The following is a 72,089-nucleotide window of genomic DNA, read 5'->3' as shown; positions in this document are numbered from 1 at the left end:
GAGCACAGGCTCTGGATGCGCAGGCTCAGCAGCCATGGCTCACGGGCCCAGCCGTTCCACGACATGTGGGATCTTCCCGGACCGGGGCACGAACCCGTGTCCCCTGCATTGGCAGACGGACTCTCAACCACTGTGCCACCAGGGAAGCCCGATATGCATGTTTTTTGAAGGTACATGCTGAAGTAGAATATTTGAGAAAGACAAAGCAAATGTGATAAAATGTTATCCTTTGGTGAATGTACTATTCTTACAACTCTTAAGTAGATTTGAATTTTTTTAAATAAAAAAAATGGAAAAAAATTAATGCAGAAAACAAGTTAGCAATATAAATAGAATTATACTTTAAAGGTTTATGTTTTAAAGTTCCTTAAAAATTAGACAATTTCTAACATTTGAGTTTCTTTTTCTTTTGGTGTTTAAATTTTATTTCTATATTAACTAGCAAACTTAAATATATTTCTCATTTTTCAAAAGTGATTTTAAAACTCTGGCATCTCAACTCAAAAGTGATTTTTATGTAGTCTTGGGAAAAGTTTCATATCTATTTTTGAGTTCTTTAAAAACTCCATGAGACATTTTTGCTTCACTAACAATTGAACCAAAATACTTGCAGCTTAGCATATGTTAAAACATTCATGAAGACATATACACACTACTATATATAAAATAGATAACTATTAAGGACCTACTGTATAGCACAGGGAACTCTACGCAATGCTCTGTAATGACTTACATGGGAAAATAATCTAAAAAAGAGTGGATATATGTATATGTACAACTGATTCACTTTGCTGTATACCTGAAACTAACACAACAGTGTAAATCAACTATACTCCAATAATTTTTTTTTAAAGTTCATGAAGAATGGTATTTGACCAAAATGTAAAAATATCACTTTTAAGCATCAGCAAGTCTCTCTTTCTTTGGTTTACCTTATATGACTCACTTAATGGATAAATTGCTCATGCCCTCTGTTTCCTGCTGATTAGAAGTTTCCTCTAGCACAATGCACACGAGAAAAATCATAAATGTTTCTCAGAAACCCAGAGAGTGATGTTTTTCCAACTTTGCAGAACATTACTAAAAATATCTAACTGAACCACAGTCATCTGGAATGTATATCAGAACACATGGCGGAGTTTTAAACTAACATCATTTAATTTTTTACTTCATTATAGAAACTGCCCACTTGTGAGGTGATCAGTTGAGGAGCTCAGCTACCAAGATCATTTAAGCAAAAAGAAAATCCAGCTGGATTTGTGAATTTTTGTGCCAAGGAAGTTTATGTAAAAATATAGAGATTGGTTTGTGTTCTGCAGAGGCAATGATTGAGCCAGTGTGAAGTCAAAAATTTTGGAGCTTTCATTATGATCAGAGAAAGGATTCACAGTTATTGGTTGGTATACAAGAAACTTGACCGAGTGTACTGTATAGAGCCAGCTGAAAAGAGAAACAACCAATAGAAATATCTGAGACAATATTAAAAACTAAGAGGTATAAGAAGGACAAAGAATTAACAAACCAAATTAAGAAATGTGTCCATTTATTCTATTTCAAAATTAATACTTTATGAGTTTCATGACCTATTTAGAAAAACCCAAAGAAAAATTCAGCAGATGGTGGCATGGAGTTTGCAAAAATATTCTGCAAAATTTAGTTTTGTCTCAAGTTTAACATTCAGGTTATGACTATGAGATGAGAAATTTTCTCTAATAGTCTTGACTGCCCTTCCAAATAATCCTTTATTGCACAATGCATTTCCCTTTTACAACATCCTAGAAGGATTGACTACTTGTCTGTCTGGTCCAACACTTCCCTGAATAAAGGGGTCCATGTACTCAATTAACCCCTTAGCACATTGTCTAAGGCCCCAGTAAATTTTTGCTAAATGAGTGCATAAATGAATTGGTAGACAAATGCCTCTTTAGGATTGCCATACTCCTGCCTGATGCAACCAGTAAACACTCTAGAATCTAAGATGTATAAAAGGTGGCTTCACTGTGGTCAGAGTTCTCTGCAAAACTAAGAAATACCACTCTCTCTTTTTTCGCATTTCTCTTACATTGCTCCCGGAATACTGCTGACTTATGATACCGATGCTTAACACACATTTTTTTAAACATCTTTATTGGAATATAATTGCTCTATATTGTTGTGTTTGTTTCTGCTGTACAACAGAGTGAATCAATTGTACATATACTTATATCCCCATATCCACTCCATCTTGCATCTCCATCTCATACTCCCTCTCCAAGCCCTGTAGATGGTCACTAAGCACTGAGCTGATCTCTCTGTGCTATGCAGCTGCTTCCCACTAGCTATCTATTTTACATTTGGTAGTGTATACATATCCATGCCACTCTCTCACTTCGTCCCAGCTTACCCTTCCCTCTCTCCGTGTCCTAAAGTCCATATTCTATGTGTGTGTCTTTATTTCTGTCCTGCCCCTTGGTTCTTTAGAACCATTTTTTTTTTTAGATTCCATATATATGTGTTAGCATACAGTATTGGTTTTTCTCTTTCTGACTTACTTCACTCTGTATGACAGACTCTAGGTCCACCCACCTCATCACAAATAACTCAATTATTTTTCTTTTTATGGCTGAGTAATATTCCATTCTATATATGTGCCATATCTTCTTTATCCATTCCTCTGTTGATGGACACTTAGGTTGCTTCCATGTCTTGGCTATTGTAAATAGAGCTGTAATGAACGTTGGGGTATATGTAACTTTTTGGATTATGGTTTTCTCAGGGTGTGTGCCCAGTACTGGGGTTGCAGGGCCATATGGTAATTCTATTTTAAGTTATTTAGGGAGCCTCCATACTGTTCTCCATAGTGTCTGTATCAATTTACATTCCCACCAAGAGTGCAAGAGGGTTCCCTTTTCTCCACACCCTCTCCAGCATTTATTGTTTGTAGAATTTTTTGATTATGGCCATTCTGACTGGTATGAGGTGATACCTCATTGTAGTTTTGATTTGCATTTTTCTAAAGATTAAGGATATTGAGCATTCTTTCATGTGTTTTCGGCACTCTGTATATCTTCTTTGGAGAAATGTCTATTTAGGTCTTCTGCCCATTTTTGGATTGGGTTGTTTGTTTCTTTGATATTGAGCTACATGAGCTACTTGTAAATTTTGCAGATTAATCCTTTGTCAGTTGCTTCATTTGCAAATATTTTCTCCCATTCTGAGGGTTGTCTTTTCCTCTTGTTTATGGTTTCCTTTGTTGTGAAAAAGCTTTTAGGTTTCAACAGTTCCCATTTGTTTATTTTTGTTTTTACTTCCATTTCTCTAGGAGGTGGGTCAAAAAGGATCTTGCTATGATCTATCCTGGAGAATGTTCCCTGAGCACTTGAGAAGATAGTGTATTCTGTTATTTTTGGATGGAATTTCCAATAAATATCAATGAAGCCCATCTTGTGTAATGTGTCATTTAAAGCTTGTGTTTCCTTATTTATTTTCATTTTGGTTGATCTTTCCATTGGTGAAAATGGGGTGTTAAAGTCCCCTTCTCTTATTGTGTTACTGTTGATTTCCCCTTTTATGGCTTTTAGCAATTGCTTTATGTATTGAGGTGCTCCTAGGTTGGGTGCATAAATATTTACAATTGTTATATCTTTTTCTTGGATTGATCTCTTGATCATTATGTAATGTCCTTCTTTGTCTCTTGTAATAATTTGTATTTTAAAGTCTATTTTGTCTGATATGAGAATTTCTACTCCAGCTTTCTTTTGATTTCCATTTACATGGAATACCTTTTACCATCCCCTCACTTTCAGTCTGTAGGTGTCCCTAGGTCTGAAGTGGCTGTCTTGTAGACAACATATATATGGACCTTGTTTTTGTAACCATTCAGCAAGCCTGTGTCTTTTGGTTGGAGCATTTAATCCATTTCCATTTAAGGTAATTATCTATCTATCTATATATCTATATCTATATCTATATCTATATCTATATCTATATATATATTCCTATTACCATTTTCTTAATTGTTTTGGGTCTGTTAGTTTAGAACTTTGCTTCTCTTTTGTTTCCTGCATAGAGAAGTTCCTTTAGCATTTGTTGTAAAGCTGGTTTGGTGATGCTGAATTCCCTTAGTTTTTATTTTTTTGCTTGTCTGTAAAGGTTTTAATTTCTCCTTCAAATCTAAATGAGATCCTTGCTGAATAGAGTAATCTTAGTTTTAGGTTCTTCCCTTTCATCACTTTAAATATGTCCGCCACTCCCTTCTGGCTTGGAAAGTTTCTGCTGAAAGATCAGCTGTTAATCTTCTGGGGATTCCCTTGTATGTTATTTGTTCCATTTCCCTTGCAGCTTTCAGTATTTTTTCTTTGTATTTAATTTCTGATAGTTTGATTAATATGTGTCTTGGTGTGCTTCTCCTTGGATTTATCCTTATGGGATTCTCTATGCTTTCTGGACTTCATTGTCTATGTCTTTTCCCATATTAGGGAAATTTTCAGCTATAATCTCTTCAAATGTTTTCTCAGTCCCTTTCTTTGTCTCTTTTTCTTCTGAGACCCCTATAATTCAAATATTGGTGCATTTAATGTTTTCCCAGAGGCCTCTAGGACTGTTCTCAATTCTTTTCATTCTTTTTTCTTTATTCTTCTCTGTGGTAGTTATTTCCATTATTTTATCATCTAGGTCACTTATCCATTCTTCTTCCTCAGTTATTCTGCTATTGATTCCTTCTAGAGAATTTTTAATTTAACTTATTGTGTTGTTCATCATTGTTAGTTTTTTTTCTTTAGTTCTTCTAGGTCCTTGTTAAAGGTTTCTTGTGTTTTCTCCATTCTATTTCCAAGGTTTTGGATCTTTATTATCATTACTCTGAATTGTTTTTTGGGTAGACTGCCGATTTCCTCTTCATTTGTTTGCTCTGGTGGGTTTTTATCTTGATCCTTCATCTGCTGTGTATTTCTCTGTTCTCATTTTGCTTAACTTACTGTGTTTTGGGTCTCCTTTTTACAGGCTGCAGGTTTGTAGTTCCCTTGTTTTTGGCCTCTGCCCCTAGTGGCTAAGGTTAGTTCAGTGCATTGTGTAGGCTTCCAGGTGGAGGAGACTGGTGCCTGTGTTCTGGTGGATGAGTCTGGATCTTGTCTTTCTGGTGGGCAGGACCACGTTCTGTGGTGTGTTTTGGGGTGTCTGTGACCTTTTTATGATTTTAGACAGCCTCTCTGCTAATGGATGGGTTTGTGTTTCTGTCTTGTTAGTTGCTTGGCATGGGGTTTCCAGCACTGGATGTTGCTGGTCGTTAATTGGAGCTGGGTCTTAGCATTGAGATGGACATCTCTGGGAGAGCTCTCACTGATTGTTGTTACTTGGGGCTGGGAGGTCTCTGGTGGTCCAGTGTCCTGAACTCAGTTCTCCCACCTCAGAGGCTCAGGCATGACACCAGGCTGGAGCACCAAGACCTTGTCAGCCACACGGCTTAGAAGAAAAGGGAGAAAAAAAAGTAAGAAAAAACAAACAAAATAAAATAAAGTTATTAAAATAAATTTTTAAAATATTTTTAAAATAAAAAAATTTTAAAGTAATAGAAAAAAATGAGCAGAGTAACAAAACCAATAGCCAAATCCACCAATGATAACAAGTGCTAAAAACTAAACTAAGAAAAACTTAAAAATTATAAACTAGTAAGTCGCATACAGCAAACCCCAAGTCTTCAGTTGCTCCCAAAGTCCACCACCTCAATTTTGGGATGATTCATTGTCTATTCCACAGGTATTCCACAGATGCAGAGTATGTCAAGTTGATTGTAGAGATTTAATCCACTGCTCCTGGGGCTGCACAGAGAAATTTCCCTTTCTCTTTGTTCACACAGCTCCTGTGGTTCAGCTTTGGATTTGTCCCCCACCCCCACCCCTGCATGTAGGTCGCCCTCTGGCCTCTGTTCTTCGGCCAGACAGGAGAGAGTTAAAGGAGTAGCTGATTAGGGGGCTATGGCTCACTCAGGCTGGGGGCAGGGAGGGGTGCGGTTGCGGGTCAAACCTGCAACAGCAGAAGCCAATATGACTTTGCAACAGCCTGAAGTGTGCCGTGTGTTCTCTCAGGGAAGTTGTCCCTGGATCACAGGACCCTGGCAGTGGTGGGCTGCACTGTCTCCCAGGAGGGGTGGTGTGGATAGTGACCTGTGCTTGCACACAGGATTCTTGGTGGCTGCAGCAGCAGTGTTAGCTTTTCATACCCATCTCTGGTGTCTGCGCTGATAGCTGTGGCTCGTGTCTGTCTCTAGAGCTCGTTTAGGCAGTGTCTGAATCTCCTCTCCTCATGCACCCCACAAGAACAGTCTCGTGACCCATAGACAGTTCCAGACTTTTTCCTGGACTCCTTCCCGGTTAGCTGTGGCGCACTAGCCCCCTTCAGGCTGTGTTCACGCAGCCAACCCCAGTCCTCTCCCTGGGATCTGACCTCTGAAGCCCGAGCCTCAGCTCCCAGCCCCACCCACCCCAGCGGGTGAGCAGACAAGCCTCTCAGACTGGTGAGTGCCGGTCGGCCCTGATCCTCTGTGCTGGAATCTCTCCGCTTTGCCCTCTGCACCCCTGTTGCTGTGCTCTCTTCCTTGGCTCCGAAGCTCCCCGCCTCTGCCACCCACAGTCTCTGCCGCGAAGGGGCCTCCTAGTGTGTGGAAACCTTTCCTCCTTCACAGCTCCCTCCCACTGGTGCAGGTCCCATTCCTGTTCTTTGTCTCTGTTTATTCTTTTTTCTTTTGCCTTACCCAGGTACGTGGGGACTTTCTTGCCTTTTGGGAAGTCTGAGGTCTTCTGTCAGCATTCAGTAGGTGTTCTGTAGGAATTGTTCCACATGTAGATGTATTTTTGAAGTATTTGTGGGGAGGAAGGTGATCTCCATGTCTTACTCCTCTGCCATCTTGAAGTTCCTCCTTAACAGACATTTTAATGAAGTAGCTATTTCAAATATATTTTTTAATTCCCACTCCTCTGTACACTGGCTCAAATACCTGGAACAAATAGAAGGGGGAAAGGAAAGCATTAGGAAAGGGTAAAGGTTAATATCAACACAGGCCCAAAATCGCCAATCTTTTTAAATCTCTGCCTATTCTCAGGTTTATTTTTCTGATTCTTTCTCAGGATGAGTTTTTACTTAGAAGGCTCCTTATATGCCATGCAAATAGGATCCACAGGCCCTCTAATCATAACCACTATAAGTGACCTTATGTGACTATTATTTAGTTTCATAACCATATTCTACAACCACAAGTGGTGTTACTAGTGTTTTTACCTTCATAATTAACAAAGTGCTACCATTATAAAATTTACATTTATATTTCTCCTTTAGTGATGAAAGAATCTCTGAAAAATAGCTTAGAAAGATTTTAGCAATAGAGAATGTGATATTTGCAAAGCTTTAAATGGCATTCTTTTATTCATGCAACTATGCATTCAACAAATGAGTACTGACCATCAAGCCTTCACCCTACTAATTTTTTAGTAGAGACTCACACTTTGACCCATGAAGTGGCCTAGAACAGTGAAGCCCTCTGTTCAATAGCAAATAATGCGCACTTGGGAATACCACATATTATAGCAAAAGTTTGCTGATATGTGAAGTAGTTTAAAGGTTCTCTGCCAAGTGTCCTCCTTGGTCTTATTAGTTAGTTATTGGAAATCAACAATTCTTTTGTGACTATTATCTCCAATTCAGTAGTATCGATACTGCCTCCAATCCATCCAGAAAAGGGTGGGGTTAAATCAAAGTTTTGTAATTCTTGCAGTAAATTCAACTTCAATAAAAACTTTTGTGATATATGGAAATTGGTATATCTTCTTTCTGTGTCCAAAACAGGATGTAATTTTAAGAAACATTTACTATAAGAAAAGTTTTCCAACTAAGCACAAAATTCTTTCTCCAGATGAAAAATTATCCATGTAGCCCAGATGCCAGTTGGACACTCTAGATCTGTTGTTTCAACACTTCCAAGCCCTAAAATTCTACACCCCATGGAAGTCAGACTCTCCTCTTGGATTTATACAAATGTCTATGATAACATTTTTATGGAGTTCTCTACCTCAGTGCCCCTTTCCAAGAGAACTGTCTCTTAAGTACAGTGTCAAACATCTTTTCAGCCCTGTTAGCAATATAAATTATAAGGAACATCCATGATTTAATAAGTTCTACTCACTAAATGAGTAGAGCTAGATCTTTCTTGCATCACAGAAACACTATAATTTCCAATGGAAGAGTAGGTATCACCATTTGGTCCTTCCACCACATGGAACCTTTAATGACCCACCTTCACCCAATCTCAGCTTCTATTCTGCTTTTCTCTCTCCTTCCTTATCTTCTCACCCACCTTTTACAGGTTTCCCTACAGTAAAAAAGTATTTTTTTTCTTACACAAAACAGTTAAGTATGCCCTTCTCTTACTACTGAATTGCCTAAAAAAACTGTTAAAATGATCCTGTGAATATCCTCCCCACCTCCTATTATGTAAGGAAGCTCAGAATGTAAAGAGATAAATAAAAGAATCATTCTAGTTAAACTGGGTGTGAGACCTGAGATACCTGCCTTCTCTCCAACACCTCCACACCCAGTGTCAAAATGAATTTCACAGAACCTCTGAGAGCACCTACATAAAAATAACTTCCTAAGATGTTTTTCCACCAAGATATCACATTTGCAAATTTGAAAGCTGATGTTACATGACAGTGATGTCCTCTGGAGTAAAGAGTTTAAGCAGTAACATACTTGATTAAAAATTGGTTAAAGCTCACAATCTTTGATTCATGTAATCATGCCAACATAGCCAACACACACACACACACACACACACACACACAGAAAACAAACAAAAAACCCCATATAACTCTTTACTGAAATATCAGTGTGAATTAGATCAAATCTCTTTTAAGATCTGAGAAACAAACAAACAAAAAAAATAAGAATGTACCCAAGAAAATATATCTTTTCCTATACATATATTGAATGTTTATAAACTCTAATTAAATATATTTTAGAATTGAGTATATTATATTTTTTATGATTTCTAAGAATCCATTCTCAGTACAAGACATTTCTGGGTTTTGTTTGATTCTTTGCTTATTCACTGACTTTGACAGTTATTTTCTTGTTATAATGAACTTGGAAAGTTAAAAAATTTTATGATACTCATCTCTAACACTACTAAACAGTAAAAAGCGAATAGTTGTTGAATGTTTATAATGTGCTAGACATATTATCTCCGTTTTATAAAGGAGGAAAATAAACAGGGTCAGAGAGATTAAGTAATTGGACATAAATCATACTCCTAGTAAGTTACAAAGATGGAGTTTGAGATCCAGACACCTAAACATGATAATGGAAAGAGTAGTTCAGAGACTTGCACTGATGCTGACTTTTACTGTTTTTCACTGAAGCAAAACTTTGTCTCCTCCATGGTTTAATAAATGAAAAATATTTAAAAGAAAATATTTTCTTTTAAAAGAAAATATTTAATATTTTCTATAAATAGCTACAAAACATTTGATTCAATCAATTTTTAAGTACCCAGAGATTGCAAAATATTATAATTACACTGTGATGAATAGTACAGCAAACTAAAGTTTGTTACATTTTTTAAACATCACATTTTAATTTCAGACTTTCAATAGCCTTGTGAAATAGATATTATTATCTTCATTTTAGCAGTAAGTGAACTGACACTTATTCAAAATCACTGGGGCCTAAGGTGTACGTATACTAAACTTTATAGCTACAACCACACAATTTTCCAAAGTGGTTGTACTAATTTATTTTCCCATTAACACTATAAGAGTTCTGGTTGCTTCACATTATTTCCAACACTTGGTATATCTGTCTTTTTCATTTTAACCATTATAATATGGATATAGTGATAACTCACTGCCGTTTTAATTTTTCATGAACTCATAATTAGTGAAGATAAACACTTTTCTTATCCTTTTTTGATCATTTGGTCCTCTTTGGAAGGGCTCTATTGCCAATTTTCCTATTAGCTTTTCTGACTTTTTGTGACTGATTTATAGAAGTTATTTTTTTTATTCTGAATGTGTCATTTTCCACATGTAGGTATTACACATAACTTGCTCTACTGTGTAGCTTGTCTTTTTCTCTCTTAATGGTATCTTTTGTTGAACAACAATTTTAAATTTTAATAGAATCCAGTTTATCACTTATCTCTTTATGTTCTGTTTAATAAGACTTTGTCAACTCCAAGGTCATGGAGACATTCTGCTACATTTTCTTTCAGAAACTTTATTATTTTACTTTTTACATGTTGAATTAATCTGAACTTAAATTTTGTGTATGGAGTGAGGTAGATGTCGAGATATAAATTTTCCATATGGATATCCAACTGACTCATCACCTTCTCTATTGTTCTGCAATGTCACCTTTGTCATAAAGCATTAGACTATATAAGTGCAGTCTCTTTTTTATTAAAGTATTGTTGATTTACAATGTTGTGTAGCAATCTGTTTCTTGATTCTCTATTTTATTGGTTTCATTGATGTATTTTACGACAACACAACCATTTCATCTTCCATCTCACGTTTTCCTTCTGAGTTCATTTTACATCTTGGAGAATATCCCTTTGAAAATTTCTTTCAGCAAGGTTTTGTTGGTAGAAAACTCTGTTCTTGTCTAGAATTTTTTTTTTTATTTATCCTAAAAGATAGCTTAGCTGCCTATATTTAAAATGGTATTCTCCCAGAATTTTCAACATACTGTCATATTCTGGTTTCTTTTAATGCTGCCAATCTAATTGCTGTCCTTTTGTAAACAGTGTATTTTTCTTCTGGCCACTTTTTAGGTCTTCTTTCTTTATTTTATATTCTGCTGTTTAACTTCTACTTGAATTCATATTTGTAATTTTTTTTTTTTTTTACTTACCCTCTTTCCAATGTTTTATAAATCAGAGGATTCATGTCTTTCATCTACGCTGTAAAATTCTCAGACATATTTCGAGCAGCCACTTTTATTTTCTGTCTTCAGTGATGGAACTTCCATGAAATTAATTTTTAATTTCCCAGTTTATCTGGCTGATGTCTTAGATTTTCAATATATTTATCTCTGAATTTCTCTTTCTGAATAATATCTTCATTTATAATACCCATTAAATAATCATCTTATCAGCATGTGTAATTTTAAGGAAAATATTTTTTTAATTTCTCAATATGTTTGATTTTTTTTCAAGATGATCTCTCTGTTTGTCAGTGTCTTGCTCACTTCCTATTTTTTGTAAATTATTTTCTTATGATTTTTGTCATGTGAAAAATATTTACTTAATAGCTTCTCTCCAATATTTTTATTATGCAATAAGATCAGGACACTTGTGTACCTACTGAATATTGCTCATATTGAATTGTTTCTTTGTGTTGTTTCTTGTACTTTTGGACTGAACAAGTATCGTCAGTGGGGCTTTATCTTTTAAACTTATCAATAGCTTGGGTTGAAAGCAGATCTTTAGTAAAGTTTCTGTTTGTTTTAAAAGTCTCCCCAGGGATGTTATGGGACTTGGAACATTTTTAAGTTACTTCCTCATATATGAATATTTCCAGATTAAAGAAGTAATATAAATTTAAATCTCAACCCTATATTTATAAATTATCACATGAAAAAGAAATCCCACCTATAGAGCAGGTCAAAAAAAAATCAGTCTTTCAAGTCATCTCTCTTTCCAGAGGATGGATTTTTTCTAGTCTACCACTTCACTATAGTTAGATATTTTAGAGCTCTGGCATTACTAGGTAAACTAAACTGGGTCTCAATTACAACTCTCTTTTTTGTTCCTTTATGGGCTTTAAAACTCAATCCTTTAGTTACCCAGATTAGCAAGCACTTTCAGAATTGCAAGCAATGGCAACTCCCAGCATCATCTCACATTTTCCTGTCAAGTTGTTTTCTTTTTCCTTTTGATCCTTAGGGCCATCCTTTCAGTCCTACTAAATTCAGCTCAGCTCAGGGTTTTATTTATTTATTGAACCAAAATACTTTTTTTTTTTTTATTGGAGTATAGTTGCTTTACAATGTTGTGTTAGCTTCTACTGCACAATGAAATGCATCAGCCATACATATACATATATTCCCTCCCTTTTGGACTACCCTCCCATTTAGGACACCACACTGCATTAAGTAGAGTTCCCTGTGCTATACAGTATGTTCTCATCAGTTGTCTATTTTATACATAGTATTAACAGTGTATATGTGTCAATTCCAATCTCCCAATACCTCCCACTCCACTCCTTTCCCCCTTGTTATCCATACATTTCTTCTCTATGTGTGTGTCTCTATTTCTGCTTGACAAATAAGGTCATCTATACCATTTTTATAGGTTTCACATAAATGCAATAATAAATACTATTTGTTTTTCTCTTTCTGATGTACTTCAGTCTGTATGACACTCTCTATGCCCATCCACATCTCTACAAATGACCCAATTTCATTCTTTTTTATGGCTGAGTAATATTCCATTGTATATATGTGCCACATCTTCTTTATCCATTCCTCTTTTGATGGACATTTAGGTTGCTTCCATGTCCTGGCTATTGGAAATGGTGCTGCAGTGAATTTTGGGTTGCATGTATCTTTTTGACTTATGGTTTTCTCAGGGTATATGCCCAATAGTGGGATTGCCGGGTCATATGGTACTTTTATTTTTAGTTTTTTAAGGAACCTCCATACTGTTCTCCATAGTGGCTATGTCAATTTACATTCCCACCAACAGTGCAAGAGGGTTCCCTTTTCTCCAAACCCTCTCCAGCATTTACTGTTTGTAGATTTTTGATGATGGCCATTCTGACCACTGCGAGGTGGTACCTCATTGTAGTTTTAATTTGCATTTGTCTAATACCTATTGATGTTGAGCATCTTCTCATGTGTTTGCTGATCATCTGTATGTCCTCTTTGGAGAAATATCTATTTAAGTCTTCTGCCCATTTTTGGATTGGATTGTTTGTTTTTTTGATATTGAGCTGCATAAGCTATTTGTATATTTTGGAGACTAATCCTTTGTCAGTAGTTTTATTTTCAAATATTTTCTCCCATTCTGAGCATTGTCTTTTCATCTTGTTTATGGTTTGCTTTGCTGTGCAAAAGCTGTTAAGTTTCATTAGGTCCCATTTGATTATTTTTGTTCTTATTCTCATTACTCTAGGAAGTGGGTCAGAAAAGAGCTTGCTGTGATTAATGCCAGAGTGTTCTACCTATGTTTTCTTCTAAGATTTTTAAAGTGTATAGCCTTACTTTCAGGTCTTTAATCCATTTTGAATTATTTTTGTGTATGGCATTAGGGAATATTCTAATTTCATTATTTTACATAGAGTGGTCGTTTTCCTAGCACCACTTATTGAAGAGGCTTTCTTTTCTCCATTGTATATTCTTGCCTCCTTTGTCATAGATTAGGTGACCATAGGTGTGTGTTTATCTCTGTGCTTTCTATCCTGTTCCATTGGTCTATATTTCTGTTGTTGTGCCAGTACCACACTGTCTTGATTTCTCATTTTTGTTTCACTACCATATTCTGAAATCATGGAGCCTGATTCCTCCAACTCTGTTTTTCTTTCTCAAGATTGCTTTAGCTATTTGGGGTCTTTTGTGTTTCCATACATATTGTAAAATTTTCTGTTCTAGTTCTGTAAAGAACGTCATTGGTAATTTGATACGGATTGCATTGAATCTGTAGAATGTTTTGGGTGGTATAGACATTTTCACAGTATTAATTCTTCCAGTCCAAGAACATGGTATATCTATTTGTTTGGTCTTTGATTTCTTTCATCAGTATCTTATACTGTTCTGTGTACAGGTCTTTGCCTCCTTAGCTACTTTTATTCATAGGTATTTTATTCTTTTTGTTGCAGTGGTAAATGGAATTGTTTACTTAATTTCTCTTTCTGATCTTTTGTTGTTAGTGTATTGGAATGCAAAAGATCTGTGTGTATTAGTTTTGTATCCTGCAACTTTACTAAATTCATTAATTAGCTCTAGTAGTTTTCTGGTGGCATCTTTAAGGTTTCCTATGTATAGTATCATGTCATCTGCCAACAGTGACCGTTTTACTTCTTTTCCAATTTGAATTCCTTTTATTTCAGTTTCTTCTTGGATTGCTGTGGATAGGACTTCTAAGACTCTGTTGAATAATAGTTGTGGGAGTGCACACATTTTTCTTATTCTTGATCTTAGAGGAAATGCTTTCACTTTTTCACCATTGATGTTTCCTGTGGATTTGTCATATATCATCTTTACTATGTTGAGGTAGGTTCCCGTACTGAATTTTGTTGAAAGCTTTTTCTGCATCTATTGAGATGATCATGTGTTTTTATTCTTCAGTTTGTTAATATAGTGTATCACATTGATTGATTTGCATATATTGAAGAATCCTTGCATCCCTGGCATAAACCTCACTCGATCATAATGTATGATCCTTTTAATGTGCTGTTGGATTCTGCTTGCTAGTATTTTGTTGAGAATTTTTGCACTATGTTCATCAGTGATATTGGCGTGTAGTTTTCTTGTTTTATGACATCTTTCTCTGGTTTTGGTGTCAGGGTAATGTGATCTCATAGTATGAGTGTAGGAGTTTTCCTCCCTCTGGGATTTATGGAAGAGATTGAGAAGGATAGGTATTAGCTCTTCCCTAATTATTTGATAGAATTCACCTGTGAGGCCAACTGGTCTTGGACTTTTGTGTGTTTGAAGATTTTTAATCACAGTTTCAATTTCATTATTTGTGATTGGTCTGTTCATATTTTCTATTTCTTCCTGGCTCAGTCTCAGAAGGTTGTACTTTACTCAGAATTTGTCCATTCCTTCCAGGTTGTCTATTTTATTGGCATATATATGCTTGTAGTACTCCCCTATGATCCTTTGTATTTCTCTGGTGTAATTGTAACTTCTTCTTTTTCATTCCTTATTATATTGATTTGAGTCCTCTCTCTTTTTTCTTGATGAGTCTGGCTAAAGGTTTATCCATTTTGTGTATTCTCTCAAAGAACCAGCTTTTAGTTTTATTGATCTTTGCTATTGTTTTTTTCATTTCTATTTCATTTATCTCTGCTCCTGTACTTATGATTTCTTTCCTTCTACTAACTTTGGGTTTTGTTTGTTCTTCTTTCTCTAGTTGCTTTAGGTGGAAGGTTAGGTTGTTTATTTGAGATTTTTCTTGTTTCTTGAGGTAAGATTGTATTGCTATGAACTTCCCTCTAAGAACTGCTTTTGTTACATCCCATTGGTTTTGGGTCATCGTGTTTTCATTCTCATTTTTTTTTTCTAGGTACTTTTTGATTTCCTCTTTGGTTTCTTCAGTGATCTCTTGGTTCTTTAGTAGTGTGTTTTTTAGCCTCCATGCGTTTGTATTTTTTTATGTTTCTTTCCTGTAATTGATTTATAATCTCATAGCATTCTGGTCAGAAAGATGATTGACATGATTTCAGTTTTCTTAAATTTACCAAGGCTTGATTTGTGACCCAAGATGTGATCTATCTTGGAGAATGTTCTTGTGAGCACTTGAGAAGAAAGAGTATTCTGCCACTTTTTGGTGGAACATCCTATAAATTGCAGTTAAGTCTATTTGGTCTACTGTGTCACGTAAAGCTTCAGTTTCCTTATTTATTTTCTGTCTGGTTGATCGGTCCACTGGTGTAAATGAGGTGTTAAAATCCCCCACTATTGTTGTGTTACAGTCGATTTTCCCTTTTACAGCTGTTAGTATTTGGCTTATGTATTGAGTTGCCCCTATGTTGTGTGCATAGATATTTATGGTTGTTACAACTACTTCTTGGATTTATCCCTTGATCATTATGTAGTGTCCTTCTTTGTCTCTTGTAATAGTCTTTATTTTTAAAGTCTATTTTGTCTATGCATACTGCTACATCAGCTTTCTTTTGATTCCCATTTACATAGAATATCTTTCTCCATCCCCTCACTTTCAGTCTGCATGTGTCCCTAGTCTGAAGTGAGTCTCTTGTAGACAGTATATATACAGACCTTGTTTTTTTGATCCATTACGCTAGTCTTTGTCTTTTGGTTGGAGCATTTAATCCATTTACAATTAAGGTAGTTATAGATATGTATGTTCCTATTACTATTTTCTTATTTGTTTTGGGTTTATTCTTGTAGGTCTTTTTTCTTTTCTTGTGTTTCCTACTAGAGAAGATCCTTTAGCATTTGTTGTAAAGCTGGTTTGGTGGTGCTGAATTCTCTTAGTTTTTGCTTGTCTGTAAAGCTTTTGATTTCTCCATTGAAACTGAATGAGATCCTCACTGTGTAGAGTAGTCTTGGTTGTAGGTTTTTCTCTTTCATCACTTTTAATATATCCTGCCACACCCTTCTGGCCTGCAGTGTTTCTGCTGAAAAATCAGCTGATAATCTAATGGAGTTCTCTCCTAGATTATTTTTTTGCATTTCCCTTGTTGCTTTTAATATTTTTTCTTTGTATTTATTTTTTGTTAGTTTGATTAATATGTGTCTCAGTGTGTTCCTCCTTATGTTTATCCTGTATGAAACTCTCTGTGCTTCCTGGACTTGACTATTTCCTTTCCCATGTTAGGAAATTTTTCAACTCTAATGTCTTCAAATATTTTTTCAGGCCCTTTCCCTTTCTCCTCTTCTTCTGGGATGCCTATAATTTGAATGTTGATGTGTTTATTGTTGTCCCAGAGGTCTCTGGGACTCTCCTCAATTCTTTTCATTATTTTTTCTTTATTCTACTCTTCAGCAGTTATTTCCACCATTCTGTCTTTCAGTTCACTTATTCATTCTTCTGCCTTAGTTATTCTGCTGTTGATTCTTTCTAGTGTATTTTTCATTTCAGTTATTATGTTGTTCATCACTGATTGTTTGTTCTTTATTCCTTCTATGTCCTTGTTAATCTTCTCGGTCTGTACCTCCATTCTATTTCCAAGCTCTTGTATCATCTTTACCATCATTACTCTGATTTTTTTTCATGTAAATTGCCTATTTCCTCATTTATTTGGTCTTGTGGGATTTTACCTTGCTTCTTCATCTGCAGTGTATTTCTCTGTCATCTCATTTTATCTAAACCTACTATGTTTTTGGTCTTCTTTCCACAGACTGCTGGGTTGTAGTTCCTCTTGCTTCTGTTGTCTGCCTCCTGGTGAGTGAGGTTGGTCTAGGGGCTTGTGTAGGCTTTCTGGTGGGAGGTCCTTGTTCCTGCACTCTGGTGGGTGGAGTTAAGTATTTTCCCTCTGAAGGGCAGGGCCTTGTCAGGTGGTGTGTTTTGAGGTGTCTGTGAGCTTAGTATGGCTTTATGCAGCCTGTCTACTGATGGGTGGGGTCGTGCTCCTTTCTTGCTGGTTGTTTGGCATGAAGTGTCTAGCACTGGAGCCTTCAGGCAGTTGTGTGGGGCTTGGTCTTGGTGTTGATATGGATACCTCTGGAGCACGCATGCCTATTAATATTCCCTGGACCTGGGAATTCTCTGGTGGTCCAGGATCCTGGACTCTATGCTCCCACCTCAGAGGTCCAGGCTCTACCCCTGGCCCGGGAACCAAGAGCCCACAAGGTACACATTGCAGACCAAGAGAAAAGAGAGAAAAGAAAAGGAAAGAAAAAAATGGAAAGAAAATAAAACAGACTATTGAAACCCAAGTAGCAAAAACAACAGCAAACAAACAGCATCAACACACACACACACTCAGAAAAAAGAGACAGAAAAAAAGGGAACAGACCGAAAAAATAAAGAATTCTAATATGAGAACAGTCAATAAGGACTAAACTAACAAAAATAAAGAATGAAAAATAAAACAAAAACAGAAAGCAGACAACAAAAAAGCAAAACAAAAATATAAAATATACACATAAAAACAATGAAAAAAAGAAAAAGAATAAAAAACAGATAACAAAGAACAAAAATAAGGAGAAAACCACAAAGCAACAAAAAAGTAAAGTAAAAATAGAAAAATAAAAAATTATACATATTAAAAAATATTGTAAAAACATAAGATAAAAAAATTTAAAAACAGCAACATCAACAACTGAGCGAAATAAAACAAAGAAGAAACTAATATTAGTGCTAAGAATATTTTCCTCAGGCCTCCTCTCCCAGTTTCCTTGCTCCCACAGTGAGCCAGAGCCAATCTCCACCTCCTTAGGAGGCCTTCCAATACCTCTAGGTAGGTCTCTGGACCCGCTATGAGCACTGTTGAGCCAGCTCATATTCTGACCTGGTCCAATTCCTGACTGTACTTGTCCCTAGAGTCCAGTGCCATGAAGGTAAGAACAGTCTCAAATGTTGAAATACTAGCTGTCTCTTCAGGTATTCCACAGACACAGGATTTACCCAGCTGATCTCAGGGATTTACTCCACAGCTTGTGCAGCTGCACAGAAAGATTTCCATTCTTCTTCCTTATTCACACCACCCCTGAGTCTCAGCTTTGGTTTTGACCCCACCTCTGCAAGTGTGTCATCCTCTGGTGTCTGTTCCTTGTCCAGGAGGGAGGGAGCAAAAGCAGCAGCTGCTTGGGGCACACTTACTAATGCTGGGCCCTGGGAACTGAGGCCACAGTTGAAGTGCCTGCAAGTTCTCTGGGTTTTACTTAAATGTGTATGTGTTGTACATTATTTTATATGCATTACATATTATGTTTTATCTATCATTCTTTTCTCCTGCTAAGATTTTCAAGAAATCTAGTTTGCCATATTGGTGGAAATGGAAATCTCTTCTATACCCAAACTTTACATATTATCAATATTATTTAATGTTTACTTCTCATTTTAAAAAATTCTTTGTCATTTTAACCAAAACTAGGATATTGTAATTAACATTTATGTCTTATTCTTTGTTCTAAATATTAAAGAGTAAGTCTCATGCTAAAGTTGAGGATAAAATTTGAAGCCTCTATTTTTACTGTATGTTTACAAATCTATCTGCAAGTTTAAGGGTATTCCAAAGTGACCAGATAACATGTTTTAAATATCCACAGAGAACTGCATAGGTCTTGCCATTATCTCATCAAGAAAATGTCAACCAAGAGAAGGTAATCTAGTTATGAGCACTGTTTTTCCCACTGTTGATGTACTGCATTGTGCTTCCAAAAAAATTTACACAGCCAAGGGCCAGATATATATGAAATAACAAATGCAGCTGAGTATGTATAAATGTGAGTAAGGGAAGGAAATAAGCTAGAAATGTGAGGAAGCAGAATGTACAATAGATTTCCATTGTGAAGATTTCCTTTGACTACTGACTATAAACAAATCCCACATTATAAAAATAGCTTCATATGATCCCAATGATTTATTCAGTTTTTACTGAATGTATACTTTATTCTGGTCACTGGTGGTACAAAGATGAATAACCCCACAGTGGCTGGGCTTAACACTTATAGACTTGGAAGAAGAACAGACATGTAGCCGGAAAAATACATTATATTATAAAAACACATGCTATTGGGCAGTGAGTTTTGATAAGCATCTGGCATTGATCAAAAGTGGGATATGGAAGATGGGTTGGTTGTTGGGAAGGAGGTGAACAAGAGAAGTTTCATAAAGGAAATGGCATTGTACTGAGTTTTCAAGGACAATCTTACACTTGCATGGCTGGGAAGGGCAGTTCAGATAGAAGCAACAGCATGTAAAAAGCTCTTTGAAATTAGACACTATGAATCTAGAATGCTCTTTGTACCTTGTGTTTGTAATAGTGATGAATTTTAAACTCCTCAGAATGCGTACTTTGTTTACCATAATAAATAATCCTAAATATTCTGGAGAGAGATTAGAGAATTTCTGTTAATGTTTGTATGTGTATAAACTAAATAGATGATATTCATGTTCTGGGGAGGTTTCTATACAAATCAAACACAAAAACATACATCATAACTATGAAGAATTACAACTTGTACATCAACACCCTCAATGTCAAATAGAACCACATGATAAAAGTGTAGGGGAGTTAGAAATAAATCTGCATGAGACATAACAGACTAAATACTTAATAAAGTACAAAAACCTTAGGAAGGTTTATAAACAAAAAAAATTAATAAGGGACCAAATAACTCAAAAAGTGAAGAAAATGAGAAGCTGAATCATGGGATTTGGAACAATAGAGACAACAGAATGAGTATTATTGGGCAGAATCATAAAATAGACATTCAGATAGGAAACATTTATCTGTTTTATTAGAAAGTATTTTTATTATCACAAAAAGAAGTTTTTAAAATAAAAAGAAGTTTTTGAGAACAAATGAGATGGAGTGAATGAAGGTGAAAGACATTGTGCAAAGGTCAAACCAGAGCAAGTCATATCAGGATTTTTTTTTTAATAGGAATGAATTTTACAGAAATTCACCTGATATGCAAAAACTATCTCTCTGTGTAAACTGTGAAAATAAGTTTTAATGAGACTGATTAAAAAATCTTTCATCAAATTATTAAAATTGAATCTTATCTTCCATAATAAATAATGAAGCAAACAGATAGGTGTTAGAGATCAATAGAATAAAAGTAAGATCACAGTATGATTTTCAGAAACATGAGTTGCACAGAGAAATGGGTACATGCCTTTTTGCATTATAGCTTGAAGCAAATATAGCAGTTCTCCTCTCCCTTTATCTGTAGTTTTTCTTTCTGAGGTTTCAGTTACCCTTGGTTAACTGAGGTCTGAAAATATTAAATGGAAAATTCCAGAAATAAACAATCTATACAGTTTAAACTGCATGCCATTCTGAGTAGCATGATGAAATCTCTTGTAGTCCTACTCTGTCCCACCAGGGACATTAATTATCCCTTTTTCCAGCGTACCCCACCATTTAGTCACTTAAGAGCTGTCTCAGTTATCAGATAGACTCTCTCAGTATTGCAGGGCTTGTGTTCAAGTAACCCTTATTTTATTTAATAAAGGTCCCAAAGCATAAGAGCAGTGATGCTGGCAATTCGGATATGCCATAAAGAAGTGGTAAAGTTCTTTCTTTAGGTGAAAATTCAAAAGTTCTCAACCTAATAAAGAAATAAAAGCCACATGCTGAGGTTGCTAAGATCTACGGTTAAGAATGAATCTCCTATCCATGAAATTGTAAAGAAGAAAACAGACATCCATGCTAGTTTTGCTGTTGCACCTCAAACTGAAAAAGTTACAGCCATATGTGCAAGTGCTTAGGATGAAAAAATAAGTTACGATGACATTACATTTGTACAATAAGATATTTCAAGAAAGAAAAGAGAGATGACATTCCCATAACTTTTATTACCGTATATTGTTATAATTGTTCTATTTCATTATTCGTTATTATTGTTAATCTCTTACAGTGCCTAGTTTATAAATTAAACTTTATCATAGGTGTGTATGTATAGGAAAAGACACAGTATATGTAGGGTTTAATACTGTCTATGGTTTCAGTCATCCACTGCAAGCCTTGGAACGTATCCAGCACAGATTAGGAGGAACCATTGTATGCATTTCATGACATTTCCAAAACAGAAAACCTCACAATTAACCAAGTTTTAAAAACACCTTAAAGATTGTGTGATACCAAGAGTTAATTAGAAAAACATTAACGTGCTTTTTCTTTTACTTTACTGTGTACTTGACTTTCACTTTTTTGGCCTGAGACATCTTCTATCTAGAGGGGGAACAGAATTTCTTACAGGGAAAATGAAAAAGAAAAAGAATAAATAAATATGCAATTTCTGGGAGGCAGATAGAGTTACTCAGTGAGATTATAATAGTCTTGGAGATCAGCCGACTGTATTAAGATTTTTTCCCTCAAATATCCGAGTGGCCACCTTGCCTTCTTTCACACATGAAAGCCCAAGACTGATCTTTCCAGCTCTTAGTGTTAAGAGATCTCCTCTAGAAGGGCCATTACCTCTTCTACCTATAACCTAGAAGGCAGAGGCTTTACTGCTAGACAGTACATGAGAGAGAGTATAAAAAAAGTAAAAGAAGAGACTGCTTTTTGTAGCCTGCAAGTTCGTAAGAAGAACAATGGGGAAGAACAAGAGAATGATGTGTGTGTCCCTAATCTTCCCTCCCAAGCTTTGTCCCCAAGAGGTCCCTAGCAATTGGCAGACAAGGGAGAAGCCCACCTATCAAAGAGCACCACAAGGACGCCACGTGGATCTAGGATTAGCTGTTCCCTCTGATGTCACAGTCATATAAGACACTTCCATTGGCTCATACACCTGTGCACCTGTGTGCTATCGTAGGAGGGGAGAAAAAGGCAAGAGGAAAGCTTGCTCAGTACATGGAACAGAGTATAATATTGCACTGGAAAGAGTTAAAATGGATTGGGCCTTTATTTATATTTCCTCCCATGAGGAAATTCAAATTAGCTTAAACACAAAATAAATAAAATTTCCTCTGTGCATTTGAGTACAGTGTAAGCTAAATTTTATGACCCAGCTTCAATTGTAATGAAGATCACCAGACCAAGTTATTTGATTTAAAAAAAAAATCATCTGAGAATATTGTATATCAAATCAATAACTAAGGATCAGCTTACAGCAAGACACTATACAATATTAAAATGTTAATGATTATTCTCATGATTATATTCACTTTACACTTTTCTTCTGAGAACTCCAAGTAATTTGCACACTTTAACTCATTATTGCCTTCATGTTAAATAGAAAAAAACTGAAACCCATTTAGTCAGAAAAATAATTTAATTGTACTGCTAATTAGTAGTTTAATAATATGAAGAAACCATTCTTCTTATTTGCTAAGCAGTGTTTGATGTTTTTATCAGTTCATATTTTTCTTTATATTTGTGAACATATTTTTTGTAAATAATCTGCGAATGGGAGCATTCAATTAAAGTATAAAGTTTTTAATTTGAGTATTTCTACAGTTACATATTTAAAGGAAACTTGTATCTGATTTTTAAAAAAATTTTCCTGTTGATGGGATCTATTTTATTCTTTCTGAGTTTTATAGGAATGTCTAATTAAAAGTAGGAGCTAAGTTCATTTACATACCTGAGTATTTATGAGTCTTTGTCAAAGTGTGGTCCAGTGCTCATTTCATCTGCAAGTTCCTCTTGGCCATTCTAAAGTTGACACTTTATTACAGATACTGTTTGCATAAATTGTAGTGACTTTATTTCAGTTTAACTCTAATTTACTTTTAATACTTAAAAAAAAAATTCACCCATTCAGTTTCTCAGCTAAATTAGGATGACTTTATCCACTGATTTCTTGAAAAGGTCTCTGTTCACACAGTGTGATTAATGGGGTCACAAGTGGGAGCATGTTTAGTGGAGAGCCTTTAGTCCCCTGGATGTGGTTTATGGATTGAAATAATGAAAGACAGTTATCCAGATCAATTCTTAATTTCTTGGTCATTTCATCATTTGATTTGAGTGGTAGTAGAAGTTCTTAACTACATTTTACCTAGTCTTTTCTTTCATATAGTTATTTTGAAGGCAAATACTGGAAGGGTTAATGTATATATCTGTACAGGAAAATTTTCTAATTGCATATGCAGATTTTTTAGAATGTTATGTACATCTATTTGAACATTTTCATGATTTTAGAAAACACACAAATTTTATTTTTTATCTTGGAATCGTTTTTTATCCAACATCTTATTATGAAAAATTTCAAACATATAGAAAAGTTAAAATAATTGCACAGTAAGCATCCATATACCCATCACCTAGATTCTATAATTTACATTTAACTATATTTGCTTTATCACATGCCTATCCATCCTTCTATCCATCTACCAATCCATCTCACATTTTGATGATTTCAAAATGAGTTGTGGACATCAGTGCATTTTATACCTAAACATTTCAGTATGCATGTCAATAACTTAAATTTTACTATTTGTTCACAGTTCTTTTTGTTTTTTAGGTAAAATTTATGTACAATGGAATACAGAAATATTAATTGTAACATATAATGAGTTTTGGCAAATGAATACAACCTAAGCCTCTACAACTTCTGAAATTTCCCTCTTGTGCCTTTTCAGTCAATTCCTGCTCCCATCTCCAGGAAGCAACTGATGTTCTTTTTTCAAAAAATATTTTTTATTGACATATAGTTGATGTACAATATTATACAAACTATAGGTGTGCAATATAGTGATTCACAATTTTAAAAATTAATTTCATTTATAGCTATTATAAAATATTGGCTCTACTGGGTACAAATGAACTTATCTACAAAACAGAAATAGAGTTCCAGATGTAGAAAACAAACTTATGGCTCTCAGAGGGTAAGGGAGGAAGGATAAATTGGGAGATTGGGATTGACATATACACACTACTATACATAAAAAAGATAACTAATAAGCACCTACTGTGTAGAAAAGGGAACTCTATTCGATACTCTGTAATGACCTATACTGGAAAAGAAGCTAAAATAAGAGTTGATATATATAATGTATAACTGATTCAATTTGCTGTACAGCAGAAACTAACACAATGTTCCTATCAACTATACTTCAATAAAAGTTAATTATAAAAAAACAAAGAAAAAAAAGATACATGCATACCAATGTTCATAGCAGCATTATTTACAATTGCCAAGATATGGAAGCAACTTAAGTCTCCATCAACAGATGAATGAGTAAAGAAGATGTGACTATATAAACATATATATATATATTTTTATATATATATGCACAAACATACACACACACACACACACACACACACACACACACACACAAATGGAATACTACTCAGCCATAAAAAGAAAAAAATTTTTCCATTTACAACAACATGGATAGACTCGGAAGGTATTATGCTAGGTGAAAAAAAGTCAGATAGAGAAAGACAAATACAATAGAATATCACTTATATGTGAAATATAAAAAATACAACAAACTAGTGAATATAACAAAAAAGAAACAGATTCAACAGATATAGAGAACAAACTAATGGTTACCAGTAAGGAGAGGGGAGGGGAGAGGGGCATAGGGGATTAAGAGTTACAAGATATTATGTATAAACACAACTATTTTTTAAAAAGAAACAAACAAATAAATGTGTCCTTACCCCAGCTCAACCACAGTCCACTGGGCACATGCAGAGAGGAAAAATGGTCAGTGCTAATTCAGGCATGTGGCTCATTGTGAGCCTTGCAAAGTCTGGTGAGAATTTGATCTGCATTTTTTTTTTTTTAATTTTTTAACATCTTTATTGGAGTATAATTGCTTTACAATGGTGTGTTAGTTTCTGCTTTACAACAAAATGAATCAGTTATATATATACATATGTTCCCATATCTCTTCCCTCTTGCGTCTCCCTGTCTCCCACCCTCCCCCCACCCCTCCAGGTGGTCACAAAGCACCGGGATGATCTCCCTGTGCTATGAGGCTGCTTCCCACTAGCTTTCTACCTTACGTTTGGTAGTGTATATATGTCCATGCCTCTCTCTCTCTTTGATCTGTGCCGTAAGGAATATGCAAATCTCATAAGAGATTCAGTGCTCAATAACTAAAATATCATTTTACTTTTTCTCTGAGTTTGTGGCTCCCCAGCATCAGCAGGGCTTTTAATACTTTCCTGGGAGTGTAAAATGGTTTAGAAAGAAAGAAGTCTTCCTAAAATAATTCAAGCAAAGAGTGAAATAGACTTGGGTGCATGAATCCAGAACAGTTTCAACCTTCAGAAAGGGCAAGGGCTTAACTATTTCGTGAACTAATCACAAGAAAGCTTTATACATGAAGCTGCACCACATGCTGTACAACCTCAGAGATGGGGCAAGATTTCGGGTCTAGGATTTTCCCCTAATTCACACGTGACCTCCCACTTTGAGTCTTACAATCTCTACTGGACTGTAAACTGTATAAGGCAAAGAATTCCTTATTCACCTTTAAATCTTCAGCCCCAGGCTTAATGCTGGCCCCTGTCATCTAATGAATATTTTAAGAATTAATTATTCTACCTATTTTTTGTAATTTTATTAAAGTATAGTTGATTTACAATATTGTGTTAGTTTCAGGTGTACAGTAAAGTGACTCAGTTATATATATATATATATATATATATATATATATTTATATATTCTTTTCTCGGTTCTTTTCCATTATAAGTTATTACAAAATATTAAATATAGTTCCCTGTGCTCTACAGAAAATTCTTTTTGTTTGTCCAACTTCTATATAGTAGTGTGTATCTGTTAATCCCATACTCCTAATTTATCCCTCGCCTAGAGATTATCATACAAATTAAAGTAAATCAGAAAGAGAAAGACAAATATTCTGTATATTTCATAATAATCTCTTCATTCTTGAAAGCCCACACTAAAGCAATGTGCTCTTAACTTCTGGTTTGGTGCAGATGATTCGAATAAACTTTTGCTCAGTTGAACTCTTCAAATTTTTGATATTCCTCAGTTTATCTTTTAAAAGTTCTGGTGTCAGAAGAGGGAATGAAAGGAAACCCCTGAAGGCCCCCAGGAGCAATGTACATATGTAGACACACATAAACCTGCAGACAGATGCAGAGATCTATAGCCTTGTTTTAAAATTTTAGTCATGAGACAAGTTCAATAATGCAAAACTCACTAGTTCATTAAAGAAAAATTGGATCCAAATTGCTTCTGGCAGATAAAATAAGTTAGGGTTACCTGCTCAGATGGCTAAAACTCTTACTAATATCTGTGGAAAAGACTCCTGGAAGTCATCAAAGACAGAAAGATCCTTGATTTCTAATGTCACAGAGATCATCATGACATTTATTTAAATTTTTTAAAAAAATAGTTGCCTACAATGATACAGACCTACAGTAACAATTGTACTTATAAAGATAAAAGTTAATATAAGAGAGACAAATCAATTGGGCTCATAATATTCTAGTAGTCAGGATCATAATGTGAGTAAGTTGAAAATAAATATTTATGAGAGGGTAGAGGGTTTTTTAATATTTTCCTTTCAAGCTTATATTTTAAAAAATACGTGATTCTTTTAAAACAGAAAATCTCATGGTTTCCTAAAAATTGGGGTGGGTTAAGGAGAAATTACTTAAAAGAAGAAAAATAAAGTCACATTCTACAGTAGATTACATTTAAAATTTAATAAACTTACCACAGATCAGATTTTAAATAATTGCTTGCTCTGTTACTAAAGAAATGCTGTGTCATAAACTGGGCTGAAAAAATTTAGCAATTTTGTTGCAGAAATTTGAAAATGATACACAAACTTAAAATTACACATATCTTCAAAATTATTCCATGTATTTTAAGTTTTGAACACACAGAGAAATATTTGTAAGAAAATTATAGGTAAGATTAGAAGGTAAATAATGAAAATAAAGTGGTACACTTTTACCAATTAAATAAAATTTGTCATATTTTGTAAATATTTTGCTGTATTTATTTATTTATGGCACACATAGAAAATGAATAATAGAACATGTAATAAGAAAATGTAAAGTAAATAAACCAAAAAATGGGTTTTGTTAATGATGGTACTTAAAAAAATATGGTGAATCTCTCGTTTTAGTTGTGAATATTGATTTTGGTATGAATTTGATCATACTCAAATTTTTCCCCCCAATGCTTCTCCATAGATTATAACTAAAATTAGTACACTTTAATTGAAATCTATTGAATTTCATGTATTTCAATACTTCAAATGATTGAATTTATATGTTTTCAATCCTAGTGCAATATTCTTACTAGCATATTAATCATTTGACTACAGAGGCATCGTTTATCTTGTTTAGTGCTTTATTCCCAACTCTTAGAGTAGGGATCTGCCTGTATATAGTTGATGCTCATTAAACATGTGTTGAAAAAAGGACTGTTTGGGACCTTTATCTCTTATGGAAAGGTGTGTGAAGTGATTTCTTTTCTGGAGATATGAATGCCATTGAATTAAGATCAAATGTTAAATTCATTTAACCCAGATTTTTAAAGCAAGACCAAATGAGATTTCTGAAATGAGAAAGATAACAATCTCGACATTATCATCATTATAATCATCATCAACAACTATGGGAAATAATTACTATGGGAAACATTTGTAGAGTTTAGTATACATTTCACCACCCATTTTATTAGTCATTTTCAGAGACTATCCTATTTTAGCCATGCAGAAAACATTATATTTGTTTTATATAAGGGGAAATAGTAACCCTGAGAGGCTAAGGAACTTACTCAATGACTCTGGGTAGGCAAAGATAAAAGCAAGCAATCACATCTAAATCTGTTTCACTCGAAAGTTTTGCTATTTATTCTCTATCATATTCTTTCTCAATTTGGTATATCTATCACCAACAACATTTACATAATTGCATAGTAGATATATTAATGGATGATTATGCAGCTATAACATTGTTAAAGAGTTTTATTTTAATGTTATTTTCTTTAAATTTCAATATAAACTTTTTCAAACGTATAAAAATATGAAAAAATCAACATCAAGCTTCAACACCAATTGGCATTTTCCTGTAATGGTTTCATCTGTTCTCCCATTTCTCTTTTATATTTGTCTGTTGGTATATATTAAAACAAATTCTAGACATCGTATCATTTTTTTTGTCATTTCTGCTCTAAATGTTTCTGATAATACCTAAATAGAAATAAATGGAGACCCTTTATTCAAAATCATAATGACATTTTCACACCTAACAAAATTAAAAATAGGGCTTCCCTGGTGGCACAGTGGTTGAGAGTCCGCCTGCCGATGCAGGGGACACGGGTTCGTGCCCCGGTCCAGGAAGATCCCACATGCCGTGGAGTGGCTGGGCCTGTGCGCCATGGCCGCTGAGACTGTGCGTCTGGAGCCTGTGCCCCACAACGGGAGAGGCCACAACAGTGAAAGGCCCACATACCGCAAAAAAAAAAATTTAAACAAAATTGCTTACTATTATTTAATGTTCTGTCTATTTTCAAATTTCTCCTATCATCGAAAAAGTCATTATACAGTTGGATTATCCAAATCAGGATGTAAACAAAGTCTACTCACTGAATTTTATTGTTCTAGCTCCCAAATTCTTTCAGTTAGAGCAGACTCACCTCTTTGCCTTTAGACCTCATATATTCTGTTGATAAGAAGTAATGGCTTATACAAATTCAAGTTCAATTTTTTTTGTGGGTAGGGGGAAGGAAAGATTTAATCGCTGGTACTTTGTACTTCATATCCCATCACATCATAGTCACATAAAGTCTGGCTAATATTGACCAGTGGACTGATTAGAGAAGGAAATGGAGAAATGAAACAAAATACTTTGAATATAATATTTGGTTAAAAATGTACTTATTCACTACCCTGAAATTTGAAAATTGATTATTAAAGAGAAAAAAATCAAACATTTACCCCCAATAAAAACTATATTTAAGAGCATTAAGTAGGTTGAATGAATGAAGAAGAGTTATTCTACAAAATCATTAGAAGATTCCACTAGTAAGGAATATCAAGTTAGAAATAGAGGTTTCTCAATGCACACCCCCTCATAAATGTTTTCAATATTTCATATCCATCAAGCTAATGGATTACCATAAATTTTTCCACATTCTATATACCTTCATAAAGAGTAATTGGCTTGAAATTCAGGAAAAATTTAACACAAAGGTATTCAAAATCATATATGCAATCCTATTTCTTTTTATATCACTTCCAAATGTGCATCTTAGATATATTCAACTGAACACATACATGTATTAATGTTGAATGATGATGTATGTCAGCCTATAAAGCTTTCAGATAGATTTTTTTATCAGTGCATAATAAATATCATTATAAAGTTAAATGTCTGAAGTAAAGCTAAAGCTGCATGTCTGAAAAAATAACATCCAGCATTAGAAACAAAAGACTCTAGAACGTAACCTTTTGTATGACAACTATTCCTTTATTGCAACCTTCAATCTCCTGCCAGAACACAGATGCTGCATTTTTCCCCACACACAAGCATGTTACTTTACCACATGATACTCCTATACAGTAATAGTGATATTCAGAGGCAAGACAGATTCATTTCATATCAAAATAATTATTAATGAATATACATATATCCTAAATATCTATGACTTAAAGTATTCATGTCTCTCTTAATCTAATTCAGGCATGTATTAACCATGCTTGCCTTTTGGAGATAAATATTTAAGCCAGTGTCCTTTTGATTCAGGCATTGTGCAAGTCCAGCCTATCTGGCAAAGACAGAGCTTTCAATCTGATATAGTTGAATTGTCTGTTCCTAGAATACAATTTTGAAGGGAATTAAATGTGAGTTATGCTCAAACCATCAGGATGAGATGATTGGACACTGAAAATTTTTACACAGATCAGATGTTCACACTATCCTTGCTTTACTTTGCCAACATAAAATCAAATATCTGTTGCATAGTTTTTTCTTATTTATATTTATTCTATTATCCATTCTTATCTGTCAAATAAGAAATGGATTGCTTATTATTTTTTTTGCAGGTTTTAATGAGGTTTAACATGATTTCATATGAATAAGCTATTTTTTCTTTATGTACATTTGTTATTTATATTATTAATTCATGTAAGTTGTCTAGTAATTATAGGAATTACTCAATTTATTTCCTTATATTTTCTATTTATAATATCTCCACCTGCAATTGCTTCTATACAATAACTCAATATCCTCTTCTTTCAAGTTTATGCTGTATTTTACTTAGATTTTATTTTAAAAGTATTAAAGAATAATAATCAAGTAGCTTGTTTCCAGACTCCAAATGATTCTAGTGATTCACTATTAAGTAAAATATAGATTTTTGGTTAAATATCTATTATTTAAATATCCTATTGCTATTTTTCAAAGAGTTTTTATTTTTAAATCATCAGAACTGAGTGTATATTTGGGATATCTTCTTAAATGATGATACAATAAGCATTTGTATCTCTTAATGTGATATATATGTGTGTGTGTGTGTGTGTATGTGTATATATTCATTATATTTTAAATGAATGAGTTATATTTGAATTTTCCTAGGACAAACTCTGCTTGGTTGAGATGGCTGATTACTTTTAGCCATTATTTACTTTACTTATATACCATTTAGGATTTTCTCACTTATATTCAGTATAAAAGAAGACACATTTTGTGTGTGTATATTTTTGTCTGTCCATCTGTCTGTCCTGTCTGTTTGCCAGATTTAAGTATAGAAGTATTTTTTTTTTTGTAATAATGGAGACATATTCCATAAGCTAATTGGAAAAGTGGATGTGTTCTCAAGGATTCCCCCTATATCACTGTTTTCCTGGATACTTTAAGTCTTTTTTCATATATTAGGTAAAAAGATCATTTGATGGTCACAGATCAAAGTAGCAATGTTGAGTATAAACCTTTACCTAGTGTGAGTCTTCAGGATTTAGTCTTTCCCCCATTGCATAATTCCCTGATCCTGAGGCATCAAATATTTTCCCAGAAATTTTGATAATTTGGGTGGGGGGATGTCTAAAGTCATTATGAAAATCTGCAGTCCCACAGGGCCCAGCTCTGATATCATAGTTCAAGAAAGAGGCTGTAATTCTCTGGCCCTGTTACCCCCAGGCTGTTTCCATACTGAGAGTAATAGTAGACCAGGTAGAAGCAGAAAGAGGCAGCAGAGAGTTTGCACTGGAGGAAGGAGAACCATCTGAAGCATCTAAGGTAATTGTGAGAGTGTAATTTAATGTTCAAACCATGTAATTATACAGGTGACAGAGAATGCTGAAAATAATCAAAATTACATAATTTTGAAATATTATTTATTGAATATCCTGTAAAACGATTCTAAATCAAAAACTATTTTCAAAACTGAAATTCTTTCTGAAAATATATCTCCTTGTATGATAAAGCAATTTTTAAAGTATGTTGACTGTCTGGATATTAATAATTAAAATAACAAAAATAATTTTAGTAAATATACCACACACTCTAAATAGTTTTTTCAACCATATCTGTCTCTCAGAAGAGCATGTCATGATATGTTTCAGGAAGAAAAAGCATTATTTCCAAGAGTCTTTTCTATATAAAATCTTCAATCTTTTTCAAAGTTACTTTTTATTAATAATGATTTAAAGTTCTTGACAATTCCAATTAAATTTTCTCTGTGGACCATAATGTTTTATTTTATTATTTTTTATTAAGATATATTGATGTTTAGCATTATATTAGTTTCAAGTGTACAACATAATGATTCAATATTTGTATATATTGTGAAATGATCACCACCATAAGTCTAATTAACACCTATCATGATACGTAGTTACAAAATGTGTTTTCGTGTGATGAGAACTTTTAAGATCTACTCTCTTAGCAGCTGTCAGATATAAAATATAGTATTATTGACTATAGCCACCATGCTGTACATTATATCCCTATGATATATTTATTTTATAACTGTAAGTTTGTACCTTTTGACCCCCTTCACCCATTTCACCCACTTCCACCCTCCGAATTATGAGTATTATGCAATGTCAAAGGTCAAAACATTAATTTATCTTCCCTTATTTTCCCACATAAGAAATTATCGTGATCCTTTCATTTTATCTATATTTATTCTTAATCACATTCATGTTGGGATCATTATAAAAATATTTAGATTATGGGAATTTATGGATATGTTATTAGTAGTAGGTAAATTAGCTATGCTAGAGAGAAAACTAAAAGTATCAAAAGTCGACACAAAATACAGAGAAAGAATTGTAACAGTGCATGCAAGTTTTCTTTTCATTTTTTTTCTCTGATGAGCCTAATGTTAATGAAATAATTGTAGATTATTCAGCTAATGTTCTCCCTACACAAAAAATATGCATTCACGGAGACAGGAACATAGAAGAAATTTCCTTTCGTATTTGCCATTCTCCTCTTCTGTGTTACTCCCCAGATTCTCTACTATAAAAAAAATTTCTTTTTTTTGAAGAATCTGTATCTTTAGCATTTATGTGATTGCATTTTCTGATGTATTCATAGAATATGCTTATTATATATTAGGTTTCCTATTTTATCTCAAACCCTATTTACATGAATAGATTTATGGCATTTAAAATAGAAACTAAAAATTTAGCCCAATATATTTCATCACATGTTATTTAACTCTGATACCTTGAGTCATATCATATGTATCAGAATAAATGCTCCAAGATGGATTCTGTTTAAGAGATTCATTTTAATTATTGGTACAGAGAGAGAGAGACAGAGAGAGATGTGGTGGCAGGTAGGGAGAGAAAGAGACAGACAGACATATGGATTCTATTCCCACTTGCATATATGGTTATATTTAGCCAAATTTTAGAGTCCATTTGGAATCATTTGAAACCATTAGCTCTGACCAGAACTAAACAGAATAAGCAAAACTTGGGTAAAATTAAAACACATTTATTGACTTTTCTCTACCTTCAAGAGTCACCAAAGTAAAGTTCTCCAAGCATGGACACTTTATTCTTATCTTTTAATACTTTTGCAACTGTGTTTATTCTTCTAAACTCAAGACTGGAGTAACTTTAAATTCATTTCTCTGCCATATCCGGTCATTTTAGGATGGAATGTGAGGAAGGTGAAGAAACGAATTTCCTTTTCTTGAAGAACTTTATTGGGAACTCTCTATATAAGGTCTCATTTCACCATTTTAAAGTCAGTATACACTGAACTTGTTTTTGAAAGATGCAATTAATGTTGCATTGGGGAAGGAAATGAGACTACAAAGAGGGCAAAGAAGGAGTATGCCCTCAATAGCTTGAAAGAACCTCAAACCTGTTCTGATATAGTCTTGTCCATATTCCCCTTGCCAATTTCTTTTATACTCTAATGAAATTACTCCCTGCTTTGCATCTTTTCCTCTTCCAGTCCATCTTCCATGCATGTAATGAAGACATCTTTCAAATCTCTAGATCTATGTCATTGCTTTTTTAAAAACTTTAACTGTTCCTTTCCACCACATGAACAAAATAAAATGTGTTAACATGACCTTCCATTATATGTGGCACTTGCCAATCTGCCGCTTTTTCTCATTTATTCATTCAATCAATAAACAAATGTTTTACATGTCTACACTGAGAGAAATTTTAACATAGTGATTTAAAACACAGGCTCAGGAACCAAACCACTTAGATTTTAAAAAGTTATTCTGCCTAACAGCTGTGTGAATTTGGGTAAGCAACCTAAAACCTCCAAGATTCTGCTTCTTCATTTATAAAATGAAATGGGAATAGGACTTACTATAAATCACTGTATGGGGAATAAATGAGACAATCAATGCAAACATATGTAAAATAATGCTTAGTACTGTGTGAGCACTTATTATTATGCAGATTATCATGGTGTAATGGGCCTGGTTTCCAATGGATCACTGTGTATAACATACTGAAAAGAGGCAAAAATGGATGCCAAGAGTGGAGATGAGTTAGGGGCCTATTGTGATAGATAGGGCAAAAGATGATGTTAGCTTGGAGTAGAATGGTAGAGTGGAAATGGAGAGAAATGAACAAGTTCAAGAAAAAGTTTGAATTTAGCACGTAAGATTTGGTGACAGATTAGTTTTCTGGAATTACAGAGAGGAGATGTCAAGGATAATTTCCAAATTATTTTTTTATTTGTGTGATAAGATGAAGAACTAGGTTTGAAGGGGAACCAGGGCAAAGGCCAGGATTGAAGACCCTGGAGTTTGCTTTATACAGGCTGCATTTTATATACCCTTGAGTCATCAGAGGAAAATGTCAAGTAGGCAATGGTATATACTGAAAAGTGTAGCTGAAGAAAAAACTTCAGAAGTAGAGCCTCATCTCTCATTAGTCATGACTTGCAATTTACAGTCCAACAAAGTTTGTCTTTAAATTTTTCCATAAGTTTTTAAATTTGGAATGTCTTTGCCCAGTGTTCTTTACCTGGATACCAGATTCTCATCTTTAAGGCTCAGCTAAGATGAAATCTCCTCCAATTAGCTGTATCATAAGCAGGCAAGTCAGTCAGCAAACTTATTTTCACTCCTAGTTCATGGCTTCCCTTGAGGGTGCTCCACAAAATATATCAAATATATAGAAATGTCTGAAGAAAGAAAAGTCTCACTGTGTTAAACCACTGATATTTTGTAATTGCTACAGTAATTAGCCTACCCTGAAATCTTCCTAATTTTCCATGGCTATATTAAATGTTCCTCTATGTTCACAAAGCCCCATAATTTTGTATCATTACACCATTATAATTTCCATATGGAGTTCCACATTGGCTTATATGTCTGTGCCTCAAATACTGTAGGTTCTATGAAGGCAAAGTCCATGTTTTTCTCTTATTTTTATCCATGTATCCCATGTTAAGACATGGTTCCCGGGACACTTGGCTCTTGGTAAACATATTTTAGCATAAGAAAATATATGAATTATTTAGCTCATTTACCCAAATTTTTCATGATGTTTCCCCCAGGACTAAGTTGATATCATAACACAAGTTAACAGCTATGCATTACCAGGGTTTCAATTCCTTAATCATTTTTCAATTTGCTATTTATATTTGTCTCCTTGATTCTGTCTCCTAATTTCCACAATCCTCTTGAGTTGTTGAAAAAAAAAATTTTAATTCTCTTCCAGTAGATAGTTATTAAATAGATTTTGATATATTAAGATTTACTTGTAGGACCATAACTCTTCCTTATGAAATACCTTCATTTTATTGCTGTCTGTTTTCTTTCCACATTAACAAGCATTCTTACTTCCTTTCTATTTCAGCCAGAATAATGAATCTTTAACTCTATCCTTTAGATAAAATTTATCCTCTGCCTTTAGATTTCCAAAACCAATCCAATTATTTTTTTTAAAAAAATGAACACCAAATGCTTTGGTCATAAATATTGGAAACAAAAAGTACAATTCTATTTCTCCTTAGCCCTGATGCCTTGCTGTTTTCTAAATTCAGCTTGGCATCTTAAAGTGTCATGAAATAATTAGAAAGATCACAGACGGCTACCCCTCTCCTTGGCTAGGGAACAAAATATATCAGATCACCATATGCTACCCCTACACTTCAATGCAACCTTTTAAAAACTCATAAATTTCCAACTTTAGCGTTTCTAAGCAACCACTTTAATATTTTCAGCCACAAATTGGATGAAGGCCCCAGTGAAAGCACACAAAGAAGAATTCATGGAAAGAATCCTAGGAAATGTTGTGTGTGCTCAAACAAAAAGGACAGGAAATTTTGCTACCTCAAAAGATGTCTGCATGTGGCACCTGGGTTCTAGTCTTCACAATTAGTGAGAGTTGTCCTCAACAGCAAATGCTTTAAATATCAATAATTTTTAAATGACGTTTATTGCTAAGCTCTCTTCATATGCTGTTAGTGTATTTATTGTTTTAGTACATTTAAGTGAATAAATGACTTAAACATTTGGATATGAAAGAATAATTTGGTCCCTAGATCTAATATTTTTCAGAGGTGGAATTTTATAAGCATTTAAAATTTGTTTTTTCATTTACTTATATAGTCATTATTGAGTAGAGATGTTTGAATTTCATGAATTTACAATACAGTAGGGAAGAGCAGACATAGAATATCCAACTTTTAATTTTGTCACCAAGATTTATTAAACATATAGTCATGAATTCCCCTGAAAGATATTCAGTAAACCAGTGAAAATTTAACATTAAGAAACAGTTGTCCAAGGATTGGTGTTTGGGAATCAAGGATGTAGGCAAAGAACATGACATCTAGAACAGAATCATCTAGTTCGGAATTATAGTCCACCAATTATTAGCTGTGTGACCATAGTCTAGGTATGTAAACTCTCTCAGCATTAAAATGGTGATTTAATACCTGTCTGAATTTTTGTGATGATTAAATGAAAATATACATGAAGTTTTGAGCTACTGTTAATTAATGGTTATTATTATTTATGTATTATTGACTTGTATCACCCCTCTTAATTATCTAACTGTCCTCTGGGTGAACTAGTGTGAAAATATTTTATTCCTCCAGGAAAAGAACTCTCAGCCTTTCTGAAAATGCCAGTGTGAAATTTTTCAAGCAGCGGAAGAGCTTGTCAGGGCACGTGCTGACCCCATATCTCCCCCATCCCTCAGACAAAGGTTTATTTTCTGCTGCCATTTATTGTACTCTAATACATCAAAGATCTTTGACCCATCTATAACCTTTTTCTCTTCCAGAGACTCTCTGGCCACAGCAGTCATCCAAACTACAAAGTGGGTCAGTAATGAACAGAAATGTCACAGATCCAGCAGGAATCTGCACACAAAACAATCTCCTCCTTATCCCCTGCCAAAATCCTGCTCCACTGTGGACTGCTTGTATTTCCAGAGCAACATAGTAATACCTCTGGCCCTAAGTGCTTTGCCTCTAGCTCCTCTTTTCAGGACTGCAATTGTTTTATTGGAAGTGTTCTTCAATAGACGTTAGCTTTACTCATTTATTATCACCCAGAAGCCAAGAGTTTATCCACTCAGGAGCAAGGGAATACTTTCCTGGGCTTCTAATACAGTTTATATTTAGTTTGCAGCTTTCCTCAGAAAATTTCATAACTCCACTGAATATATTCTGTTAGTGACTATCACCTATGACTTGTATAATACTTTTGACTTTTCAATATCTTTTCACATGAATTTCATTTGAGCCTCAGAACCACCCTGCAAATTTGACTGGGCAGGTACTATAATACCTCCAGAGGATGTGGTTGAAACTTAAATGACTTACCCAGGGAGTGTTAAGGTCTGACTTGGGTCTCCTTTGCCAGCAAGTGTCTTTTCTAACATATTATTATGAACTTTCTTAATAAAATAGTATCAGAACAATAATGGACAGAGATATTTCATAACATGCCTGGAATGTTTGGTATATTGTGAGTTTTATTTTGTACATAGTTTCTAACAATTTGACTTTCTTTGCAATCTCAAGTTGTGTTTCAAGGTAGTAAACAAATGGATTGCAGCAGACAAATATTAATTTTGATTGTTGTCATGAGAATGATACATTGTTGAAACCATTTTGATGTATCACATAACCTTACATCTTGTGATATTGTGATTTATGATAAGAAATATATATTTGGTCTTCGTCACCATTTCTGGCACAGAGCTCCTCAAACCCATGGAATTTCCTAACTGATGAGGGTGACAGAGGTATATTTTGCTACGTCAATGAGGTGACTTTTGGAAAGACCTAAGGGTAGAGGGTGGTTGCCAGTGAAGCCAACCATACGATTAGGGGGTTGGAACTTCCACCTACTCTCTGACCTATGGAGAGGGGAGAGGGGTTGGAGATTGAGTTCAATCACCAATGGTCAATGATTTAATCAATCATCCTTACATATAATAAAGCCTCCATGAAAACACAAAAGGAGAGGGTTCCATGAGCTTCCAGTTTGGTGAACACATGGCAGTTCAGGGAGAATGGCACACTCAGAGAGCATTGAAACTCCGTGTCCATTCCCCATACCTTGTCCTATGCATCTCTTCCATCTGTTTTTTATAAACCAGTAATCTAGTAACTGAAATGTTTCTCTGAGTTCTGTGAGTGCTCTAGCAAATTAATCAAACCCCAGGAGGGGGTTCCAGACAGTAATTTGAATCAAGATGCTTAAAAAAAGAGTACCAACAAAGGAAATTATGAAGGTAATTTTAAAAGACAGTATGACAGCATAATTCTTCACCTTTGTCCTTTGGACTAACTTAAGAAGAAATTGCATAAATCAAATTCCTATAAAATTTAAAAATGTGGTTGGCAGAATGTCTACATCATGATCTCTGGAATCTGTTATTATGTTATCTTACATGGAAAAGGGAGTTTTGCAACTGTTATTAAAATGAAGGCTTTTGAGATAGGAGATTAACTTGAATAATCCAAGGACATGACTCTTTTTTTTTTTTTTTTTTTTTTTTTGCAGTACGAGGGCCTCTCACTGTTGTGACCTCTCCCGCTGCGGAGCACAGGCTCCAGACGCGTAGGCTGAGCAGCCATGGCTCAAGGGCCCAGCCGCTCCACGGCATGTGGGATCTTCCCAGACTGAGGCACGAACCCGTGTCCCCTGCATCGGCAGGCGGACTCTCAACCACTGCTCCACCAGGGAAGCCCCGGACATGAGTCTTTAAAAGCAGAGGACTTTTCCCAGTTGAGGTCAATGAGAGGAAACGTGAGCATGGCAAGAAGGTCAGAGGGATGCAAGGTAAAAAGGAATTGATAGACCAAGTCTGGTTTCAAAGATGGAGAAAGGGAAACATGAGCAAATGTGGGCATTCTCTAAGCTGGAAAAGGCAATGCAATTTATTCTCACTTAGAGCGTATAGAAAAAAAACACAGCTGTACCCATGCCTTGATTTTAGTCAAGTCAGACCTATCTCAAACTTCTTAACCTACAGAACTGTGAGATAGAAATGTATTTTGTTTTAAGCCACTAACTTCCTAGTAATAAGTTATGACAGCAATAGGTAACTATTATAAGTGGTGCAATCTAGTTAATAATTTTAAAACTATACAGAAAGAGAAAGCTCAGAACTCAGACTCAGAGAAGCTAGACGCTGATAGCTTCACTAGTGAATTCTATCAAAAATCCAAACAAAATTCCTACCAATCCTTTTCAAACTCTTCCAAAAAATCAATAAAGAGAGTACTTCTCAATTCATTCTATGAAACCAATATTATCCTGATACCAATTCAGACAAAAAAAATCACAGGAAAATATAACTACAAACCATAACCTCTTATGAATACAGATGGAAAAGTCCACAACAAAATACTAGCAAACTCAACTTAGCAACATGTAAAAATTCTATTATACACTATGACCAAGTGGGACTTCTCAGGAATGCAATGGTAGTTCAATATAAAATCATGAATATTAACAGGATAAAGGGGGAAAAAAATACATGATCATGTCAAGGCAGAGAAAGCTTTTGACAAAATCCAATATTTTTTCATAATAAGAACACTCAACAAACTAAGAATAAAAGAGAATTCCTTCAACTTGATAAAGGGCATCTATGTGAAACTCACAGCTAACATCATACTTAATGGTGAAAGATTGAATACTTTTTCCTTAAGATCAGAAACAAGACAAAGATGTCTGCACTCACCACTTCTATTTAACATGGCATTGTAATTTCTAGCAAGGCAGATTAAGAAAATGGCATCCATACTGGACAGGTAAGAGTAAAGTTACTTTTATTTTCAAATTATATGTATATATGAATAAATATACATATATATATAAACATAGTAAGTCCCCTATATAAAAACGAATTCCATTCCAAGAGTGGATTCGTAAGTCCAGCAAAATTAGCATAGGTGCCCAGATAACACAATTAGCTATATAGTACTGTACCAGCTACATCACTGTTGCTTTTACGCTTGCTTCCAGACATCCTGGGCTTTAAATAAAGATACTGTACCACTGTACTCTATTCAGTACTGTACAGTAAATTACATAAAAGCACAACCACTTGTAGAGGATGCCCATACATGACAATGTATGCCAGACATATGAACTAACTTACGTGATTGGACATGTGAATACACATTCTCATCTTTGAAAGTTCACAACTTGAAGATTCATATGTAGGGGACTCACTATATGTGTATACATACACACACGCACACACACACACACACACACACACACACACATCCTAAAGAGTCCATTGAAAAAACTGTTGGAATAAACAAGTTCTTCAAGATTGCAGTATACAAGATGTAATTGTATTTATCTACATTAGCAAAGAACATTTCTAAAATAAAATTAAATAAATGAGTTCTTTACAACAGCATCCAAAAGAATAAAATATTTTGGTATGAATTTAACAAAATAAGAACAAAACCTGTACACTAAAAACTACAAAAATTGTTTGAAAAATGAACAATTATTTAAGTAAATGGAAAGATACTCCATGTTTATAGATCAGAAAACTTGTTTGTGTTAAGATGACAATACTTCCCAAATTAATTTACAGACTCTAAGTGATTATTATTAAAATCCAAGCTAATTTTTTGCAAATTTATATGGAAATGACAGATACAGACAAAACAATATAGAAAAATAAGAATAAAGTAGGAATACTTAGACTTTCCAATTTCAGAGCTTACTGCAAAGCTACTTTAATCAATACAGTATGATATGGGCATAAAAATAGATGTATAGATCAGTGAAATAGAATTGATTCCAGAAATAAACCCTTGAATTTATCATCAATTATTTTGGAAAAAGTTACCAAGACAATTTAATGGGAAAAGAATAGTCTTTTCAACAAATAATACTGGGATAACATGATAGTCACATGCAAAAGAATGAAGTTGAACCATTATCTCACGCCATATGCACAGTTACTCAAAATGGGTTATAGATCTAAATGCAAAAAAAAAAAAGAAGCAAAATCTAAAAACTCTCAGGAAAAAATATTAGAGTAAATATTCATGACCATGAGTTAGGCAAGTTTTCTTAAATATAACACCTAAAGCACAACTGACAAAAGAAAAGATGAATAGGACCATATCAAAATTAACAATCTAAACTTTTGTGTTGCAAATGATGCCATCAAGAAATAAAAGGACAACCCACAGAATGGGAGAAAAATATTTGCAAATTATACACCTGATAAGAGACTTTTATTCAGAATATATCAAGAGCTTATACAAGTCAATAATAAAAAATAAATAATGAAAATAAATAAATAAATAATGTAATTGAAAACAGGTAAGGAATTTGAATTGGCATTTCTCTGAAGAAGATATTCAAAGGGCTAATATGCATATGAAAAGATGCTAAATGTCATAAATTATCAGAGAAATGCAAATCTATGTCACAATGAGATATTACTTCATACTCACTAGGATGGTCATCATAAAAATAGAATGAAAATAACAGGTGTTGGTGAGGAAGCCAAGAAATTGAAACCCTAATACATTGTTGGATGGGGATGAAAAATGGTGCACCTATTGTGGAAAACAGTTTCATGGTTCCTCAAAAAGTTAACTATAGACCCAGCTATTCCACTCCTAGATAAATACCCAAGAGAAATAAAAATGTGTTCACACAAAAACCTGGGCATGAATGTTCACAACAGCATTATTCATAATGGCCAAAATTTGAAAACAACCCAAATATCCACCACCTGGTAAACAGATAACTAAAAGGTGTTGCATCCATATAATTGAATATTATTCAACAATAAAAAGGAATGAAAAACTGACACATGCTCTACATGGAAGAACCTTGAAAATATCAGGCTAAGTGAAAGAAGCCAATCACAAGAGACCAAACATTGTATGGTTCCACATATATGAAATATTCAGAGTATGCAAATCTATAGAGAAAGAGATTAGTGATTGCTCAGGACTTGAAGTAAAATACTAACTTTTAATGATGTTTCTTTTAGAGGAGATTAAAATGCTTTAAAAATTAGATTGTGGTTTAGTCAGAATCCTGTGACTAAAAAATATTGAATTGTACACTTTAAATTGATGAACTAGAGGGCATATGAATCATATCTCAAAGCTATTTTTTAAAAGAATAAGCTACTGCTTTGAGAATTGGTTAAGATCTTTTGACTAAAAGAAAGAGAGAAAAGGAGCCATTCTGTCCAAACTAAGCAAAAAAATACTATTAACTGGGGAAATTGGGACATTTTACTGAAATGAAGTATAGGGTATATAAACAAGGCATACGAAGGAAGGAGATTTTACCCTGGGAGAAAAATTATTGAGCTTTAGTTTTCAAGCAGCATTTTATTGAAAACCAATTTTCCTTAATGCTTAATTCTTCCAATAAACAGTTTACCAAAACTTATCCAGAAAATAATTTCAGTTGGATCACCAATAATCATTTCATCAGTTATTTCCCTGTGACTAGCCAAATCCATTCTGTTACTTTTTTTTTTTTTTTTTTTCTGCTTTGTATCCATGACTTTTGGGGAAAAACATCTTCTGATTTGAAAGTTCAGGTAGTTTACTTCTCTCCAGTGTAAGATTTTATTAACAACAGGACAGTTTTCTCTCTTTCAGCACCAGAGTCTATTATTTGTTTTTTATTAACAGAAATACCTGCAAAAAGTAATAAACTAAAACAAACAAATAAAACTCAAAGGGTATAAAAGGTAAAGTTAAGTCTTTTTACTCACTCCAGCTGAATCACCCAGAGGAAACTAGTTTTTAATAACAACTTAGGGAGATTTTTTAAAACACAGCTCTATCTGAAGACACCATAAAATGGCTCATAATCTCATCACTCGGGTAAATACCATTATTATTTTAAATAAATATAAAAATAATGTATGCACCTGGTCATAAAATAATACAGAAACCAAAAAAATATATGCATACTTATTGATTTTCCTTCCAAACAAGATTTTCAGTTCTATTCCCCAACAATAACCAAAAACCTTCAACGGTTTCTTCTGCAACATTTCCTGTAATAATGTACATAGGTGTAAATACATGTCAAATATATGTCAAAATATGTCATTTTTATTTACTACACCATCTCAATTGTTTATTTGCTTTTGAAAGTGAAACGTTATATATCAGTATCTGTAGATTTACTGCATCGATTCTTCTTGTTCTTTTATATTAAATATTTTATTCATATTACAAATAATAATACAATTCATATTTATGTATTCCCTTCTTAACCTTAAAACACTTACAAATACCTACACCTTGAAATTTCCTGTGTACCACTCTTGGGTGGCATAGCCTACATTCACCCAGTAGTAAATGTTATCTTGAATTTTATATTTTTATCATATCTTTATAATTATATTTTGCTAAATGATATTTATTTTTGCTTAGTATTGTTTTCAGTTTTACTGAAATTGAATCATCTATGTTTTCTTTTAAATCATGTTGTTTTCATTGTGTTTATGAAATCCATCCTTGTGATTGGGTGAAACCCTAACTTATTCATTCTCACCATTGTATACTATACAGTCTTATAAACATATTGCAATTTATCCAGTGTGCTTTGGACACTTTGGATATTTGTAGTTTTTGCTATTATGAAAAATGCTGCCATGAAAATTCCTGTTCTTCTGCCATTGCACACATATTTATAAGGTTCTCCAGGGTGTATAATAAGACTGGAGGTGTTGCTTAATAGGATAATTGCTTAGCTATACAAAGTGATGTCACAGCAATACTGGAGTTCTGGGTAGTCCACATCACGACCAACATTTGGAATTATCAAACAAAATTTTGCTTGACTAAAAGTTTTAAATAATAATTTAATTGATTTTAATTAGTATTTGTTTACAAATTAGGGTGGGTACATTTTCTTATGTTTATTAGCATTCTGTTTCTTCTTTAAAATACTTGTTTGTGTTTTCAGCAGTTTTTCTGTGAGGTTGTTGGTCTTTTTGTTAATAGTTTTCAGAATTCTTTTTATTTGAAATAGAAGAAATCTTATTTATTTTATGTGGTTGTCTCCTCATTGAGGCTTGTCTTTTCACTTTGTATATGAAATATCTAATATTATTATGTATATGCTCACTTTATGTATTATGATGAAGATATGTCCCTAATTTTAGAGTAGAGGAATTTATCAAGCCTTCCATTTCTTGATTAGACTTTTGGTTCTTTATTAAAAATATACATCCAATTTCAAGATCATAAAGCATTTATCTACATTTGCTTCAAAAATATTACAAGTGTTACTTTTCATGTTTAATTTATCTTAAGTTAAATTTTCATATTGTGTGAAATAATATCTTAATTGGATCATCTACCTTTCCATTATCATTTATGTTAAATATTTTATTTAAATTTTATTTATATACTACCCAAGCAACCTACAGATTCAATGCAATCAAACTACCAATGGCAATTTTCACAGAAGTAGAACAAAAAATTTCCCAATTTTGTATGGAAACACAAAAGACCCTGAATAGCCAAAGCAATCTTGAGAAAGAAACACGGAGCTGGAGGTATCAGGCTCCCAGACTTTACACTATACTACAAAGCTACAGTAATCAAGACAGTATGGTACTGGCACAAAACAGAAATGTAGATCAATGGAACAGAATAGAAAGCCCAGATATAAACCCACTCACATACGGTTACCTTATTTTTTACAAAAGAAGCAAGAATATACAATGGAGAAAAGACAGCCTCTTAAATAAGTGGTGCTGGGAAAACTGGACAGCTGCATGTAAAAGAATGAAATTAGAACACTCCCTAAGACCATACACAAAAATAAACTCAAAATGGATTAAAGACCTAAATGAAAGGCCAGACACTATAAAACTCTTAGAGGAAAACATAGGCAGAACACTCTACGACATAAATCACAGCAAGATCCTTTTTGACCTACCTCCTAGAGAAATGGAAATAAAAACAAAAATAAACAAATGGGACCTAGTGAAACTTAAAAGCTTTTGCACAGTAAAGGAAAATATAAACAAGACCAAAAGACAATCCTCAGAATGGGAGAAAATATTTGCAAATGAAGCAACTGACAAAGGATTAATCTCCAAAATTTATAAGCAGCTCATGCAGCTCAATATCAAAAAAACAAACAAACCAATCTAGAAATGGGCAGAAGACCTAAGTAGACATTTCTCCAAAGAAGATATACAGATTGCCAACAAACACATGAAAGGATGCTCAACATCACTAATCATTAGAGAAATGCAAATCAAAACTACAATAAGTTATCAACTCACACCAGTCAGAATGGCCATCATCAAAAAATCTACAAACAATAAATGCTGGAGAGGGTGTGGAGAAAAGAGAACCCTCTTCCACTGTTGGTGGGAGTGTAAATTGATAACAGTGTAAATTGATAACAGACACTATGGACAACAATATGGAAGTTCCTCAGAACACTAAAAATAGAACTACCATATGACCCAGCAATCCCACTACTGGGCATATACCCTGGGAAAACCATAAATCAAAAAGATACATGCAACGTTCATTGCAGCACCATTTACAATAGCTAGGACATGGAAACAACCTAAGTGTCCATTGACAGATGAATGGATAAAGGAGATATGGCACATATATACAATAGAATATTACTTAGCCATAAAAAGAAACAAAACTGAGTTATTTGTAATGAGGTGGATGGACCTAGATTCTGTCACACAGAGTAAGTAAGTAAGTCAGAAAGAGAAAAACAAATACCGTATGCTAACACATATATATGGAATCTAAAAGAAAAAAATTGGTTATGAAGAACTTAGGGGCAGGACAGGAAGAAAGACACAGACGTAGAGAATGGACTTGAGGACATAGGGAGTGGGAAGGGTAAGCTGGGATGAAGTGAGAGAGTGGCATGGACATATATACACTACCAAATGTAAAATAGATGCTAGTGGGAAGCAGCTGCATAGGACGGAGATCAGCTCGGTGCTTTGTGACCACCTAGATGGGTGGGATAGGGAGGGTAAGAGGGAGACGTAAGAGGGAGTAGATATGGGGATATATGTATATGTATAGCTGATTCACTTTGTTATAAGCAGAAACTAACACACCATTGTAAATCAATTATACTCCAATAAAGATGTTAAATAATAATAACATAATAAATAAATAAATTGCTTAGAATTAATAGATTATCTGAGATTGAATAGGCATAAACCTACTATATTTCTTGATTTGTTTAGTTATTCTGTAACATTTTTGATAATTTTTATAAATATTTCCATGAAGTTCTTGTACATATTTTGCGAGATTTATTTCTTGGCAACAAATTTTTAGTGCCAGTTTTGAAATTGTATTTATAATTGCTATTTTCTGGTGAATATAAATAAATTTTATTTTTGCATATTCTTATATTTGTCAACTTTGTTCAACTCTCTTACTAATTCTAAGTACTATCTCTAGGATATTTTGAGTCTTTGTGTATACAATAACAACATTAATAAATCTAACAGTAGATACTTCCTCTTTATATCTTTATAACTTCTATTTCTTTTACATGTCTTATTTTATAGCTCACACTCCTATTACAATGCTGACCAGGAGTAATCATAGCGACCTTCCTTATCCAATTTCTATTGCATTCTTTAACATGTCACTATTTTCCACGATGTTTGCCAAAATGTTGGTTTACAAAAAATGTTCAACACATTTAACAATAACATAATCCCCATATTTTAGTTTGAGAAATAATTTCTTAGAACAAAAACTATATACCCAGCCTCTTTTGCAGCCAGTGTGGCCATGTGATTGTGTTTTGGCCAAAGACATGTAAGAGGAAGTATCTGTATGACATCCAGTATAAGCTCTCATTTCCTCTTCTCATTGTTTAGTGGCACATGGCTGGACCATAATAGAAATCTTGAGCCGCACAATGGATGCCATTTGCTGAGGACAGAAGAGCCAAAAGATATAAGAAGATGGACAGCTGATGATCATTGAGCAACCACAGTATCCCTGAACTTATTTACAGACTTTACTTATTTGAAAGAGAAACTATTGTTATTAACTGAACACAGAGTCATATTTAGTGAAGGTACAATCAGCAGCGATGGATCAAAACATAGAAAGTGGATCAAGTTAAATAGGGAAAACTTTTCATTTATTTAATAAAATTAGTTAAATGATTGCTATATGTCAGGCACAGCAATTGATCTGGTGGAGAGAGAAAAACGTGTGTATAAGACATAGTCCCCCATTGATGAATGAATGGATAAAGAAACTGTGATACATTTATGTATGTGTGTATATATATATAGTTTTTGTAAGCTGTTACATCATATATATATATATATATATATATATATATATATATATATAATGGAATATTATTCAGCCATAGAAAAGGAAATCTTGCCATTTGCAACAACACAGATGTACCTTAAGGGTCTTATGCTAAGTGAAATAAGTCATACAGAGAAAGACAAACACCTTGTGATCTCACTTATATGTGGAATCTAAAAATAAAAAAAACAAAAAACCCAGACTCATAGGTAGATACAGAGAACAGATTGGTGGTAGGCAGAGGTGGGATGTGAGGGGTGGATGAAATGGTTAAATGGGTTCAAAGGTAAGACATTCCAGTTACAAAATAAATAAGTCATGGGGATATAATGCACAGCATGGTGATATAGTTAATAATCCTATATTGCATATTTGAAAATTGCTAAGAGTATATTTTATAAGTTCTCATCACAAGAAAAAAATTTGTAATTGTGTATGTTGAAGGATGTTAGCTACACATTGTGGTGATCATTTCATAATATATACAAACATCAAATCATTATGTTGTATACTTGAAACTAATATGATGTTGTATGTCAATTATATCTCAATTTTTAAAAGTTACAATCAGAAAGAAAAGAAAGACATAGTACTCAGTCCTTCAAAAAGCATGTGGCTTAATAGGAAAACAGATATGTAATCAAATTGATATAAACATACACACACATATTATATGATGTACTAATAAAGATATATAATAGAAATACTCCTTTGTACATATTTCTATTTTATGCACATATTAAAAAACAATCAGAACACAGAGAAGGAAATGATTGTTTCTTTAAGATACTATTATTTTGAAGAGAAAAAAAGATACTCTTATTTTGCACTGTTTAAATTCACTGTGAGAGACCTGATACTATCTCAGACCCTGCCAAAACCTCTGGGCTACATACTCCTCTGCTTTTCACCTTTGTTCCTCACTGTAACCTAAGTCTTTCCCACTAATCCAGTTTTGATATAGATGTATGATTGTATCTCAAAACACATAAACCTCCATCTGAGACCAAACTCTGAGCCTTAGTCCTGTCAAAAAATTAACCCAATTTAACTTCCACTAACTTGGCCATACCTTTTATATAAGTCCTACCAGTACCCAGCAATACCACTCCCATAAACTAGACCAAGTTCCCATAAACCTGTCTTCTGCTATAGTTAGCTTATTGGAAACACATGTTGAGTCCATTCATTAAACAGATACTTGTAAAGTGCCTACAATGAATTGGGCTTAGGAAGTGGTACAAAGACAAGCTAAACAAAGCTCCTATCCTGGATAACTTAACATTCTAGTAAAATAGACTCCCAAAAAGGGTTAATTTCAGAAGGTTATTCAAAGCACATAACATTGATAAGATACAGGGAGCGAAAGGAGAATCTAACTGAAATTAGAAGAGATGAGGAGATAGGAAGACCTTTATCAATGGGGTGACCATGAGTCCCTTTGCCCTGAGAAGTGTGGATTTACACTTGCTGTCTTGACATAGCTTTTTAACAGTGTGTCATTTCACTTTAAAGCCTGTTTTAGCTCAGATGAAAAGTGATATTCATGAGGTAGTTATATTTTAGTTAGTGCTATAAAGAAAAATGGGGGTGAAACCAAATGAAGTCAGAACAAGTTATTCCAAACAGAGAGTGTATCATGTGTAAATTATGGAAGTAAGAAAGTATGAAACAGCAATTGCAAGAAAGTCAATACAACCAGAATATGGCATTTAAAGATTGGTAGAACGTGAAGGAACTACATAAAATGGAGCTTGAACTTTTTCCTTCAAGTAATGGGGAGCCACTGAAGGATTTAAAGTAGACAAATGATGAGGTAAGACATAACTCTATTAGCACTTCAAAAAATCAACCTGTTAGACAAACAAAGGAGGATTGAAGTGGCCATATTAAAGTAACATAATGGGGAATAACCATTAAAACACAGGTTTTGAAATCAAACCTATCCCGGTTTAAGTAACACTCTGATGTTAATCCTGATGGGTGGGGGAGGGATGGAGTGGGAATTTGGGGTTAGCATACGAAAACTATTATACGTAGAATGGATAAACAACAGGGTCCTACCATATAGCACAATGAACTGTATTCAACATCCTGTGATAAACCATAAAGGAAAAGAATATGAGAAAAGAATATATATATATATATATGTATGTATGTATAACTGAATCACTTTGCTGTGCAGCAGAAATTAACACAACATTGTAAATCAACTATACTTCAATAAAAAAAATTTTAAATAATAAAAATACAAATTTTAAAATAAATAAATTCTGATATGACCACTTGCTTTGTTTTTGTTTTATTTTGTTTCTCCCAAATATTTATTTATTTATTTGGGTGTGTCAGGTCTTAGTTGTGGCAAGTGGGATTTTTCAATGCGGCATGTGGGCTTCTCTCTAGTTGTGATGTGTGGGCTCCAGAGCATGCAGGCTCTCTAGCTGTGGCTCGGGCTTAGTTGCCCCGTGGCATGTGGGATCTTAATTCCCCAACCAGGGATCGAACCCGTGTCCCCTGCATTGGAAGGTGGATTCTTAACCACTGGACCTCCAGGGCAGTCCTACCACTTGCTTTGTTACAAGTACAGACTCTTAGGGTCAGACTGCCTGGGTCTAAAACCTGTTTCAAATACGTACCATCTCTATGACCTTTAGGAAGCTACTTAAACTCGCTGTGCCTCAGTTTATCTATTTAATAAGAAAAATAATAGTTCTTACTTCACAGTGCTTTAATTAAGGTTAAAAATGTTACTACAGATCATTTCCTTAGAACACTGTCTGGAACATGTGTCTGTGAACCTTCTGTTCAAATATGTTTTGCTGAAAACTTACAAAATAGATATTTGCTGAAAAATGTTGTAACTAGTCTAAGTTACAAGTTTAATGATATATTCTATAGAGGATTTAAGACACCAACTTAGTGAAAGTAAAACTTAGTGCTGTTCCAATGCCCAAGAGGAGGACTGCTCTACCTATAGAGCAGGGAAGGATGGGGTGGCAAATATACTCTCTTAGCTGTCAGAAGCTTTTTTACATTTTATTAACATGATCCACTCAAAGAAAAAAGTCTTAAAGAATGACTAGAAAAGATCATTGAAATGATGTGTTCACAATTACATAAAGCAGAATTATCTCCAGCCCATTAGTAACAACAACAAGTAGACAATAGAATGTACTTACCACAACTAGTGCATTATAACTTTTCCAAATTTTTTAAAAATTTTGCAAATTTTTTTATACTAGGTTATTTTCTCCAGGTTATTTCCTATCTCTTAGAGCAATAAAATTACAAAAAATACATCTTTATATTTAAAATAGTAGCTGGAGAAATTATAAATTAAACGCACATGTACATTGGACATTGTTGGCACCCCACACCACACAACCTAGGGCCAGCTCTACCTCCAGCTATAGTTGTGGTGGAATGTTTTTGCACATACTGTAGGGTTTCCCTCCTCAAGCTCCCAGGGCATCTTACTATAAAGGTACAGTACTTAACAACAACAACAACAACAACAACAACAACAACACACACACACACAAAAAAAAAAAAATATATATATATATATATATATATATATATATAATCTCCACGAGCAACTTTCAGTCAGTGAGAGATGAGTGTCAGTGGGTGGATATCCCAGCTCCACATTTGGAGGTATAATTCTGAGGTTCATTCTACATGGTTTCCCAAAGGGTCCCCAGCAAGACTGAGCCCAGTTGCTTAAACTAATAACCAGCTCAAGATCCCACTTTTAATTGGCTTTCCCTCCATCTCTCTCTCACTCTCCCTATTGCTTCACTGTAGCATTCAGGATCACCTCTCAAATAATCTATCTGTGCCTAAATCAAAATCTGAGGATTTGCTTTTGGAAGAACCCAAACTATGACAAGAATCTCATTACATTGAATTTTTAATCTGATCATTTCTGTAATAAATTCCAAGCATTCTTAATAAGTTGCATGGATAATCACATAGGTTGATCTACTTGTCAATAATTCTAATCTATTTTGATTATCATTACTTCCTTCTTTTATCACCAGAATAGTGTTGTTAATATCAAGATAATTACATGTATCTTACTATTTCTATCACCATACCTCATTCTTTTCATCATTAGAGTCTTTTGTAACATCTATTCAAATATTCTATTGTAGAAAAAGAATTAATATTAATGACACTAGAATAATTTTCAAATTTCAAAGGGAATGTATCTCAACAAAAAAAATTATTTATTTAATGCTGGCGATATGGCATCCTCATATTTGCATAGCCTTTACTCCAGATCAATACAACTTACACAATACTTTGCTCAATTTATTCAGCAAAATAGATATACTTTAAAAATTGTGTTCCTTTCTTTCTCTGTCAGACTGACTGCTGACACTCTAGTAAATCCTTTCAGCTGACAGGTCTCTGTGGTTTGCTGTTTATTAGTTTTGTTTGTTGTGACTTAAAATGTAGGAACTATTTTTCCCCAGTGTTGCTGTTGAGTATTTTTTCCTTGGTGAACTAGAAGATAAACAGAATACTCTTATTTACAAGTAACTACTGAGATGTCCTTCAAATCCACTTAGAGTTTCCATTAGACTCTCCCTCTATGCCTCAAATCTTAAAAATATAAAAGAGTCTAATGCACAATTTGAGAAGTTTGGGTTTTTTTAAGCTCTTTGTGTTGGAGTTGTAAAATACAGAAATTTATTTCCAGGGTCAGAAAAGTTATGTCATTGAAATCTCTTTAAACTGTTGGCACTCAAATGAGAACAAGACTAATGGTATATTCAAAGCAATTATTTTTAGAAAGAAGCAAATTTTTATCATTCATCTCCCTATCCATCCATCAATTCATCAAACTTGTACTTAATACTTAATATGCCAGGAACTGAGCTAGGTACCAGAAATAGCAGATATGAATATCTCAGCCCCTGACTTGAATAAACTCAGTCTAGTTTAATAAACAAACATGTAAAAGATGATTGAATTTTAATTTGACAGGTACTATAATGGAGGTGTTTTCTAGAGGCAGAGGGAATACAGAAGCTTGAGAAAGAATCTAATTCTCTCAGGAAAACTTCATTGAAGAGCTTATACTTGAGGTGAGTCTTGAAGGGTGAGTGAGGAAGACAAGAAGAGAGGGTGGGTATTTCAGGCACATGCAAAGATAGCAATAAATAGCATACATTTTTTATTTTGTGCTGTTTTGTTCAGCTTTAGTTGGGAAATGCAAATGCTTTGTTTTTCAGTAGTACACGAAAGAGTAGAAAAGAATCCATGCTGGCAAAGAAAGCAAAGGGCTGTGCCTTGAAAGAATTTGGATTTCACACCATAGGTAATGGAGTCTTTTAAAAATTTTAACACTTTAGCATTTGTGTCTTAGGACCTGTGTTGATCTGAAGTCACTGAGGAGGATAGATGTTGGGAAGTGGCATTTGAGGGGAGAGGGGGAGAGAAGCTGTGAGAATAGTTCAGCTGGTCCTCACCTCCTGTTATCTTTGGCTTAAATGTCACAATGGGAGAGGGCTTCCCTGACCGCTCTCTGAAGCAAGTCCCTGACACAGTGACAGACTCATAATTGACTCTGTAATGATTTTCAGAAAAAACAAATAGATAAAAAGAAACACAATAAGGATGAAAGAGGTAATAAAGACTTGGAAAGAGGAGTTCAGAATGAAATGGAGTAAGAAGACATTCGATAAATATTTTCAATACAAAATCAATATGTTTGGGGATAAATTAAATTTGAAGAAAACAAGTTATGAGAGTTTTGAAAAATTTTTTACAATAAAAGTTAAAAGGGAAAAAAGATTGGAAATTGAGAAGACCCTCAATTTACTAATTGGGAAACTTGTTTGTTGATATTGCTCTTAACCAACAGAAGTAGCAGATTTGGGGATTGTTGTTGGATGTGGTTGCATGTTGTAGGACATAAACAGAGAGTGTTTTGCATAGAAAAAGCTATAAATAAGCTTAGTTTGTAATGCAGCTAATTTTAGATACCCCTCTGGATTTTCAAGCAGGCATATCTGGTAAAATAGCTAAGAATAGAGACATATAGATAGATAGAAGACAGATAGATAGATGATAGATAGATAGATAGATGACATACAGGTAGATGATACATAGATAGATGATAGACAGATGAGTGGACAGATAGATAAACAGGGTTGAGATACATAGAGATAGAGAAATATTCCACTTAGAAAATAGATCTAAGTCAAATATACAGGTATACTCATAATTTCTGCTTTATAGTATTTGGAGTTAAGGATTATTGTGACTCTTCCCCCAAAAAAAGAGTATAGGTTAAGAAGAAATTCAGGGAATTCCCTGGCGGTCCAGTGGTTAGGACTCCATGCTTCCAATGCAGGAGGCACGGGTTTGATCCCTGGTCAGGGAGCTAAGATCCCACATGCAGTGCAGTGAGGTCAGAAAAAAAAAAAAAAAAAAGAATGTATGTAAATGCTGAATTTCATTGAAACCATATATTCAAATAATAAATGAGGGGAAAAAATAAGAAAATCCGAGAACATAAGAAGATCTAGCAATACAGACAATAAAAAAAAAGTAAAAGAACCAAAACTGGGAGTTCAAAAAAAAGTTCTAAAGAAAGTGTTGTCAAATGTGACAAATGTTAGAGACCAAATAAGATACTTTTTTTAAAGTGAGATTTTCAGTTTGTAAATTCATACCTATTATTTGTGGCAATTGATAAACTGTTAAAATATTCATGCTTTCCAGATGAAAACTAAAAGTTCTAAAAGTAACATTAAACACAAAGTGTTTTCAATGTTACCATAGATATGATAATATGTCATAATAAAGTCAGAGCTCCCGTAAATTGAGATAATAACCTAGCTGGTTTTGAATAGAAGAAATAAAAAGAAATGATAAATTGACAACTGTTCACACATCCCTTTTTCTTAACCAGAACATGTTTAGTTTGTATTTCTGGTCTTTTTATTTAATGTATGAAGTCTCAGAGTTGACCAACCACATAATGATAAATGACAAAATTTCAAAGCCAAGCAAGGTTCTTCTACTCTCAAGGCTAATAATCATCCACCATCCCAATAACTAGAATTAATTTTTGGCTGAATAAAGGAGCAGAGATATAGTGACTAACAAGGCCCTTTGCCTAGGATATATATATATTTATAATTATATATATTACAATTATATTATATACTATCTAAGTATATAATACATATTAGGATATATATTAGAATATATTATAAAATTTATATATTAAAAGATAATTAGGTAAACTGAAAACTACTTTTATGTTTCAGGTATATATTATATTCAGCAGTGTTTCCTTTAAAATAACTATATAAATAAGAAATATATCTATTTCTCCATAGAAAAGAAACATAGAACCTCAGAATATCTGATTAAAATAATTTGTAAACAAAAATTGGAAATATTTCCTCAAAGGAAAATATTATCCCCATTATAACATAAAAATACTACATACATGTTACATGAGACAACTATTTTTTTTTTTTTTTTTACGGTACACGGGCCTCTCACTGTTGTAGCCTCTCCCGTTGTGGAGCACAGGGTCTGGACGCGCAGGCTCAGCGGCCATGGCTCACGGGCCCAGCCGCTCCACGGCATGTGGGATCCTCCCGGACCGGGGCACGAACCCGTATCCCCTGCATCGGCAGGTGGACTCTCAACCACTGCACCACCAGGGAAGCCCGAGACAACTATTTTTAATTATATTTATAAAAAAACAATTTTTTTACCAGTATATCTTTGTATTCTTATTGCCCATGACATCAAAGGCTTCAGTCAATATTTGATGACAATAATGATCATACCAAAAATATAAACCAAATAATCCATATTTTTTGGTCACTGTGTTTTGCTATTGCTATCACCTAAGAAAAATAGTAATTACTGTTATTAAGTACTAACATGGGATATACTCTATGCTAAATGAGTGTTATGTTATCAGTGTTATCTCAATAGTTTCAACTGTTGTATTCTTGAGGTAACTGGTTAAATATTCAGTTAAAGGGAGTATAGCTAGTAAGTGGTACGGCCGGTTTTAGACTGAAATCTAAGTCTGTGATCTTAATCACTATGCTGAAATCAGCAAACTCAAAAAATCCTTAACCAGTCCATCTATCTGTTAAAAAAGAGTCATACTTTTCACTTCCAATTTAAGATGGTGGGCTATAAATGTATGTTAGCGTTTTATCCACCCCTCCAACTACTCTGGAAAGATTTTGAAGTACCAAATAAATAAACTTCATACCATAGAAAATAATGAGAGGCACATTAAAGAATAAAAGATAGTTCAACAAACTTTTCAAAGTTTAAGGGATATGAAAACAGATTGACAGATAAAGAGAGGGGAAAAAACTACAGGCCAGAATATGCCATAAAAATACTGCTGAATAGGTGTGAAAATATTCACTTGAAAGAAACGTAGGAAGGATTTGATCTCAAAGTCAATAGGTACAACAAAGAACCAAAGTAAGAAATAATACTAAAAACAGGAATGTTCATTAAAAATATTTGCATAAAATAAATTTGCCAGTCAGCAACCTAATTTCTCTTCTAGAATCTCTCTACAGACAGCTCAACTTTCTCCCAGGTATAACATTTGATAGCATACTCCAAAGGAAAAAAAAAAAAAAAAAGAAAAGAAACTGGAGAAAGCCAAAGTATGACTCTAAAGCAAGTAACCTCCAAAAATTATTATTCTTATATTTGTATGGCCCACAGTTCACCAGACAGCTCACAAAGTCTATCAGTAAACATGAGCCATCTAGTACCATGCCTCGCTCCAAGTTAAGGTCTTCAGTCACTTAGGAAAATAGACCTACTTCAAAAGAGTCAAAGGAAACCCACTGTACCCTCTCAATAGTGCTGTCTTAAATATGAACAGATAACTAAGAATCATCATATAGAATATTAGATACATAAAATTAAAAATTTAAATAAACATAATAAAAGTGTTCACCAGAGAGGATAGAGATAATGCAGAATATAGAAAACAAATTTTAAAAATCTTTAATTATGTAACTAGTGAGTTCAAAATTGTATTTCATCATAAATCAATAAAACAATAACAGAATGCCATTTCTTAAAAGATAAACAAAAAAAGCTCTTAGAAGAAAAATAAAATTTCTCCAAAAGAGAGTGAAATAGAAAATAGAGTAGGAGGAATCTCCTAAAATATAGAAGGAAATGGCAGAAATGTAGAAAATATGGAAAAAAATATAAACACAGAGGACCAGTCTAGGTGATCCAACATGTGTCAGAGAAACCAGAAAAAGTGAACCAGAGAAAATGAAGGAATCAGAGAAAATGAAGGGAGAGTGGGTGTGGTAGAAATAATTCCAAATTTGACCCTAAAATGATTAATATGAGATACGATGAGATATTGAGCCTGTGACTATATTATATTACATGGCAAAAGGGATTTTGCAGATATAAGTAAGGTTGTCAATCAGTTACCTTTAGGTTAATCAAGAGAGGTATTATCTAGGTTGATTTCAACTTTATAAGACCCTAATCAAAGAAGCCAGCTGAACCCACCTGAACATCTGACCTAAAGAACTATGAAACAGGGCTTCCCTGGTGGCACAGTGGTTGAGAGTCTGCCTGCCGATGCAGGGGACACGGGTTCGTGCCCCGGTCCGGGAAGATCCCACATGCCACAGAGCAGCTGGGCCCGTGAGCCATGGCCACTGAGCCAGTGCGTCCGGAGCCTGTGCTCCGCAACGGGAGAGGCCACAACAGTGAGAGACCCGCGTATCGCAAAAAAAAAAAAAAGAACTATGAAATAATAATAGGTATTAGTTTGTAACAAATTACTTAGCAATAGAAAACAAATACAGGGGAAATGATGATGATGGTAAAGATGATGATGATAAAGTAGAAGAAAGAACTCCACAGATCTGAATAGGTCATTAGTATTTAGATTGAAATGGCCTTCCCAGTGTTCAACAAAAAAAACCCACACCCGATAAAACATTGCAAAATGTCAGAATGCCAGTTATAAAGAGAAGATAAAAATCTTCCAGGGGTAGAGAGGAGTAAAAGCTACTTAAGAGAAAAATTACAAATGAACTGTCATCAGAGGCCATAGATCACAGTAATTAGGATTCTTTTGTTTTTGTTTTTGTTTTTTTTAATTTAGATGTTCTCATCTGAATCCTGACACAGCTACTTGCAAGATTTGTGATCTTGAGAATGTTACTTAACTCATCAGTGCCCAAGTTTCTTATCTGTAGAATGGGTAAAATGATGTTATCTCATAGGGCTATTGTAAGAATTCAATAAATATTCACATATAGATTTGATATATAAGTATGGATACAGATATAGATAAAAGTATAAACAGACATACAATGCTAAGAATAGTTTCTGGCACCAATTAAACACTTGATATGCTTTAGCTTTTCTCTTATGGTTAGATATTTTGTCAGCAACACTAGATGCTCAAAGGTAATGAAATAACCTTTAGGAGACAGTAAGTCTACATACGAATCTTCAAGTTTCGAACTTTCAAAGATACGAATGTGCATTCCATCAACATCAGGCATGAGTGAAATGGTAGCTTGCCCTCCATGTCTCCTATTGCTGACTTTCCTTCAACTCTACCATCTCCCATCTCCTTTCCCTCCTCCAGTCAGTAACTCTTCTTGCCTGTTCAGTCTATGCCAGCCCCTGTATGCCAGCTGTTATACAGTACTACTGTACTTTTCAAGGTGCTGTACTGTAAGATTTAAAATGTTTTCTTTATTTTTTGTGTTTTATGTATTATTTGTGTGAAAAGTATTATAAACCTATTACAGTACAGTACTATATAGTCAATTCTGTTAGTTGGGTACCTAGGCTAACTTTGTTGGATTTAAGAACAAACTGGACTTACAAACGTGCTCTCAGAATGGAACTCGTTCGTACGTTGGGGACTTACTGTACTTTGATTCAGGAAAACATTATTTCTGAGTATTTGGGGACCTGATTTTTGCCATAGAGGCCCTGCACAAAATTACTACCTCAGTTTTCTAACCTTATGCAATTCCAGTGACATCTTATAACCAGACCATTTAAAAATCATTATTCTAATAATACTAAAACAATAACTTTGTAATAACAATAATATCAACCAAAATTAGCTGGTGGATGCCAGGTGACTAGGATCTGGGTCAGAAAATGGCCTGAATGAGACATTGCATAGGCTCCCTCTTTTTATAACCAACCATGCTGCAGGTGGAGGAGAGGGGGTTAGGGAGGCCCCCACTGCCCACCTTGGTAAGCTGAAGTGCAGGGAAGGATTGTTTAACTCACACATGACTCAGGAACAGAGAGTGCCTTAGCCTCAATCAAACGTGCACACGTATGAATGTGCATGTACCCACATGCACATGCTCACCTCGTACAAATTTTTGATCTGGAACGATTTCATGTCTTTTCAAGATGAGTAAAAATCAAAAAGGATCCAGTGTAGAATCTATGTAAAAAGCTACTAGTACATGAAAGAAAAGGAGCAGGAATAAAAAAGCAAACGAAGAAAGTTTTGCTGTGGAGCAGCTGAAAATTGAGAAAAAGGATTTGCCAAATCACTCAAAAAAAATTTTTTTGTAAGGATTTTTATATAAAGAGAGCTCAAAGCAGAAGGGACCCAGCAAAGAATGCTAAGATAAAGAACAACAGCAAACATGAAATTGACCTGGAAGTGGGTCTGGATACTTAAGCTACAATTGAGTTCATGTGGACTTAAATCCTACTTTCATCCTGGACACAGAAGACTTGGGGCAAGGCTCCTTCCCCATGGAACAGGCTTCATAAAATGGCTTTCACTCCCTCATTTTACTTGCTGTAAAATATATAAGAAATAAAATAAGAGTTCTCATTTTGTAATCATATCACAAAAGGGTTGAGCCAACTATCTCTTCAAACCTATATTTTTCCTGCCTGCAAAACTGCTTATCAGAACATTTTTACCTTGTCTAGACAGCTTTGATGATAAATTGATCAACACTGGGTTATTTTAACCTTGGCTCCAACTGGGGAGACAGGAATCTATGAGGAGTGAGGCAAGTTTCCAGTGCCCATTACAACCAATTATGCTACTTTGGAGTTTTGTAAAAACAGTGTCATGTGTGCTCTTAGAGCAAATGGGGTAATAAACAAAAGCTAAAGAAACAACTCGCAATGTGACATTTCTTTCACTTACTGTTTTTCTCTGGCTTGTCTGCTGGACTGCTCGGATTGAGCGTGCCGAGTCGGCAAGTTATCCTAGACACCAGGAGAAAAAGCAGAAGACCCTGCTTCTAGACTTTGTGGTCAAAGAAGAGAGAAGGAAATAAGCATCCATCTATTTACTTTCACCCAGCTCCCTCACAGGCTTCCTTACTCAGACAATGCTGACTTAATCTGTCATATTTTAAGTTTCTATGTACAGTATTTCTAAATCCTAAGGGAAATCAAAATCAGGCTGCATCGATCTCCTTCTACTTTTTCTGGGAAAACGTGCTAAAACCAAAATGTGAGTATTGGAAAAGAAAGAACTCTTCAATGTAAACACATTAACCTAAATATGTAGAGGAAAATACTTCTAAGTGAAATACTAGATTTAAACAACTTCATGGAACTTAACCTTCTCTCCATAGCAGTATCTCTATATTTCCCCAAAATTCAAGAAAACATTCACATGTAAATGTGATTCCTCAATGGCTTTTTTTGTAATACTGGCAGCCCTAACCCAGAATTCTGTACTCTCATAATGCGCCATCATCGTCCATCCCTATACTGCTCTAATCAACAAAATATGAGAAAAGATAATCTTAAAAAAGTGCAAAGTATAGTAAATGGTTTACGTATTTAGTAATACCAAAAATAATAAAGATGTAAATCAAGGTAAATGAATTCCACTAGACATAATACAGCATACATTGATACTAATAAAAACACTAGATATTTTTTCTTTTACATTCTTATTTATGTTAAACAGTAAAATAATAATCATGGTAAATTTTAATGAAGATGAGAAATAAAGAAAATATTTTCAAAATACAATACAGATAGTGATATCTTAAGGAATTCTAAATTTTAAAGGATAAGGAGGTGTATGACAGATATTTGTCTAATGTAATATATTAAAATATGCATATCAGGTGTATGTTATTTAGATTTTATTCACAATTTAGTCCATGAACATTTACAATAGACCAGTTCTGAATGCCTGTATAATTTAGGTAGAAAAAAAATACAGACTAGAAATAAAAATTGACATAAGATAATTTATACACAGACATTTTCAGTATATTTTTGTACTGTGAATTTCTGATATTTATATAAACTTAAAAAAAGCCAAGGGGGCTTCCCTGGCGGCGCAGTGGTTGAAAATCTGCCTGCTAATGCAGGGGACACGGGTTCGAGCCCTGGTCTGGGAGGATCCCACATGCCGCGGAGCAACTAGGCCCATGAGCCACAACTACTGAGCCTGCGCGTCTGGAGCTTGTGCTCCGCAACAAGAGAGGCCGCGATAGTGAGAGGCCCGCGCACGGCGATGAAGAGTGGCCCCCGCTTGCCACAACTAGAGAAAGCCCTCGCACAGAAACGAAGACCCAACACAGCAAAAATAAATAAATAAAAATTAATAAACTCCTACCCCCAACATCTTCAAAAAAACGAAAAAGCAAAAGGACTTCCCTGGTGGCATAGTGGTTAAGAATTCACCTGCCAACGCAGGGGACACAGGTTCAAGCCCTGGTCCAGGAGGATCCCACATGCTGCGGAGCAGCTAAGCCCATGCACCACAACTACTGAGCCCGCGAGCCACAACTACTGAAGCCTATGTGCCTATAGCCCGTGCTCCGCAACAAGAGAAGCCACTGAAATATGACGCCCACGCATCTCAACGAAGAGTAGCCCCCGCTCGCAGCAACTAGAGAAAGCCCGCGTGCAGCAACGAAGCCCCAACGCAGCCAAAAATAAATAAATTTATTTTTTTTATAAAAGCCAAAAATTCAAAAGAAAACTTAGTTCTAGCTACAAAAGTATAGGTAATTTATAGACCTCAGGGGGCCCATGTGGAATGTTACACAAATTACCCAATCCTCAAACCCAACAAATATTTATTTAGTTGTGGTTTTAAAAAATAGGATATGAATCCATTAATTCATGCTCCTTCTGGAAAAAAAATCTGATAACTACAGACAAGAAATGTTAATTTTCCTGCCCTAAGCATATAACCAGAACAAAGATATATGTCCTATTTGATTTTTAAATGCTATTTAAATGTGTCTTTGCATCTGAAAAGTCTGCTTAAAATTTATACAACGATGTTGAATGATAAAATAGTAAGGATTAATTTATATTTTATGATCTAAGAAATAATGCCTCAAGAATGAAATTTGAAAATGTCTTAGTACATGGAAACTTTTGTCAGGGGAGACAAAACAAAAAGTGATTGGGAGTTAAAGGTTTAAAAGACTCTTCATTGGGCCAACTGTTTTTATTTAATAATAGATAAAATATCTACCAAATACCATAAAACATAGCAGATTAATGCTAAAAGTCAGCTAAATTATTTTCCTTTCCAAGTGTGGAAATATTGGGGTTTCTATATCTGGTAATATTGTGTTTCATCTGTTTAAATATTAAACACATACACCAATGTAACCTCTAGGCCATAAGATGAAGTGAACCAAATTTACATTTCTCTTTCTAGGTTTTATTTTAATATATCTTCCTCTTTGCCTTGGAAAATTCATTTCAGGAAACACTATGAGTACCTGTATGAAAAATCATTATGTTATTTTTTCCAGAGGAATGCCCATTTTTTGGTCATCTCTACTTAAAGAATACAAATTAACTGAACTTCAGTGATCAGAGAGGTCATGGTAGAGCATAGAGTGAGACAGTGTATTTTTCCGCTTCTTACTTAGCTATGCAAACTTAAGCAAGGTATTTAACTCCTTTGAACCATAATTTCCTAGTATGTACCAGATCATGATACCATTCTTTTAAGATGACAGGAAAGATTAACAGGGGAAATGAGCACTTAGCACAAAGCCTAGCACACAGTGAGTGACAGCTTCCTGGCCATTTATAAAGGTATATATGTGCATATATGTGATAAGCAACAAAAGGATTCTCTCTACCTGCTTTCCTCTCTCTCCTCCTCTCCTCCTCTCTCCCTCCCTCCCTCCCTCCCTCACTTCCTTCTTTTATGCAACAGGTGAAGCTATGTGATCCACAGAGAAAGGTACTTTGTGAAAGTATCTCCTTTTCCCCTTAAACTATAAGAAAGTTGTGGTTATAAAAGCCATCGCTTCTTGAACTAACTCTCTTTATCCTCCAGAAGGTAAACATATATTTTGTTGCATACATCTGGTCTTTCTGAATGCCTCACTAAATTCTATTTTGGAAAAAAAGGAGAAATTGAGCTTTGGCTAAGGAGGGGTTTAAGAAGGGGAAATTAAAAGGTTACCAAGACTCAGACCTCTGAAATGCCATTCCTACAAGTTAAAATGGCCATACTACTCAAAACAATCTACAGATTTAATGTGATCCCTATCATATTACCCATGACATTCTCACAGATCTAGAACAAATAATCCTAAAATGTATATGGAACCACAAAAGAACAAAGCTGGAGTCATAACCCTCCTAGACTCCAAAGTGTAATAGTTGATTGGAAAATTTTGCAATGAAAGATTCTGGAGAAAGACTGTTTTAAGGGACACCTTTCAAATGCCTAAGGCCCATAGTGGTTTCAGAGAACTGATGCAGCTGGTCATTTTCATGAATCATTTAAGTGAGAACACTTGGTAGCTTCATAGTGCTATTTCTGCCAACTCAATTCATAAACAGGAATATTTCCCTGACTTTATGCAGAAGCCTCTTCTGTCATCTGCTCAGTAGCCATACGATGGATATGATTGTTTATGAGATTTCCCGTTTCTGTATCATTCAGCTGCTCAATGCAGACATCTCCCAGCAACTCTCAAGACTTTTGAAAATCAACAGAGATCACAAGACTCCCAACTGAGTTCACAGGAGAAATTCCTGAATCTGTATTTTGGGATAGGATTGGGCACAGTAGGACACTCTAGAGTGGACATCCATTTTTAATATATATTTTACAATAGCTAACATCTGTTTAACTCCATGTGCCATGCACTGAGCTCATTAGTTTACATGCACTGATTTTTCACAGTAACTATGGGGTTGGCACTATACTCCTATCCATTTTGCAGATGACAATATAGAAGCCTAAGAGTTTTGGTGAACTGCAACTGCTTCTCGTGTTATAAAGGATCGAGTCAAAACTCTATTCTAGGGCTTCCCTGGTGGTGCAGTGGTTGAGAATCTGCCTGCTAATGCAGTTCGAGCCCTGGTCTGGGAGGATCCCACATGCCGTGGAGCAGCTGGGCCCGTGAGACACAACTACCGAGCCTGCGCATCTGAAGCCTGTGCTCCACAACAAGAGAGGCCGCCATAGTGAGAGGCCCGCGCACCTTAATGAAGGGTGGCTCCCGCTTGCCATAACTAGAGAAAGCCCTTGCACAGAAACGAAGACGCAACACAGCAAAAATAAATTAATTAATTAATAAACTCCTACCCCCAACATCTTCAAAAAAAAACTCTATTCCAGGTGGCTTGACCTCAATGACCATGCTGTTAACCACTATAAATGGATTGAGAGAGACCATTACTCCAGAAAGCCAAGAGTAGAGAAGGGGTTGAGGTGGGAGATGAGAGGTGGGGAATTGATGCTTCTCTATCCTGAGCTGTAATCAATTAGATAGTTGCTAATTGGGAAGCTAATTCTCCTGTGTTAAATGTGTGGTACAGATGAATATAACCACCTCGTTGAAAGAGTACAGCTGGACATGAACATCTGACAGTGACTGGTGTGAGTGTACTTACCTCCCCTATTTATCCTTTTTATTTAGTGGCTTGGTAGACAGCTCCTGCCTCAGCTTCTGTGTTCTCCAAACCACAAGTCCACATATCTGTTTCTTCACAAGGCACATGCAGTGCCTCTCGATAGATCTGAATTTGTAGAATGAGAAGAAAACCATTCACCATCCCAAGACACACGCACACATGCACATAAGCACACACTTCTCTACCTTGGGGAGGGGAAGAACACAGAGCACACCAACTCTGAAGAAATCTTTTATCTCCCACTGCCTAGTCTCTCCACTTTAATCCCTTTATTGCTTTGGATGGGGACGGAACAAATTCCAGCACCAGTTTCAGGCTGTCTCCTTTGTAAGTCATGTCTCTCTGAAGTCTTCCTCACTTTGTTGTGTAGGAGTAAATAGAATCTGTCTTCTAGGAGATTTGGCCAAACCTGAGATCACAAGAGCTCTATGTTAACATAAGTTGCTCCCCCGCAAGAGGAAAAGGAACTTCGAACTATTTTATTCAACAAGAAATCTATCTTCTTCCCTCTTCCCTCTTCAAAAACTTCAGTTTTTCATTGCTGGTTATACAACAGTAGATCTGTGATGAGGGTAATGACTTTCATTGTATAGCTATGTAAATGAATTCCAAGTGCACTGTCAGATGATGAAAGGAAAAATGATGCCAATTTTGTTCTACTTGTTCTACAGTAAACATTGGTAAACTCATTACACGATACACCTTCACTGAATATCTATGAATAGAGGAAGAGTTTCTGATTACTGGTTTTGTCTTTATTTCTATTTAATAAATTACACTTAATTATAGTATAATTAGATAACACCTTTAGCATTAAAAAAATAAGCCATGTAATAAGGTATAATTTCTGAGAACAGCATAAATTCTAATGATTGTAAATAAAGAGACCACATGATAACTCTGTGAATTCATCAGAGCAGTTTGGTTTCTATTTTTTTTAATAGCTTTGCATAATATGGAACTTTATTCAAAGTGTCAACTCTAGAATTCTTTATGAAAAAGCAATTGAAGAGATCAGTCTCACATGCAAATGCATTTTATAATAGATACAATCTACCCACTAAATGAAGCCTTGGAAATTTAAAAAATTACCCACTAAATACTTCTCTAATTGAAGTAACTACTAATTAAGTGCTCAACTAGTTAATCACAATTAAACAGTAAATTTCAAAGCCTCTCCCAGTTGACACTTAACCAGGAATTGCCTATGTTTCTCTCTTCAGTCTCCTCACAACACCCCACTTCTTTCCTGCATTTCACATCTAAGTTAGATATCTGGAAACTGCATTCAGCAAGGTCCTTTTGTCCAAGGATATTTCAGCATTTCTTTCTGATCAAAGTACAAGAAAGTGACAATGACTGCTATTCACAACTCACTTCCATATCCTGTTATGTAAAATGTCAACAAGTTGCAGACAGGGTTGTCGGCAGTAACAGCGATGACTCCAAATCCTGCTACACTATCAGAGCAGAGGCCAAGAGGCAGGAAAGGGAAGGGTATCGATACCTTTCACCCAACTGCTCATCTATTCTTTGCTAACCCCTCGTCCATTTAGGAGTGAAGAAAATCTTTACTCTTTGTCACAGTAACATGTGGGGACCAATGACAAAATGTCCAAGTCCATCAGAGACTTTAGCAAGTCTTGGCATGAAAGTTCTAACATTTTTCTCTTTGGTCCCTTTCTAGTTATAAATTCCCCCTCACCTGCTACCTCTAAAAAGCATCTATACTATATCTTCTTTCTTGAATTCTATTGTTCCATGATGATCAGAGAGCCTCTCTGCTGAAAATGATATTTAAAATCCATTTGCCACTGCTATCTGGAATAATTGCCTCACTAACTGAAGTTTTGGGATCATGGTCTCAATCTCCATTCCAACTCTTATGTGTGTCTTAGATGATTCCAAGTCAATGTTGAGGACCCAAACTACACACCAGTCTTGCATTAGCACCTTTTTTTTTTTTCAAAGACCATCATTTTACCTCATCTAACAACTCCTTTGGGTATACTCTGGATATTGTCACCTACAAAACTTCTCTGGCTTCGGAAAACTAAATTCAGACATCATCCTCCCTGAACACATTTTAATCCTTCCATCTTGTTTCTTGAATTGTTCTGCCATATCTGTTCTTTTACCATGTTGGGACCACTAATCCACCAACCCTTCTGCTTTCTTCCTACCTATCAGCTCCCCTTTTCATAATATTGTTCCTAGATAAAGATGATGTTATATGGTGGTAGCTCCTATTTAGACAAGACACTGAGGTTAAGCATTTCTAGTTACTGAGAGAAGTAACCAAGGAAAGACAGAGAATGAGAAGAATAAGGAAAAATGTGGACTTAACAGTTCTATTCTCCCACCCAGTTGGTGTTGAGCTCCTCTATCAACAGGCCATCTTAGAAAGAAGAAATTAAGGCAAGATCCCTTGAGATGAAGAGAAACATTTATGAAAATAATTTTGAACTTTGAATTAATGGAATATTTGCTCCCAAAGAGACTGTGTTAAAATACAAGCTTGTATTTAACTGACAAATTTGTTTTTCTATCCTCAGTGGAAATGGGAGGTCCTGCTCAAGGTGAGTTCAGAACAAAAAATTCAGGTACACTTTGAAGTCGTTGTGAGTAATTCCAGTTGACCAATTAGAGACTGTGGTCCACTAGTTAAGTCATTCTTTTAGTAATATGCAGAACACAGTTTCCCTGTTGTCCTTTAGTTACACCTCTCACAACACCCTAATCTAGGATGCATCCAACCATCTTTCTCCCCTGTGCAAACTGTCAGGCTAAGGGGAAATTCACACACCTGAGGAAATTCAAGCCATTATAAACTAAACTGGGACTTCAATCCTGCCCAGGAATCTTGCCAGGTTGCTCTTATTTCTCTTTTTGACTCTCTCTTATCTCCTGTCATTTCTCTTTCTCTCACGAGTTTAGCTCACTGCCTACATTTATTTATATATTTCAAAGGGAATATAAAGCCTTCAGAAGGTAATCAACTCAACTTTTCACCACTGTATTCATAAATCTACCTAAAATGGCTTCCTTCTTTTTCATCTATTTTCCTATTACAACAGATGAGGTATTTTTTGAGGAGGTCATAGAGAGGACATGACCATCTGTTGACCCAGGAGCCAGATCCAAGATGGAGACTCCTTAAACCCTGCCCCATCCTTGGAATGTACTTTCTGCTCACCGTTCCTGCACTGGGAGACTTTTCAAGGACACAGCTTTGAGAGAATAATAAGGTGTTGTTGAGACCATCAGGACAGTGTATGTGACTGAATCCCATTAAAGTTTTTGTATAAACTTTTAAGATTCTGGCAGTCAGAAGCAGAGGTCTCCATGTCTTATGTCTGCCCACGACAAGGCTTGCATGTAAGTTCCCTTGCTTATTAAGTTCCACCTACAATCTGGAGTGTTCTGTCATTTTTGTCAGTCCCTCTTTACCCTTCATTTATGGAAATCAGTTTGAATTTCATCTGTGGAACTCTCAAGGTTGCAAACCAACAGGTATCCCCGTTCTTTAAGAAAATAAATATATCTATGATTTCAAAAAGACACCCCAAATACTAACCTAGCATCTCCTTCTCTTTATAGGCAATCAATTATCTTTCAGGGACTTTCTATTCTTAATATCTTCAGTGCTTTACTTTTTCTTATCTCCTGTGTCTGCTCTAACCTGAAAATCTGTCCCATCACACAATTGACAACCTCGCTGTGTTCTGGAACTTCAGGGACCAGGTCTAAGGCAACTGAGAAAAATGTAACTTCTATTTTGTTCTCATAACCATCCAAGGAGAACCCTCCAGCTTGAAGAGCACAGCAGGGAGACCAAATGTATGTACATCCTATATGATGACAGCTTCTCTCCTCATCCCTCCATTCCCCATGCCTCCAACTCCTCCTCATTCCTCAACTCCTGTAAACTTTCTTTGGGTTGTTAGAAGATCCTCCTTATTTTAGTGTTGTCTTCACTGTGTTGTGTTTCTTCTCATTTGCATGTCGTTGCAGTGATGGAAGAGTAAGTCTTCACAGTTGACAGAGTTCCAACCTCAGACTTAGTGGACCAAGCTGTAATTTTGGCTAGACGTTTAATTATCCCCAAATGGAAACATTACCTAAAGACATGTTAGCATGTGAATTTTACCTAATCATAGGTTAAAGAGAATTTGTTTAAGTCACACATTTATAACCCTTATACATTCTACCATAGAGATCACATCTCCTTGAGGTCACCACTGAGCGTGTATCTAAGTCCAAAAGAAACTTTCATTGTTTTTATCTTAGTTGACTCTACAGAGTTATTTTGTACAGTTTATGACTCATTCTTATATAGTCATCATTTTACAAGCAAACAAACAAAACACCTCAATTCTGTGACCACGTGACCATACTCTCTCCTGATTTTCTCCTCTGTCTTAGGCCACTGTTTTCAGGCTCCTTTCTCAGCTGTTCCTCCTCAATTTGACCATTAATATTTGATTTGTGCAAGGCTCTAAATGAAGCCTCATTTTCTTTTCACTCTATCTTCTCTGCCCAGATGATCTCACTGAGCCCTTGGTTTTCATTTTTACCTATGTGTTGATCACTCCCATATGTTTTATCTGTAACCCAAATGATTCTTCTGAGACATAGAGACATAGACATAGAGACATCTAAAGTCCATGATATCCAAACCAAACTCATCATCCCTCATTTCCCCTCTATAAAACAAACGTCTCCAGTATTCTTTATTTACTTTATAGCACTAGCCTTTGCCTAATTGATAAGTCAAAAATCTGAGAGGTGCTGTTTTACGAATATATCTGTGTATATGATAACAGAAAATAGATTTCTTAATGTAGGTTACATTCAGAAAAATGTTTGAAGGCCAAATTTAAGACAGAAATTGCTTTACAAGTATCTGACCCAAGTATTCTAAAATGTTAACAACTATTATAACTATTGTCTTTAACCCATCATTCTTCACTGCCTCTCCACAGCCAATCCATCACTAAATCCTCTTGTTTTTATTTACTAGATATATCTTTATCTCATCTACTTTCCTCCAATTCTGCACTGGCCTATTCTAAACTACATACCACCCAGCCCATTCTCTGTCTCACACCCAGCCCACTATAGCAGCCTCCCAACTATTCTTCTGATATCCAATATGGTCCCTCTTTGGATTTTTCCCCACCTCTCTCCACCTTGACCTCTTTATGAAGACAATCTGATCAAATCAACACTACTCCCTCCTCCAATAGCATCCTTTGAAAATTTCATTGTTAATATGGTCTGCATAGCTTTGAGTTATATGTATATAGATCATATATATTACTTTCCCACTCTGCCAATATATTCCCCCTACACTGTCCCTTCTCTCAGGTGCCTGAACTAACCAAGTTCGTTTCCAATTCTGGGCTTCCACACCTTCTGTTGTCTCCACCTGGAACCCAACTCTACACTGTCTCCCATCCCCTAGTTTTCTGTCTAGCTACTGTCTACTTATTTTCTTCATCTAAATTTATAGTTTAAAGTTTATATTCTCCTGGAAACTTTACCTTGATACCTTTCGATCAGTAATTTCCAAACTATAAATCATGGCCCACAGTGTATTATGAAATCAATTCAGTGTGTGTATAACAAGTATTTTTTAAAAAGTGATAGAATGTTATACCATAGCATGAACTGGGATGGGATAGAATGGAATGAGGTGAGATGGAATATATACTGCATTACTTGTAGTTACGGTAAAGTACTATTTTATAAATTTGCTTGTGTGCATGTGTTGGTGATGAAAGAAAGTATATTTTTCTTACTGTGAGTCACATTCAAAAATAACTTGAGGGGCTTCCCTGGTGGCACAGTGGTTAAGAATCTGCCTGCTAATGCAGGGGACACAGGTTCAAGCCCTGGTCCGGGAAGATCCCACATGTCGCTGAGCAACTAAGCCCATGAGCCACAACTACTGAGCCTGCACTCTAGAGCCTGTGCTCTGCAACAAGAGAAGCCACCACAATGCAAAGCCCGTGCCCCACAACAAAGCGTAGCCCCCGCTCTCCGCAACTAGAGAAAGCCCGCGTATGGCAACGATGGCCCAATGCAGCCAAAAATAAATAATAATAATAATAAAAAGAAATTGAAAGCACAAGTTTGCAAACCACTGTTGTAAGTGATGTTCTCCATTTATGTGTTTTTATAACATCAACATCTGTCTTTTAGCCACATTAACACACTCAGGCTGTTATCTGTATATCTGCAACTGAAGTTTTTGTCCTACATAAGATTTAGGAAATACTTACCTGGCAGGGGAGATACCATGATCACGAAGGTAGTTTTCCCAGGGCGAGGCTTATCCATTGCACTCCGGCTGTGCTGACCCCTGCGATTTCCCCAAATGTGGGAAACTCGACTGCATAATTTGTCGGTAGTGGAGGACTGCATTCGCGCTTTCCCCTGATTTTTCTTGAGGTGTAAGATCAGAGCTATGCGACTTTGTGTGCAGTTTGCCAAGTTTCGTGCTTTTAGTTGCACGGTCGGGGTCGGTCTTGCGGTGTACCCGCTTGTATAAGTGCTGAAAACGTGGGCTTCACCCGCGTCGAGACAGTACTTGGGTTTAGCTGTGTTGGCAGTATGTAGTTCAAGGTGCAGGCGGCCGGGTTACTAAAATTGCGTTTTGCACTCGTGGCGGTCTCGGGTTTTGTAGCTGGAATACGTTTCCAGCGTTACAGCACTAAAAGTGGCGGTGCCTGCGTGACCCGCCTGTATGTGAGGTACTAAGCTTTCACATCACTGGGCGGCGAGAATTCGGGCACAAAAAAATTAAATTAAATTAAATTAAATTAAATTTTAAAAAAAGATTTAGGAAATAAAGTAAGTGAAGACTTAACCTCCATTAAATAATAGATTATTTTCTAAAATTGGGCCCACATCACTGAATGTCTATTCAGCACCTATCAGGAAGCCACGAAATGAGGAACATTCTGATGGCTCTTTTGCTATAAGTGCTGCTACCTCTGCTAATTTCAAGTTCAGCAACCACTATGAACATGAGCCCAGCAGGTAGACATGCCTGAGGTCTAATACCTTCTCTGCTGGCTACCAGTTTAAAACATTTTACAAATTGCATAACTCCTTGAAGTTTCTTTTTTTTTCTCATCTACCTGTTGGCAATGACATTCCCTGCCTTACTGGGTTATAAATGTTAAATGAGATAACATGCCCTTAGAATAGTATCTATCAAGTGACAAGCATTTAATAAATGTTCGTTCCCTTCTTCTCTAGTCTTTTTCCTTCTCCAGTCCCCAGATAACAGTTCCTTTCCTAAGTATAGTAAGCATCATGAGACTCCTGGCTTGGTCTCCTGACAAAGGCCTTTCTAACATATATGATTATATTTCATATTTATTTTCTAATGTAATTATAATGTAATCAAATTAATTTCAAGTACAATATAAGCTAAACTAATGGCATCATGAAGATTTTCTTAATTTTTTTCATCTTATGTCTGTTTTCTTCTATTATCCTACACATGGTTGAGCAGGCCACCTGTTTGGAATAGTCTTTCAATAATTCAAGGATATACATACAATATTCTAAGTCAAGTTTGGATATTTGGAATCTCTTCTGTATAAATGGGACTGTTTG

The 72,089-nt window shown here is 34.9% G+C and overlaps 1 non-coding gene across 1 annotated transcript; it reads left to right on the top strand.

Moving 5' to 3' along the window:
* Positions 1–70,736: 70,736 nt before the first annotated feature.
* On the top strand, positions 70,737–70,901 carry LOC136137408 (U1 spliceosomal RNA). Its single transcript, XR_010656741.1, has one exon. It is a non-coding gene; the product is annotated as a U1 spliceosomal RNA (small nuclear RNA).
* Positions 70,902–72,089: the final 1,188 nt, after the last annotated feature.

Source organism: Phocoena phocoena, chromosome 17 (assembly GCF_963924675.1).
Source record: "Phocoena phocoena chromosome 17, mPhoPho1.1, whole genome shotgun sequence".
In the NCBI taxonomy this organism is placed as follows: domain Eukaryota; kingdom Metazoa; phylum Chordata; class Mammalia; order Artiodactyla; family Phocoenidae; genus Phocoena; species Phocoena phocoena.
Note: the sequence above shows the minus strand (reverse complement) of the source record. Positions and strands in the feature narration are given on the sequence as shown.